Source organism: Ammodytes marinus (assembly GCF_949987685.1).
Source record: "Ammodytes marinus genome assembly, chromosome: 3".
In the NCBI taxonomy this organism is placed as follows: Eukaryota; Metazoa; Chordata; class Actinopteri; order Uranoscopiformes; family Ammodytidae; genus Ammodytes; species Ammodytes marinus.
In genome coordinates, this window is record NC_137232.1 from 11,369,987 (window position 1) to 11,442,075 (window position 72,089).

Genomic DNA, 72,089 nt, shown 5'->3' on the forward strand with positions numbered 1-72,089 from the left:
AAGTCTCATACATGCCAGACTATGCCTTGCTTAACTGAACTTCTTTCACAGTGCAAGGATGAGCAAACAAATTATGAGAGAGAAGGGAAATCAATTACTAGACCGAAAATGTTCAGTTCCTGCTTCCATTCAGTTAAAAGTCCATGAAGGCATTTGGGGATCAAAGCCCCTGCACGGTCAGCTGTATCCCATCATGAAATCCTCCAATTAACATCAATGAGAACCCAATGATCGGGAAAGTGAGTGGGGACCGGACGGGGGAGAGGGATGTGTGAGGGAAATAGAAAATTAGACAAGAAATGTTAACGGTGTCAATAATACAGCGGAGGGGAAAACTGTCGGGAAATAAAGTTACAGCAGAAGTCTGACAAAGGGAGAAAGAAATTGAAAAAGACAGGGAATCGATGGAGAGAGAAGCTGCCAGATTAGTGAACAGACTTGAGGGGGAATTCAGCAAGGTCAACCGAGACCAAGAGGCAGCAGAGAGAGAGAGAGAGAGAGAGAGAGAGAGAGAGAGAGAGAGAGAGAGAGAGAGAGTGAGTGAGTAAGCGAAGGAGAGAGAAATAGACAGCAAGTGTATCACACAGCTGATAACCAGGCTGCCCAAAATCCAAAACTGTACTTTTGAGAAAACAGAAAATGAATTTAAAAAAGAAATGTATTGCAAAATACAATTGAAGTGGTATAGCTATTGAGCTATTGTCAATTATAGATTCCATCATGACCAGATAAGACTGAGGAACAACTGCTGTTGGAACAAGCTTTCACACACTGTCACACAGACACACACTGTGTATGAGCCTCAACACCTTACTGCTGCATTCACTCGCACTAATAAGCCTTTTGATCCCAGCTGAATAGATATGCTTCCATAAACCCCATGATACTGTATCATGTGGTTACCGAGATACTTAGCCCCAGTGAAATCAGGTGAAATGGTGTATGTGTGTGTGTGTGTGTGTGTGTGTGTGTGTGTGTGTGTGTGTGTGTGTGTGTGTGTGTGTGTGTGTGTGTGTGTGTGTGTGTGTGTGTGTGTGTGTGTGTGTGTGTGTGTGTGTGTGTGTGTGTGTGTGTGTGTGTGTGTGTGTGTGTGTGTGTGTGTGTGTGTGTAACCTCCGTGGAAACAAACTAGTGAAATCCTTCCTTCCAACATGAGTTTCTGCGCAATTAAATAGGAATCATTGTGATGGAGAAATAGGATTAAAACGCACAGACACACACTGTTTCCATCTGGAGGAAGCAGCTCAGCAATACGCAATACTGTAAATTATATAATAAGCATTCTTCCGTTAGTAAAGCATACAAGATACCATAAGCCCATGTCCTAAAGGTCAGGTTTTACCCTTTTCAGCTTATTTTGGGGCCTCCCCGCTTCACTTTTGACACATTTTGTGTTAAGCTCGTGTGTGTGTGTGTGTGTGTTTCTATGAATTGATCCGTATGTACAGTAATGGTGCTACTTAAAACTGCGCTTGCCACAGTGCTTTAGCGCGGCTTGTGGTGTGTTAACACCCGACGCTGCGGCATTAAGTGTCGATGAGAGATGATACGGCTAATACGTGTTTATGTCGTGCCAGACAGCTTGCTCTGTGAAAAAGAGTGTGGGTGTGTGTGTGTGTGTGTGTGTGTGTGTGTGTGTGCGTACGCAAGTGAGAGAGTGAGTGAGAAAGGCGTGAAAGTCCTCCTTCCAAACTATGTCAACTATTTAATTGGGTTCCAGTTTGAGCCAGGGCATCTGTCAAAACAGAGACTTCAGCTGTCCTCTGCTTGTTAAGCTTTCCCAGAATCCCCATCTGTGTGTCTCTGTACCCTGAGAGATCCGCTAGGCGTTTGGCAGTATTGCATTACACTAATGTGATTTCTCTTTTCAGTAACACATTGTGTATTTGACATTTAGAAATGACTTTTCAGTTGCTAACACCGCTATCCACGCCCCTTTACACTGACATGGTTTGGTATGGATCAGTCTGCTCGTTGGTTGGTAGATTTGAGATCAATTTCATTTCTGTATTCATACTATCCTATCCTTAAGCTTTCCCTCACCCTCTGATTGGTCTGTTAACTTCTCCTCTCCTCTGATAGGTCCATTACCCTCTCCTGTTCTATGGTTGGTCCGTTACATTCTCCTCTCATCGGATTGGTCCGTTCCTTCTCGACTCCTCTGATTGGTACGTTCTCTCTCCTGTCCCCTGATTGTTCCTTAACCCCATAGTGTCACAATAACACCTTTCTCAACCAAACAAGCCCAACAATGCCTTACAAGTGAAAAGCAAAGCTGTTTCTCAAATATGCTTAATATTTCAATGCAACAACTATATACATCTTGTTTGGCGTCCTGGTGTGTGATTGGCAAGGTGTGAAACATTATTTTAATAGACAAATAGGAGATAGGGGCTCGCATAATTCATATCTCAATAGTGTGTAATAAAAGCTAAATCAACATAGCAATTACAATTTAAAAGTAAATACATGAATGCAAAAAGTTGCTTTAAGTATTTGAACCTATTTACTGTATGTCAACACTGAGTCATGGTTTTGAAACAGAAAATAAATGTGTCAATAAAAGTGCAAGACTCCACAAAACAAACAGCGTTGGCCTAAACATGTTTACATAATTTCTAGGCCTTCTAGACATTCACTGCTTTGAGTATGCACATGTACAATTTACATTTAGTGAAAAAAGTTCCTTCAAGTCAGTTCAGTTTACGTGTAGTCTAAATCTAGCCATGGTCCCTTTATCAGTGGTGACATGTGTGCAGTGTCAACTGCTGCATGTGTTTGGACATGTGCGTTCAACATCACCTTCCTATACTCTTAATTCACCCGCAATATTGGCGCAGTGTGTACTTCTATGATAATGGTGTTATGGCTAATAACAGTGATTTGTTATGATGGGGCTGTAAACTGTGGGAGGATATGGAAGAGGCGGCAATGTGGAAGCCAGGGTGGTGTGGAGAGAGGGCTTGAGAGTGAGTGTGTGTGTGTGTGGGCATCGCATGAGCATCCACATCTGTCCTTTTGGGAGAATAAACGTAGGCCTACGCGTGCGTGTGTGTGTGTGTGTGTGTGTGTGTGTGCCTTGTGGCCAGAGTGAATGACTCACTGCCGGCAGGTTCAGGACACATCTATCAAGGGATGATGACTTCATTACCTAATGAAAGATAGATGGAAACATCCCTCTATCTTCTCTTCCTCCACTCATCTGAGAGTGTAAACCTATTCTACATACAGAGACTGAACTATTGAATAATCAAAAGACTGCATTTTCTTTTAGGCTTGACCTATGCTGGGGGCTCCGCAGGGCGTGCTTTGTTTGCCTTAGCCATTGATTTGCTCTCATTGTTTCGACAATGTCCCCACCCCTTTTAGCGGGGGGACAAGGGAAAAAACAAGAGCGATGCATTTGTAATAATAAGTCAAAACAACGCTATGGATTTCTGCCGTAAAGCCAAGCTCACCTGCAGAATTGAGAGTGATCGATCTTGGCATCAACAATAGAAGAGAAAATCTGAATTTATATCAAGGGGGAGGTGAAACAAGCCATGCAGAGCGTAGTGCCATTATCCCAACTCTTTGTTTTGCAATTTAACTTTACCTCTATTCGTATAGGCCATTTTGTTCTTCATCCATATTTTGCCCTGACACTTCTATCTGTCATCATCACCTTGGGATTATTAAAAGGCCCTGGTCATGAACAATCAATTCACTTCAATGGCATCGCCGCAGAAAGTGGAGTCGCTAGAGAGGGAAAAGTGCATCTGCTTGAATCTTTCATGTCTAGTCTAACTTTGCAATGTTACACCTTTTACAAATAACAAGCCACCTTGACAGGGCTGACTTTGGATGTCTAGACAGATACGTTTTTGCACTTCTCTTTCTTTTGAAAAAAACAATGTGGATTCTTTGTCCGTAAGTCATATGCACCTTAAAGTTACATCTTAACATGCGTTTTTTTATGATTTTAATGATGTAGGACATGGATTAGTCTTGTTTCCAACTCATTTAAAATTCAAAGTTACAACAAACATACGAACTAACAAAAAGAAACCGAAATACTGGCATTTCAATATGAAGCGTATATTAGGAGCCAGAAAACGTACAGGCAGAAACACAGAATAAAATGAGGCAATTTATCAAAGAGACAAAAACAATAATTAACTGTAATTATATCCCTCCATGGCCAATGTGAGTCACACACAGCTGAAACTATCGAGCATGTAACTTGGAAGTGATTTCAGAGCGTCTTGGTGAATGGCACTCATTAAGGTGCTGTCTCTGCTTTGTTTAGCCAAGACTGAAATAGCTTGGGCCCCATTAGCCTGCTGTTACTGGTTTGATGGGAGATTGTTGCTTTTGAGAGCTCTTACTTTCTTCTGTACTTTCTTCTTGTACCTTGGACTTGGGCTTTATTTCTCCTTCAATGTGTGACTTTCTACTAAAACATTGTGCATTGATGTCTATTGTGATACATATATTTTCCCTTGAAAAAACAGGACTGAAAAGTTTAAATAGTAATGTAGACATCAAAATGTAGCATTTTTGGTTTTAGCACAGCTCACACTCCATTGCAACATACAACAACTGCAGCACTGCTTTGATAACCTTTGCTTTTTGAGTGTTGAAGTTGAGAATGCCGAGGCTCTTCCTCACCAAGGTGAGGTGTTTTTCTTGGGCAACGTTGGTGTGAATGTGCCATGGAGTAACATACTTTTTTAAATAATTTAATGCAGGGGGTACACTTTAAACAAATTAAAAAGTGTTGTCCAAACACGTCCAAAGACAGAAATGACAGGCTTTATGATCTTGTATTGGACTGCACACATGAAGAAGTAGTTGTGTGAGGAATAATAAGGAATAACAAGGAATACTTTTTTTCAGTTTCTGGAAGCTACTAAAGTTGATAACCCCCAACGACCGGACAAGCACTGTATTTAAAGCTTACTGACACCTGTATTCCTCTCAGACATTCCTCAAAGTTTCAAGAAAACAACCAAGCATCAGAAATACACAAATTGTTGTCTAAGACTAAACTTTAAAATTCTATTTTCTGTGTCAGGCATTGCTAATGACCTATTGAGATTTTGATCCCGTCTCTTCTGTGCCACATTTGGAATCATACACTGGTCGGTCCAAAAAAGAAACGAGGAGTGTGCCTAGACTCTGAGTTAGGCATCTCACTCCGACTGTCTCTTTGGATCTCTCTCGCTGCTCGTCACTGTCTGGCTCGGCCACAATGAAATCAGGGCGGCTGTATTGGCTTTCTGCAACACACCTCAGCGCTGAATGGGAAGGTCACCCACACCGCGGCCTAGAGAGAGATTCAATTTAAAATCTGTACAGCTCACTGAGGAACACTCAGCCTGTGTGTGTGTGTGTGTGTGTGTGTGTGTGTGTGTGTGTGTGTGTGTGTGAGTGAAAGAGGAGATACTGACATGCAGTAGGCTACAATCAACATCCAATATCACTACTGTACATTTCAGCGATCATACTGGCATGATTGTGAAAAATGTTGGTGAAACGCTGTTTTAATTTTTAATTTTTGGCAGCAGAAATTAACTTCCTTGTTATATAAAAAAACATAATGCATATTAGCCCATACACATTTACACACACACACCCTTTATACAGGGCCCAGAGTGGCGCCGTCCGGGGCTGTGCAGTGGTGGAACAGGTAATGCTGCCTGCCGTAGGTTGTGTGTGTTTCAAACCCACCGGGGGCCAACAGGGAGATTGTCCTCGTCGGGCCAGGAACCTGTCCACAAAGACAGGAAGTGGAACCCTTCCACCTGATAGCGCAGCACTGCAGGGCCCCCAGGGGACACACATTTCAGCGGTGCACGCTCATGATGGATTTGCTGCTATTCCCAAAACGTGTTCACCTAGCCGCGCACACAGACGGCATACAATGGGGTAAACAAGGCACAGTGTAGGGAGAGGCTGCAGAGCAAATAAGGCCACGCTTCGGGGGGGGGAAAGTTGCGAGTGGAACCGTGCGAGGGGAGGTGAGGGGAGGGGGAGGCTTTGGAGTAGTGACACGTTGTTGTGTGTTGTCAAATGAGATTAACCCTTTCATCTGTTCGCGCCAAGCAGCCATGGAGCAGTTCTCACTTCACTGACAGCCCAGCTCCTTCTCCTTTCTTCTCTCTTTGGCTTTGATGCAGTTCCAGTCAAGCAAAAACAAACTCACCGTGCATGGCCTTTCATCAATCCGCAGAGTAACACAAAAAGAAAGACTGGTTGGGCCTGTAGAAGCAGCAGGCTGGAGCACATTCAGCACCATGGGTCAGAGCATTAACCCACAGCCTCTGTCATAGGTCAAACCCAACCTGCCCTTCTGCCTGCAAGACCTGTCGCTCAAGTGTCGCACAACAAAAAGTTCCAATGGACGCTCGCTCACTGATAGTTCACTATGGGAATATTGAATTGGTGAAGTGCTTTAGCGACACAATGTTTAAGTATCACACAACTGAATGCCAATTTTGTCAGAAAACACAGAGCAGTGTGGTACCCCATACCACATTGTAAAATACATCTTTCTTTCCACTACAATACACAAGCAAAATATCTCAATAACTATACTTTTTGCTGAACCTTGAGTGGAGGTGAATGGAGTTTTAAATAATAGAGTGATATATCTGACAATCGCAGCAGTTACACCCAAAACGACATACCGCCAGAGCTGAGCGCGTGCATTTGTCTCTGCGTGATTTGAGTGAACTGACCCTGTACCAACACATTGGTACCCGTTCCTTTTCATCCCCTGCTCCCTGCGATCCATCTGCAACCTTCTGCACTTCATCACATTCCACTCCCATCTCTCCTCCTGTCGTGTCTCCTCTCAGCAGCATGTGGTACAGTCTGGTTCTCTCTCTGGGGGCTGCACACTGCCTGCCTGCCTGCCTGTATGTATGTATGTGCCTGGGCTGGCAGACAGACCTGACCCATTTACCAAGCCCTTTTCTCAACCCTCAAACCCCCTCCCCCCCCCAAACACACTTTCACTCCATCTCTCACTACCCGCTGTGGACTCGCTGTGTATTTGTATGCATCTCCATCACTGGGCTGTTACTTGGTATGTATGTCTGTTCCATTCGTCTGTCCGTCTCATTTTCCCTTTCTCTTTCTGTTTTTCCCTCTAGAATTAGTGTAAGGGAGGGGGGGTCTTAGCTATTTGCATTCCACAGGGTGTTTTACAGGATGCCTTGCCATACACACCTACGAACCTACACACACACACACACTCACTCACTCCCAAACCCTGTTCCAGACACACTCAGACATTCAGTGTGTGCAACAACTAAAGATAGAAGACGAAGACAGGCGAGTGTGGGTAATAAAGAGACAAACTTCACAAAATGAGACGGGCAAGAGACATCAGGGTGTGTGTGTGTGTGTGTGTGTGTGTGTGTCTGTGTGTGTGTGTGTGTGTGTGTGTGTGTGTGTGTGTGTGTGTGTGTGTGTGTGTGTGTGTGTGTGTGTGTGTGTGTGTGTGTGTGTGTGTATGCTGGTAGGCTATATGGCAGCCAGCCACATACACACGCCTACACACACACTTGAAAACAAAATGGCAGCCAGACTCACCTTTAGAAAAAAGTGTTCAAGGACTGTGCAGAAATAATTAAGTAAGATGAACAAACTGTTTTTTTATTGAGTGCGAGTGTGTGTGTGTGTGTCGTGATGGATGAGTGACTGAACGAGCCCTGTGATAGAGGAACGAGACAGTAATGACCAAACTCAATTAGCCCGGCTGTCTGTGAGAAGCGAGGCCTCTGGCAGCACAGAGAGACTCATACATCCTGATTATTTCAGCTAACGAGAACCCGCTCCCATCCAGATAAATCACAAACAGGTAAGTGCATTCACAAGTAGCATCCAACACAAGCTGCTTTGAACTGTACAAGCAAGCAGTATGCACGCTGACATGGAGACACATACTACATGCATGGTAGACGGGCTGTTTGCTTAAGCAAAGGGCTTAATAAAGCCTCACATCTGAGAAAACAACCGGTGGCACAGTCTAGACACTGACAGGCAGGACACACACACAGCCTGCAGACCCCAATTAGCTGACCCTTAACTTAACACACACAGCCTTCTGGTGTTTTTCTCTCTCACACACATGTCTTTTTTGTCATCTCATCTTCCCAAAATGGCTCCTTATGTGCCTTGAATATTACATAGTCCTTCCTCGCAAGGTTTTGGGTTTGGGTCTTTCAAAAGTGGTAAAATACCATATAATTGTAGCTTGTCATGGTTTATGAAAACTTTAAAAGAATAGTTCGAAATGACTTGAAATATACTTGTTAACTTTCTTGACAAGGGTTAGATGAGGAAAATCAATAACACTCTCATGACTGTATATGAAGCTACAGTCCCGAGCATTGCTTCATTCAGCTCAACTAAGTTTAAACACTGAAAACAGATAGCCTGACTGTCGAAAAATATATTTTTCTATCCGTGCAATTCAGTGTGAAATGTAAATGTTGCACGTTTGGTTAAATGCTGGACTATATGTCTCCTAAATAACCTCCCAAAATGGCACATTCCGTGTCATGAATGGCCCCTGTTGTTGCTCGCCAGGAGTTTGGGCAAGACTTACTGAACTAGGTAAATTAAAATTGTTTTGTTCTTGTTATTCATGAAAAGCTTTAAGAACAGTGCTAAATGTTAGGCTATAAAACATGCCCCTTAGCTTAGCATAAAGAGTTGAAACAAGGAAGCAAATTAAAAAGGAACTAAAGCTAAACTGAAGTGTCAAGGGCTATTTAAGAATTAGCCATGTGATGACTTATAACACATAACATGTTAATCGAGTGAGCTTTAAAAGGTGCTGACTGGAGGATAAATTGTGTTATTATCGGAGAGAGCCAGGCTAGATGTTTCAACACTTTGTGTTAAGCTAACCAACTGCTGGCCGTACCTGTACGTTTGCTGTACAGATATGAAAAAGGTAGATCTTCTCTAGATTGCCTTCATCTCTGCTAGAAAGTGAATAGGCTAAATGATTTTCCACAAATTCCCCTAAGAGTATGACATAACTGATTCCCAAATAAGTTGTACTTTGATGAGATTCATGCAAAGGGATCCCAACGTCTCTGGTTCTGGATTAAGTGATGAAACTGTCTGTCTACAGTGAGTCGTATAAGGTCACTCTCACACATATTTTAACTCACTCCTTTGTTATGAATTCTAGTGGATTGGAGACAGGGGAAGACACCGTGGGAAGCTGTAGTCATTTTAGCGGTTGCATAAGCCTGAACCCAGAGCTGCTCCTTCTGGTCAACCCCTTGGCTTCTTCTTTCACCCCGATTCTGGTGGCTCTTCTTCCTCCGAAGCCGTCTTCACAATATGAAATGTAATCTCTTCTCTCTTTAATTCCTCCGACCTGTGGCTATAACTGTGGTTTATGGAGAGAGGAGGAGAGTCCAGGAGGCTGAATCCATGTGGTTAATGTCCAACCATAACCGCAACATCTCCCTCTATAACGTATACGCTTCTGCTCAGGAGACCACAAGGATTCTCTCCTACTGTCTTGAGCTGTCAATCATCGGTCTTCCTATTATCTTGCCAAACACACACACACACGTTTGTACGGCTATACTTGTGGGGTCATTCATTTCATATAATGCATTCCATACCGGCCCATACCCTAACCATTAAAACTAGTTGCCAAACCCCAACCATTACACTAACCTTACCCCGATTCATACCTGAACCTTAAAGCCTATTCTCGGCCCTTTCCCGAAGTGAGAAGTTGCCTTAAAGTTAAACTCTTTAGGTCTGAAAATCAAATTGGTTCTCACAAATGTACACACACACACACACCATTGATGCTGGGCAGTATGGGTGTGTTTGGAAATCAGTATGCAGGATTTTGTAGCCAGACCCGGTCAAGTGGACATTGTTCTGGGGCCAGATAAACAGGCTGTCTTGCAAATTGAGTCAAGTAAGAAATACACACACACAATACATTCACCTTGAGCTGTCTTTAACCTTCTCTTCATAAAAACACACAGAGACACCGGTGTATAGGCTAAAGCCGGAGGCAAGAATATCAACATCAAAGATTGAGCGAGTTGCTGCGGGATGACGACATAGGCGTGGTTGGCAGTGGGGTGTCGGGGGCTGGAGGGCAAGGCGTAGGTGGCAGAGGGCAGGACAAGAGAATGGAGGAAACAGGTCTGCCTATGGAAGGTTAGCTTCTATCGTTAACAATGGCATCATGCCATAACATGGGAAATTGCCCGGGCAAAGGGTTTGAATACATTTGCATAGAGTTTCGCCTCAACTCTTAGGATTGAGCTGCAGGCTGTAGTTTATAGTGGGACTACGCAATACAAGGGAATGTTATTTTGAATACGATGGTCTTGGAAAACAAATATTTCTAGTCCCGTCAAACAATGAAATGAATTGAATCCATGAAATTTACACTTTTGGTAATCCAAGAACTTCATTAGGCTATTGGTTCCTTAAATTCAGACACTTCACAATTGCCACGACTTCCTAAGAAAACTTGCACTCTTGGCCAAGCAGATGACATTTGTAAGCTGTCTACAGCATCAATTGTGTATCCATTTATTCACTAGCAAATAGCTCTCTCCTGCCAGGACAAATATAACTTCCATACCCAGCAAATGTGATTTACCCGACTCACTCTTGTTATTGCATTTTTCCAGTCAATATCTTGCTTATTCTGAGGATTCTCAAAAGGGGAAAAGGCAGCGCGAGGACACAAAGGCACTTGCTGTACAATTGATATCTTGTCAGCGTCGTATTATGTTCCTAATGATGATGACACATAACTTGTCTGGGTGGGTGGGGTGGGGGGGTAGGCTCTCTTTTTACATTCATATAAATGTATTGAACATGCGCTTCAGTACTGTTGACAAAGTGGATAGCTGACAATAGCAGATGGGTTATACTGTGGTTTGTGGAGCTAATGTGCCATCTAGTGGTACATTTGTATAATCACCAATTGAAAAATTTAAATTTCCACTACAGGGTTCATTCATATATAGTATATGGACTTCAGAAGGTGACACGCTTTAGAGAATCCGTTTCTCTGTATACCAGTCAAAACTAAAAGAGTGTACTCAGAATTAACCTTTATTAGATTGAGTTTCCTGCAAGCAAAAACAGTAAAGTGGAATGAGATGAGTTATATCATCAGTTAGTATACATACAGATGTGCAGTGTATGATATAACTATCACTTGACACTTTCAAGTACTCCAGTAAATTTCCACTGAAACAAAGACAAAATACTAGTGGTGGCAGAGAAGCGAATGAACATTTAAAAAAACAAAGACTTTCTACGTGACACATGAGTATTAGTGAATTATTATTGTGGGCCAAACTAGCCCAAAGTGTAATTTTCATTGAAAATATTTAATATACACAAAATATTTTCGTTGAATATTTAATCCAGCATAGTTTCTTCTTCAATGTCCCATTCCTTGGAAGCATTTGGGAATACTGAAATTTTACGATTCCATGTTATTATGGGATGTAGACATAAAGTGGCTTAGTGCCATGCAACTTCTTTTGAATGAATTATCCCTCACAGATACTCATGGTAAAACATCATTTTCAAAATACAGTTTTGAACAGGGTAGTGAAAAGGTTAGAAACTAAGGACCTCTGACAAAGATATGATTTATATGTATGTGTGTTTGCCACTCATTTTCTGCTCAGGAATGTCAGGGACTACCATGTAAAATGTTAAGACACACTGAACAGCATAAAAGTGGACCATCTTCAAAATTGGAAAACTTAAAAAAACAAAACAATGATAGTAGAACCATGTGCCAGCTGTGCATCCATACTGAGCCTGTCATCCCGGGCGCCTGTAGCAGGCCTCCTGGTAGGACGTAGCGTTGACAACACTGAACATGTCTCTCCTGACAAAAGACAGGAAGTTCTTGAGAGGGCAGAGGGGCTGGTTTGCGTTGTGGTCGTGGGAGCGGCAGAAGGTGGTGTGAAATGTCACATCCTCACCATTGTACAGCACCCTGAGGAACAGCTCACCATCTTTCACCTTGGACTTCTCACCTTTACCAGCTCTCTTCTTGGCTGGTCCCACCGGGGGGCTTTTCCACAGTTCAAAGACTACTCTGGCTGCAAAGCGTGGAAAGCGGGCCTCCTGCAGTCCAAGGGCGCTCAGTAAGGGTGCCATGGTAACGTCGTGGGCAGATGAGAGGCTGAAAACTTCCTCTCCCCCCGCACGAGGCTTTCGGCCAGACGCATTGTCCTTAGCAACGCGCTCCATCTTGTTGGCAGTCCGGTTTAAGTAAGGGTACATGGCCAGGATGGCGTATTTATGGTACAGGCCCGCCCTTCTCCGATCCACCTCGTCGTCTAACTGTTGTCGACGGATCACGGCAAACTGTGCCATTGTCAGACATCCACCGGTGCCGCTATCTCCCATGGGAACGCATGGGAAGGAAATGCCATGGCACAGGTGGCAAAGCAGCGAGTCTATGGGGTTAGCGGCTCGGAGCTGGCGGGTAAGTAGACCCAATGTCCGTGCCATGTCCACATAAGTCCTCTCCAGCTGGGTGTCGCTCACTCTGAGTCGATACTGTCTCCTCTGCTCCTCCTCCAGGTATCTGTTCCTGGCCGGGCAGTCGCAGGCAGAGCCACAGAACAGTGTGCTCCACTGGTGACGCACAGTCAGCTTGGTCCAGTCAAAGTCTGGTAGGAGGCCGTACAGGAAAGCCAGTCCGCTCTGGAGAGTGCGGCTCTTACCTGTGGTCTCCAGCCAGACCTGGCGGGGCGACCAGTTGGAGGGGAGGAGGTTGTGACGTTTGTAGGCTTGGTGGAGGAGCTGCCCGTTACGCAGGTGCTGCACCACACCTGGAAACAGGATGGAAACTAATTCATACACAACATACATTCATACACAAAAGCTAATAATGCATCAAAATCATTGTTGAATTGCTGATCTTTGACATATCCAATTAATTCAATTAGTTAAGTGGGTGCAGTAGTACATTTGTACACAGTGTATTAAAGACCCATTGGTACAATTTAAATACAATGTTGAAATGAGGAGCCTTGGTGAGGAGACCTTCGTTGCCAACCTGTTTGCGTGAGTTCTCCCATCTCACAGGCATTGTGGTTTGGAATACGGGGAACAGAGCCTAGTGGTGACTCCCAGTGGCCACGTCCTCCCAGACCCATGTGACTGATGAAGGAGGTCAGCAGGGGGTGTGAAGGCTTCCTGGGGTTGGAAATGGTGAGAAGGAAAGATGCATTATTTAAAAAAAAACACACACATCAGCATTGTAAATTTACATAAAATGGAAGGATGTTCATTTATTTCAAAAGACGAGGTAGTGCCAACAATCCAAACTTTTTTATTTTGTCGACTGGTCATTGTAGAAGCAGACTTATATCATAACGTATACAGTAATCAAACAATGGTTTATTACAATTGTAATGGTCATGTGTTTTTCCTTTAAATCATGTGAAACTGGTAGAGCTAAAATGTAATTCAATTAAATCAATAAGTAGACCATACATTTTCATAATCACATAATTATTTGATGTAATTCTCAAGAAAACAACACATTCTGTGGCTCCGTGTTGTCAAATATGAGGACTTTCCAGTTTGTCCAGTTTGTTAACTGAACACCCAGGCAATGTAAGAATGTGATTTGTCATATTGTCAGTTCTTGATTTAACAATTACATCATAATGATACATATTCAACTGCATTCTTAGGCCACTTCCTACACCTACCACCAGGTGTCTCTCTAACACAACACAGTTGATCTACATTCTACAGCACGTTCAATATGTGTGGGAGGGTATGTGGGAGATGGAGTTATAAAAAGATGAAACAAATGTTGACACACACACTCACACATGTAGACATATGCAACAAAAAAACACACACACACACTATACAGATGAGTGCAGCAAGAGGAGCAGTCAGTAATATAATAGATTAGAGATTATTGAAGATTATATTTTAATATAAAAAATCTGGGGGAGCTTCAGCTTTGCTTGATCAGATTTAAAAGGAACACGCGCGCACACACACAACACACACACACATAACGCGCGCACACACGCACACACACAGTTTCCATAGTGATCACTGTCTAGTTCAGGAATTTACACCAAACAAAGAAGAAAAGAAAGGGGTGTGCCATCTGTCCTTACTCTTAAAAAGGCATACTAAGTCATCTCCAGCGAACGTTTGGCGAATGTTTTTTCTGTTTATACTAACTTCATGGCTTTTCAACATTAATGTAGGAATCCGGTGAGACTGGAGATTCCCAAAGTATGACAAATAAACAACCCTCTCTTTTTCTCAACTGAAAACCTGTGTTCCAAAACCACAGATTTATATCCCCTTATAACGTCATAAGGGGAGAAACCGCATTACCAACCTAACCTAGCACTACCTCCACCTGGGATAAGCACAGCCCCCTATACCCCTGGTAACCCCAAACCGGCAGTTAGATTCAGGGCCAATCAGAGCAGACTCGTCTTTCTGGAAGGCGTGGCCTAAAGAGAAAGGCTCTAAAACAGAGCGGTTCAGACAGAGGCTGAAAACATGGGGATTCAGCACTGACAATGTGAGAAATATAAGGGTTTTTCTGGACACTGCACTATGACACAATACAGTGTCTAGTAGAAACTATTTTTAACCTGAATATGAGCATGTGACCTTTAATCTGGCATTACAGCCAGCAACAGCATTATAAAGGATAGGGCGACAAAGGACAATTTCCTTTTTTTTTGTCAAAATAAAAGCTTCGAAGCCCTTCTTTGATTTGCATCGAAAGCACCAACCTACATTTTCTATTGTTAAGGGCATACTCTCCCTCTTGTCATGATGCATCATCATTTGGTCTGTCTTAAATATCACTATGTGTAATAGTAGTTCATGCACCACAATACATGTGAACACTTGGGAGTGATGTAATGACTGAGAAAGTGGGCACACCATGGTGCTAAAGGGAGTATGGAAAGATTGATATTTAATTGGCTGCACAGGGAGACTAGATGTCAGCGGACGAGGACACTAGTCTGTACAAAGAGCCAGCCAGGCTGTCTATTAGGCTGATTGTTGCTGACCAAAGATTACAGAGCCCAATTACATTAAGAAGGGATTATTATCACTGCAAAGGACAGGGGAAAAGATTAGTGAGGAGGGAGCGCGGGATGGAGAGATGAGGAAAAAAGAGGTAGGATAAATGAGGGAGAGGAATAAACAAGAAAAGGAAATGCGATGGTGTGGTCTCTCAGCTAGTGGAGAGTGCCAGACAGACATTAGAGTAAATGGAATGATTGGTGCAGGAAGACAAAAACCTCGACAAAGACTGTAGTGCTGGATGGAGAAGAGGAAAGAGAGAGAGAGAGAGAGAGAGAGAGAGATGTTCCCTTGTTGAAGAGAGCTCAGTTAACCGCAGACGGAGACAGTGGTCTGGGTGCCAGAGAGAGAAAGAGACACACTCTCTCTCTCTCTCTCTCTCACACACACACAAAAAGAGTGAGAGTCTAAGCTCTCTGTAAAGATCCAGCCTGGGCATGTGCTACTTCAGATCCCTGTAATTAAACCCTGGTTTAAAAAAACTACTTACATTATTATTATTATGAGGAAAAACAACAATGTGAAACAGTCAATCCCTGCAAAACAAGCAGATTCAAAAACCACAAATAATCCAAACACACGTTGCAGCTCTGCAACCGTTTCTCTTGATAAAGCAGCTGCTAATATTTAAATAAAGATTCAATGGAAACACACATTAATTCACCTTTTCTGTTGCAGGTTTTCTGGGAAAAGTGCACACTACATTGGGATGGAAACATGGCTAATGACAATGTGAGCTTGTTGACTTGGGAAACATGAATGTGCCAGATGTCATGGCAACCCATCGTTATATTCGGCAAGGAATTTCACTTTTTTAAACCAGAAATGTAACTGACGGGAACCATAAAGGTCTGCACACAATTTAGAGCCAATCCATTTGGTGCATGTTTTTCTGAATACATTAAACATTGACCTTCTGGTAGCACAAGAGAACGAGTCAGACGATCACCAAAGTCATTAGATTTATTTTTTCCCAGAGGGACCTTAAATCTCTGAAAAACCTCCAACCAAATTTCATGGCATTCCATGAGCTGATTTCCAATATCTGAAACACAAATATGACCTTGTGGTTGTGCTAAAAGGAAAAGCCATGGGGATTAAATCCAGCCAATAGCTGTTGAGATATTTCAGGCTGGACCAAAGTGGTGGGCCGACTGATATATTGACAGTCGCAGCCTTTGCGCTGCCAGCACTAAACCATTTATTTTCTTGTATTCTTGTGTAACATTTGGGAGCTGACTACTACAGCCAGAAGATACAACTGTTGGCCACCGAACTGGAGCACATCGGAGGGGATACATACTCATGTAGAAGTCAGTGCTTTATTAGTAGGTGGAGTCTATTGAATTTTTATCAATTTCAGAAACCAACCAACAGCCATAATAAGTGGCTTGTGTGCTGGATAGCCTGCTTTCCAGCTTGGGTTCAAGGCTCAAGGGTATAAAAAACAAACTAATAATTAGATGTACATAGCAGCTCAACGGGATCCTACCAATCTGTGCAGTCGCTGTGCCAGCTCTAAAGATTACAGTGTGGCTGCTCCGTCCAGATGTGTAAAGCTGATTTGACTGCAGCGAATGCTTTGTGCAAATGAAGTCATTGGCTAAATGTGATCTCGGGTACACAGCCCAAAAACAGGGATCGGTCACAGGGAAAGTATTGACCATACGGTGCAAATAAATCATCCAAGAGGATTGTGTGTGCGCACATCAAAATAGATGTGACCAAACTGGATTAAAAAATAGCAGTTCGTTCTCATAGGACGCAAGTATCCACACAAAAAGTTTGCATAAATTGAGGTTAATGTACACACCCACACACACAGAGAAACAAGGAGTAAAAATGCTGATTCTGGACTTTTTCTGAAACTCTAGTACAGAGGCATGCAGGCTTTTAATAACTTCCTAGCAGAAACTCTCATCTCTCCAAAGGGCAGCATAGCCAGAGAGCTAATAGTTAAAGAAAGGCAGAGAGAAAAAGAAACATACGAGATAATCATTTAAAGATAACAATATTAAATCATTTGAGAGTGATCGTGTGTATTTTTCTTCCCATAATTCCGTAGGGAGTTTCTACAGAGGCAACAGTTCTGCTTTACCAGAGCTGCTCTGTGAGCATGTTGTTCAAATCAAGCGAGATAAGACTGTCAACTCTGACTGAATAGACCAAACACACACACACACACACACACACACACTTTGTATGCGTGGATCCATTTGCAACCAAGCACAGCAGAACAGATGTCGCAAACTAAACCCGTCCACAAGCTGACACATTCAATCACAATGGAAAAAACAGGGAAGTGTGAAAGTCTCCCCTCTTGAAGTTCTTCAGTTTAATGCCTGTAAAGGGTCCTGATATTTCACATGCAAAAATAAATTAATTTAGATACCGTTTATTGTAAGCCTTTAGGAAAGACCCAAGAAAAAAAAACGTCTCTATTTAACCCACCAAGCTCATTTTCTGACAGCTGCTTGCTTTCAAGCCAGCGGTTGTTAGAGGAGAAAAACAGAAGCTGGTGCAGTAATTGGTGTCTGACTCTCTCCCACTTTCCAGCGGTTGGTCTTGTCAGACGGTACACACAGGGAGTTGGGACTCTTCTTGTTAAGCCGTTTTAAATCCCAGTGGCATTTTGTGCCTTTCACTTTGACCTGGATTAAGTGAATCTGTGGAGATGAAAGCCTTTATCTTCAACAGTCCTCTTCATTAAGATTTGGGGTTTCTTTCTTTATGTGCTGCCTTAACAGTGTTACTAATTTGAAGCAGAATGGGGCAAAGCAACAAAATGCAATTGCATGACCCAATATCACAAGTTTATTGTAATCTAACCCGTTCCCTTCCATTCCTTGTTTTATATATCCATCCAGGCAATCTTGCTTGATGAGGTCTTGAGCAAATTGCTGTTTTTATTCTCTTGCCGATTTTTCTTTTTGCATGTGTCATTTTTTGGCTTATAAATGCCGTTAACTGCCATGCACTTTGTAACAAGTGTAAATGTTCTAGTCGATGTAATGCCTTTTTATCATCTGGTGCCATGCAGACCCCAGGGACTATAGATTAAAATTAGCATCAAGGCTAACTGTGGCTCATTTGCAACAATCATCTGTGAAGTAAATAAATTACTGAAATTAAATTAAATTCTGGCCAAAACTATTGGCCAGAATGTTACTATTACTCTACAATACTGTATAAGGAGACATGTGTGTACCTGCTGCGGGACAAAGTGCAGTCGATGGCTGGCCGTTTGGTCTTGGGGATGGAGTAGAGTGGGTAGCGGTCACCATGGCGGATCATGGCCTGGACAGACAGCAGCTTGTAGTCAGCAGGACTGTGACCTGTCAGAGGACACCTTCATCAGCATACACATGTTTACAATGTAACAGGTTGAATGTACAGTACTGCTACTTTATTATCAGTGCCAGTTTTACTATGACTTATAAAAACCTTTTCACTGTCATGATCAGTCATCTAGATATTAAGACTTCAGTTAGATTAATAATTTAATAGTTCTTTGCTAGTTACAAAAAGGCCTTCTGTGAGAAAGACCAGGAAGGATGGACCTACAGTCAATATGTTATGGAAACATATACAACTCTCAAAGAAAGGTCAAAATCCTTGTGGATTCACTGATTCTGGAGAACACTTATTGTCAAAATCAGTGAATATCTCCACACGGTCCACCAAGTGGGCGTACAGTGTGTGCGCTGAAGAAAAATGGTGTAAATAAATCTCGCGACCATGTCACTTATCTAGCAGCATGAGAAACATCAAACAAGTTGCTTCATCATCTGTGTGTGCATTTCTTTTGTTGTTTAATAGTCAAATTAAGAAGATAGGAGAAAGCAGGACACTTTGAAAATGATAATGTCATACAGGGATAATAACGCCTCCTGAAAAAAAAAAACTTAATCGTGATTGATTTTCCAATAACTTCCAATTTAAAATCTCAGAGGCATAATGGATGTTTCATCTTCGGAGACAAAACTGTCATCCAGAGATAAACAGAGTAGAATTCAATTAGCAGGGGCTGATATAGGTTGTCGTAGGCGGTGAAGGATATTGTAATGATCGCCTGGGGCTGTGCTGACTTTTCAATGGAAGCAGAGAAAAAAAACCCAAGGCTCCATGCTGCTGTGCGGTAGAGACAGAACGTTGCAGAATTATGGATATGCAATCTAGTGTGAAAATTACTCTCACAATTAACACATCCCCCCGAGTCCTGACATAATAAATCTGACATTATTACTGTGCTAAGTGTTATACGCTGCCCGTCAAATCGGCAGATTTTAGCAGCTGATCTGAATTTGATTGTAATCCTCTGAAACACTGACAGATTGACAGTTGCTGCTGCTTAAAGAGGACCTATGTACCTTTTGACTTTTATGACCTATAAACGTTGTTATAATGATTTATAGTAGGGGTGCAATTTACGATTATTTTGATAATCGATTAATCTGTCGATTATTTTCTTGATTAATCAATTATTAATCGACTAGTGTTTTGGTCTGTAAAATGTCAGAAAATGGTGAAAAATGTTGATACATTTTCCAAAGCCCATGTTGACGTCCTCAAATGTATCGTTATGTCCAAAACAAACAGATATTTCAGTTTACTGTCATAAGAAGATTAAAGAAACCAGAAAATATTCACATTTGAGAAGCTGAAATCAGAGAATTTAGAAATGTTTTGTTAAATTACTCTAAACGATTAATCGATTATCAAAATAGTTGGTGATTATTTTAGTAATCAATTAATAATCGATTTGTCGATTAATCGTTGCAGCTCTAATTTATAGTCATGTTTAACCATACTAGCTTATCAAATAATGACGTACATGCATTTAGACGTATTCCCTGCTGACCGTCTGGGGTGGCTGTACAGAGCACTAAACACTAGGGCAGCCGTTCGAGAAATCACGTGTTCAAATCGGTTCAGAATTTCCGGATATTCTTGTCGTCACAAAAGCGGATGTTTCCATGTATGGTAATGCTGCTCAGGCAAGCTCCGGCCATGCCCCCACCTTCCCGCTCTGAAATCTCCCCGCACGCTGCTGAATGTGTTCCAGAAGGAAGGTGACCAATCACAACGGAGTGGGGTTTGCAGGAGGGGGGGGAGGGGGCGGAGAAGCACAGAGCCAAGTGTAGAGAGAGACTGTTGTGCTCGCTCAGATGAGAGGAAGATTTTCGGGAAACTCTTCCTCTCATCTGAGAGATAATGGTTATCTGATGATGGTGAAGCAAAGCAAACTTTGTGTTAGTAGGGGAGAACGGGGTAATTTGTCACATGGGTTGATAATAAGATAAGATAAGATATCCTTTATTCGTCCCACAGTGGGGAAATTTCGGTGTTGCATCACACATTAGAGCAGGAATAAGAGCACACAGGAGTAAAGAGCACACAGGAGTAAAGAGCACACAGAGGGCACAGCAATAGCTGTAAATGCTTATTTAGCTTTAGAATGTTGGATGTCACATTCGTTATATCTCGCCACCAGAGCGCGCTAGCTCTGAAATGTTGATATAAAAAAGGTCCAGAATTGGGATCAGAGGTCACATACATAGACTTCCTTGGAGGAAGACAGCTGCATTTCAGGTGAGAGGATGTTTTGTGTTTTTCATGTCGAATTCAAAATATTTTGCTTCTCAGTATTTTTCTTCTAGGCTTTTACACAATGGGTTTATAACAAAACACTTGTTACCCTCAGAAAGTGTGAAGGGTAAGCTATAGTTTAGATTGTTGTTAGCAAGCTAATTAGTTGTCAGATGGTTGTTGGCCTTGATGCTAGCAAGAAATTCAGGTTGGGGTTGGTCGTCAAATTTTTTGGGGGGTTGGTTGTCACATGTTATCTCAAGGCTGCAGCCAGAAAAGGAACCCAATAACGAAAGAAATTGTCAAGCTGTATCCTCACTGACACCCCAGAGAAGGAAAGAATAGAGCAGGAAAAGGCAGCTAGCAAGCAAAAGAAAAAAGGGCAACAAAATCAAAACAACCCAGTGCATCCCAAACTAGACCAGCTGCCAAGGCTACAGTAAGTTATGTAGGCCTATTTGTCAACTTGACAATGCAATTAAACTTTCAAATTTGGTTCTGCCTCATTGCCTTCTTTTTAAGATTTTTCCCATTAAGATAACATTGTGACAAACAACCCCATAGTGTGTGACAACCGACCCCTTGATGGGGTTGGTTGTCACAATGTGTCAGAGTGTCTTTGATGGTAAATTACTTCTTCATTACAATAAGTTGGAAAAAAAGAGAGACACACATTTCAAGCCAACACCTTAAGCTTCAATTTAATGTAGGAATGGCTATTGACAGATGTTTTGGTGATGAGCAATTCTCACTAGAGTAAAAAGTGTGCCTACTTACCCCGTTCTCCCCTACCAACCGCTCATTCATTTAGGAGTAAACACTGCAGTCTAGTTTCGCTCTCGTGAAATTGTATACACGTTGCTTGGCAACGCCCTCGTCCCGCCCGTAGCCTATATCACTCTCCCTTTTAGCTTTTCTTCATTGCATTCTCTTTTTTTTTCTTTGATGGATCAGCCCCGTTATCAGTCATTATGACGACAAATAACTGTCTCAAACAAGGCTCCCGCTCCCCTTCCCTCACCTGGAGGGATAGGCTTCTCAAATCGCATTGCTGCTCCACACTGAAATCTGCGACCAATACGGATATGTGACCATAGAGCCTGCACGAGCAAAACGAAAATCGGACTGGGTGTGCGAACAGACCAAAAGCAGTAATAAAAACTATATAAAAACGTCCTTCTTTGCACTGATGGTCTCGTTTGCTGTTAAAGGTAATTTATGATTATCAGAGGAAACATGAGGCTGTTTAAAAGATATTTAAATGTTACTCGTAGCCGCTTTAAGTCTCTCAGATTCACAAATTGTATATGTAACCTAGCTCAAAATAGGGGAAGGTGGGGTGATTTGTGCAACTTTTTACTCAAAGTGATTTTAAAGTGAGGCCTTGACAGTTATGTCTCCAACTCAAATATGTACATATATTTCAGGATGTTGTGCATCCCTGGCAATAAAAACTTTGGATCTGGAATAAACTGTTTAAGAAATATAGCTTTCGGAAAAAAAGTTGTCTTGTCGCACAAATCACCCCACGTAGATTTTGTGCGTCATTTTGTCACAATGACAAAGTCACCATCATCATCTTTCTGGCCATCTGAACTCTCATCAGTGGTGTCGTTAAGTGGAATTGAGATGTCACTCTCTTCTGAGCTACTGTAGACAATCACTTTCTTTTGGTGACCAGCGTATACAGCCATGCCACTGGCACAACTCTCAGAAATGTACTTTGCACTAGTTGCTCCGTGCTTGTGGAACCAACTGCCACCTGACAAATGTGATTCCCCCTGCATTTCTGCCTTTAAATCAAGGCTCAAAACCCATATGTACACCCTGGTGTTTCCTCCCCATTAACCTCTGCACTACTTACTTACCTCTGCACTACTATCTGTGTTTATGTGGATGTATGGGCTTTACGTCTTTTATTTTGGTTATTGTTATTTTACCTTCATTGTTTACCTACTGAATGCACTATGTACAGCACTTTGGACAGTGCAAACTGTCATAAATGTGCTTTTATAAATACATTTTACTTACTTACTTACTTATAACTCACCCAGGCCCTTGCGCACAAATCACCCCATCCCCAGAATTTTGGATAATAGGCATGATGCAGCAATTTAGGGTTGACATTGTGCTAACTACATAGACTCAAAGTGTAGCATACCAAAGCACTAAAACATGTGTCAAATGTTTTCAAACGTGTCTATAATTGTTCAGACACAATAATCAAAAAACCTTGATCATGGAAATTTTACTTTGAAAGGCAAAACACAGTTTTTTGAGCTTAAATGTGCTTATATCTTATTCCTTGTGTCTCCCTTCTTTACAGGATGAGTCAAATGGATGGCTCTTCTTAAATATGTGGTCACATTTCCAATTTCTTCCACGGTTTTCTAGAAACAAGGGGTTTTGCAACTTCCAAAATGCACAAATCACCCCACCTTCCCCTAACATACTAAATCCACATGCTTGCAGTATGTTGTTAAGGTTAGCTCTATTAATCAGTGTGCAGGTCTCACCCTCCCAGGCTTGTTCTGTGCGATTGGGCGTGTTACAGTAGCCGTAAGCTTCAGATATGGGGTTAGGCTCCTGGGTGTGAGGCACAGGGAACACTCTCTTCCTGCTTTTTCCCAGAGCCGAGCCAGCACCTCCTTCTGCAGCCTGGAACGGTTGCTCCTCCATTATGGGAGTGGTGGGGATCAGGTTCACTGTACAAACACAAATGAAAAATGTATAAAGCAAGTGAAAAGGGGGATAAAGAGAGTTGGCAAAGTGAGAAACAATCATGAAACAAAAGACTAACATCAATTGCAGGTCCTAGCATCAGGCTCAACAATTCTGGCTCCCAATCCAATCCTCATCCGCCTTCTCTTAAAGCCCCAGCATTTAGATAAGTATTATAACAATGAAAAGAACCATGACGTAAGTAGAAAGCAACACAACAGGGACAGCAACTGTGAATGTGTTAACAAGGAACAAGGGGCCTCCCATGTTGACACTGTAGATTTGTCAACACACCCACTACAGTACCGGTGAGTAATGGCAACTCCTCCAAGATGTGTCGATATATTAAACACAATGATAGTTGTACACAGTATCACCTGTGTTGAAGCTGGCATGCTAGTTTCTACAGTGACCATTTAACTACAGCCATGCTGGTAGCTTGTTGAGGTGTGGTCGTGCCCTAAGCTAAATGATAATGTTAAAAATACTAACTGATGACGGTGCTAAGATGCTGATTTAGCAGGTACTATTTACCATGATCACCACTTTAGTTTAGTCTGTTTACATTTGCCAATTACCACTTCATCAAAGGGATCTTAAATAGGCCTGTTAGGGGGACAATCAAGTTTTAACAAGATGATTAATCAGGAAATCATCAAAGTTGCCAGAATGCATCTGCTTGGGGGCATGAATACCAGAAGAATACTTTGACAGGACTAGAAAAAGAGTCAGGGGTCACTTAATGCCTCGTTTCCACCGAGTAGAGCGGGACAGCTCACTTTTAAGAATCTCTGTGGTGTTTCCACCGCCGACCCTACACTTACTGGTGGGGCGGGGTTAAGGGCTGGACTGCGATAGCCGCCACCAGAATATGGGTCAAACTAATGGGCTGTGGTCAAGCCAGCGGTCTCTCGTTTTTGCTTGGTCAAACCAGCCGCTTCTTTATTTATTCCCCACGTGTTGTTGTGAGCGTAAACGCACAGAGAGTATAGAGACAGTGAGCAAACAGCGCTGGCTGCGGCAGCTACGTGACATTGTAGCAGTGGAACACAGTGTAGCCAACTGATTCATTTAATGACGAGGAAAAACACCACACAACAAACAGTGCTGCGCTCTCATTTTCACCAAAACGCAAGACTCTTTACTCTTCCCGAGGTGACTACACACGGCGGAAATGATTCTTTCGACCAATAAACGGACGGCATGTGTAGCTCCGCCTTTTCGGCACCCTTTCAGGCGTCTGGTACACCAACGGAGAAGTACCGAAATTAGGAGCGGCTTAGAGCGGTTAGGTGCGCAGCGCTTATATCCGTATCCCTACCCGACTTTTGACAAATTAAAAGCCAAAATACCTGGACCGAACCGCTCCGCTCCGACCCGCTCTACTCGGTGGAAACGAGGCATAAGTCACTTAGATTGAATGGGACCATGAATGTTTGTACAGAATTTCAAGGCAACTCATCCAATATTTGTTGAGATATTTGAAGTCAACTATTACGCACAATGAACTTTTTCATGGTTATTCAATCAACATTAATATAGGTCCCCAGTGTCCCTAGACTCCCTGAGAAAAATACATCTACCTTTATCTCGACCTCTTACTGGCAGTTTCGGGGTCAATTAGAGCAGACTGGGCTTTATTGAAGAAGGGGCTTAAAGGGACAAGCTCTAAAATGGAGCTTTTCCAACCGAGGATAAAAAGAGGAGATTTAAAAATCAAACTGTGAGAAATGTGAATGGTTTTTTTTGGAAACTACGCAAGGAAATATGTAATAATATGTGCCCTTTAAGTCTTGACCACAGAGTTGAAGCGACCAACATGCTAACATGGCTAAGCAGACAGCAGAGTCGTGTTGGCAACTGATAATGCAAAATTCCAGATTCAGACTAGAGAAGTAAGCCACCATGGGACAAATACACATAGCTGGTCAAGAGGTGACAGAGTGCTTATAATTAGTTAAACTAAATCAACCATAGCTCATCTCCATGTCAACAGCTCTGTACCCCCAAAAACTCCTCACTGGTACTGGTGGGTTGCCTGGACACCACAGACCTGTGACCTCTTGGAGAAATGGTCCAATAAGAGCAGAGATGGTGTGGGAACTGGAAGACCCATTCACACAGATCCAACTCTGAAGAGAAAGAAGTTGAACCCATATGGCCCTTTGGTAGGACGGATATTCCAAATTGTGCTTATAATATCACCCACATACAAACACACACAGACATATCTGAAATCCAAGCAGGCAAGTCAACTGTGTACATATTACATCCTGCTGCAGAGAAAGAGAAACCCTGCCTGACTGGTTATAAAGCACTTGGAGCCAGTGGTTTGCTTTTGCAGACTTCAATTATCTAAATGAGTAGGTGTGTTCACTGTTCAGTGTGTGTGTGTGTGTGCAGACAAGACATGTAGTGCAAACACCCACTCATGGTAGCTTTTATGTGCTCTCAGCTCTCAGACAAAATGTTTGCTGCTTTCTTTCTTTTAGACCAATATGAACGTAAGTTGGCTTTGGTTGGGAAAAAACAAGCAGCCCCTATAACTACAAAGACATCACCTTGTTATATAAGCCATTTGGCATTTGTCCCCATGTTCTAAAATGATTCCACAAAACCATTAACCAATATCAACTGTTAAACTGTAAACTGTTGAGCAGCTGAGCGGGGCAGGATGTAGAATTGCACTTTTAAAGGCTTAGCTCACTTCTCTCTCTCTCAACACTGACACATTGTTACATCACTTAATCTGAACAGCGGACATAACTTAATGCACAATTTGAACAGGCTTTTCTTTGATGATCTTCGAAGAAAAATAGATAAATACTGGACAAAGTGATCTCAACCCTGACCATTCAAAACTCACATCTACAAACAGTTAAAGCGATTGAGGAGAACAAACCTCATACAATTCTCATGTCAGAACAAAGATACCATAAAAAGCCATGGTCCAATTACATTTTGTTGATCTTGACTTCTTTGTTTAAAAACTAAACCTATGCTTAAAACATCACCGCAACGTATCTTTAAGTTAAGTCAGTGGTGGAATCCACACAAAGATCTTCTCTGTTTCTAGATGGCGAGAAGAAAAGCCTTCATCAAAAGAGTTTGGATTTTCTATATGAAACTCACCACTGATGAGGAGAAAGAAAAGGTGTGCGGCGATAGCGGAGACCATTTTGAAGACTGCTGGTTAGCTTGAAATCCAGCCACACACACACTGGAGCTCATTCATTACCACAACCTGTCCCCCTCTAACACTCTGTGCCCCATATACTGCCACCACCCAATCCCAGCTACCCACACATACACACACACACCAGCCTTGACCAACCAAACTTTTGGAAAGCCAGCTCAGTCACCTTCACTTACACAAAGGGGCTTTTGTAAGTCGCTGGCCAACACTACCAAGTGAATATGCAGCAATGGCACCCAGAGCATGCTGTAGCAAACACAGACTTGCACAGCACATAACACATGTATGGACACACACAATAAAAGTGGCTGGTGTTCCATCATTCCAACCAGTCACTTTTAGAACATAACATATTTGAAACACAGGTTGCTTGCTTGTCTCTTATGTTCTCCCGTCTTGTGCAGTGCATGTTAGTGCTTTCCATTGTCTGTCTATTTGTCCTTACTATGTTTTATTGTATCTTCTGAGTCACCTATGTTGTTTTTTAAATCTTTGTTCATACATGCATTTTGTTTCCTTTTGAATGTCTGGCCGGGGACAACAGATGAAAACTAGCCTCTTATGGTCACTGTGTACAATGTCCCTGAAAGTAAACCAGTAAATAAAAATAAATAAAACAAGAAGAGACAGTCTGGGAGAATTTAAAAATGGCTGACAGCTCAGTTTCCCCTTTGCAGCCGTTGCCACATTTCTCTTGACTTACTCAATCATGCATACATAGCCAAACATAAATCAACTTTTTAAACCTTCAACCTCTTTGTGTTGGTGAACCCACCATTGCGCACACACAGACGGAGCAGCCTTCCTACCTGAAAGCATAAGCAAAGACTGTGTTCTGGCCTCAAGCAAATCAGTGTCAGCTATTTGCATCACAATGATTATGGGGCTCAGAGAATGTGAATTCATTTATAACCCCACTTACCTGACTCTGAGCTGGAGAAACCAAAAATATAAAGCTTACTCGTATCTCTAGCTCACAAGAAACTAATAAAAAAAGTTATTTACAGCTTCAGGAGGCAGAGCTTTGCGGCTTTATTAACAAACCACAGGGATACAAACCGTATCCAAGGCTCACAGATTACCATCCTCCTCAGCACATTTAATTAAAGCACTAATGCTTGGCAATACAGCAAAAAGATTGGGATGTTACTGATAAGACCTATGATTGCCCACATGCTTATCTGTATCCTTTAATATGGACTATCTTCTCATAACCAATGGAATCTGATATTTAATGTTAGTCTAACTAATTAAAGTGTGGGAGCATTTAGCAGCGTCACCTCATAGTAAAGTCCCAGCCGCCCTGTGTGTTCTCACCGTATCTATGTTAGATGTTCTATTTCTATTCATTCGCTTTTAAATGTTTTATTCATTCGCTTTTCTAGTGTGTATTGTGTACTTTAATCTTGCCCCTGTAAAACACATCGAATGGCCTTGTGTCTGAATTGTGCTATGTAAATAAACTTGCCTTGCCTTCCTCTGCATGTTTCAGTTTACTCCTAAAGTCCAAAAAAAGGCTTGAACTTGAAACTTTAAATTGCCCGCAGAAAGAAATGTGTGTGTTGCGTCTCTTTCCCTGTAGTTTAATTGAAGGGGACACAAGACTAGAGCTAGACGCTCACATCATCATACTCACAGCAGGTTTACAATGATAATGTTGATGTATACCATTCACCTTTAGTATGTTAGCATGTAAACATTTATTAAAAAGTGCTGAATATAATGTACGGCTGATGGGAATGTCATTTGATTCTACAGATAATCGTTCATTAACTTAAGTGTTGGACAAACTAAAATTGAGGCACAATGATGGTGCTAGAGGAAAATTAGAACAATTAATTATCTTGGGCCTACTGTGTACCATATTCAACATAAATAGATCCAATATTTGGGAAGACATTTTTTTTAAATAACTAACCTCACATTTTGAGATTATAAATGTCTTATCAATTATTTAAGCATATCATTGTACTAGTTTTGAACCGGTTGCTCCAGTATTTGGATCAAGTATCTTGTAATAAATAAAGTGTGTCAGATGAAGTAGCCTATGTCTGTTATTTGAGACGGTGGCGTGTTAACGTGAGAGCGCTCAGTGTTTCTGCAAGCTCATCAGCCATCAGTATTGTTTCCAAACTGACAATGTCCCCACTTACACTGGTCAGCAGGTGTCACTGAGTGCTACCATGGAAACTGTGGCCTTGGTCGATAGTTAACCCGAGCGCTAGGGTGGCTAACATTCTGGTCTTGAATGCAATCAGTCGTTATTTTCATGAAGCTGTCTAACTGAGGCATTAGATTATTTTATAATAATGCAAAAGTGAGACTGGCCTTTCGTTCAGTTATGTATCCAGATTCATTTCAGATTCCTCTGACAGCACAGTCTTTGTCGATGACAGCGCAGGGGCAATGGGTCTGATTCAGCAGTGAGTGTGGGACACTGTAGAGAGGGAAAGAATGTTTGCAGTGTGGAGAGGAGAATGTTCAAGTGCTTGGGAGTGCTGCCTATTTAACACTTGACACCTGCTGATGGATTATTGTTATCAATTTGTGTGAACGGCCTTTTGTTCTGGCATAGTAAGCGTGTGTCTCTCTCCTTCCCACATCGCATTCGTTTCATCCACACTCTTCCTATCACTGAAACCTTTTTCATTCCACACGGGCAACCAGCCTTTCAGAAGCGTTTCCCTTCAACCTATAACTTTTCTATTTGCCTGTTTTTATTTTAAATGCAAATGTTTTACCATATAAAATACACAATTTGTCCTCAATAAAATCTCAATATTTTCTTACTGTATGTCTACATTTTCAATGTATTTTTATGCCCCTGTAAAGCACTTTGAATTGCCTTGTGTCGGAATTGTGCTATATTAATAAAACTTGCCTTGCATTTTGGTTTCTCCTTTTATTTCCTCCCCTGACATTCCCCTCTCAATGTGAAGCTACCACCAGCACTCTTTGAGCTGTGGAGCACTTTACTCACATCATGCTCTGCTTCACCTTTCCCTTCATTCTGCTAACGTCTCAAAATAGTTGCCTTTCTCCATGTCACTTTTGATTCCCTCGTCTGCTGTTGTCCTCTCTAGAATGCCTCCGAGCTCTGTCGTCACTCGCTCCGGGAGTCCACCGTGTGTCACTCAGCATGCGTGGCGATCCCCAGCCCATTTGCCGGTACGTTCCCCAGCCAACCCTGTCTTAATTTGAGGTAGCCTGGAGCCATGAGTTTGGCATTTAAGTCCACCATCCATCAAGCGGTCTTGTCAAACAATAATAACACATGAATGGGCTTTTTCTTCAAAGCAGCGGGGCAGAGACTACAGACTGAAAAGAAGATTATCAAAAGAGCAGATACATAGAACAAAAACAGAAGCTGACCATCTATTATTAACCTTGAGGCAAAATCCCACGTGCCAGTCCATCCCAGCCTTCTCCTGGATAATAGCTTCAAATCTTCTTAACTGTATGTGTGTGATGAATAAGTGATGACAGCAGCTTTTTTAACAGTACCACTGATCTAAAAAATGAAGTGAGGGCTGTTTTCGGAAAGAGGGAAAAGGTACCTCTGAAAAAATAAACAAGAAACTGATGAAAGACAGCTCTTGAAATTCTTGCCAAACATGCAATGCAAAATACCAGCTCTGTCGCACTGAATTCCACTCTTATCTTGTGTGTGTGTTGGAGCATGCTTTATGCAAGTCTAATTCTACATGCTTGTCCAGACACCAAGCTTAAAGATCGACACAAACACTTTCACTGCATTTTAGGTTTTCTGGCATCCAGCACAAAGAAGACTAATCTTACACATTTTTTACAGAAAAATGCTCATTTTCATTTGTACTGCCTGGCTGCTTCATCACTCACTGCCTTCCCTGTCAATGCCGGTGAGGCTCTTAAATCCCATCCACTTACTGAGCGGTGGTTTCCTAGCATTCACTGTGTCTGGCAGGGATACAGTGTCTAGACAATACCTACAGGAGATGCTGAACAATGACTTCAGGGAGGGGGGGGGGCAATTGTGTACACCTAGGTATTCCACAGCAGATGTGAGTGTGTCGCAGCAGACTAACCAAGGGTCTTGGATCATCCAGAGGGCCCACTGTTGGTGCTGCTGGATATTTATAGCTAGAGTCCATAGAGGATTCGGCTTTTGTTGCTGTTTGAATGGGCTCTCTTGAATGGTGACAGCAACCAGAGGATATGCATGTATGAACATAAACACAGGCGAGAAAAAAATTATGGCAACTGAGAGAACTAAACTGTTGACCTTTTTTTTTTTTAGGCATTCAAATTGGAATAGTGGGCCAGATCTCCAGGGAGAAGATGGACATGTAAAGTGTTTTTAGAGGGAAAAAGCAGAAACACAAATAGGCCACTTACAGAACTGGAGGCTCAGGCTGATGATAGCCAGCGCCGCCCCACCAACCACCACCAGCAGGAAGAAGCGGTTACGAGCCAGCATCTTGTCACACGATTGGTCCGCAGATTCCCTTTCTGTCAGCCATTCAGTCCATGGCCCATCCCTGCAGACTGGACACAAAGACAGAGGAAAAGTTCATTGGAATGCATACGGTCCCCTTGGTTCTCAATATGATATCATTAGGAAAGTATGGCTGTTTTAGGGTTGTTTTGGTAAGAACAGGTATGTCATTTTTAGGGTGCTGGTGCTTATTGTGAGATTAAGCCTTTCCCCACTATAAAAGGATATGAATAATTGACAAGTTGTTTACTATCAGTAAATAAAATAGTCATAAGGCCGCCACCTGCAGACTGTGTTGATAAGTGGGCCAAACTACAATCACTAACTTTATTTTATTTATTTATTGGTTTAGTTCAGGGAGATTGCACACTAATCAAAATTCAAAATGTAAATCAGCCAGAGATAGCCTAAGAGGCTAGTTTTCATCTGTTGTCCCCTGCCAGATATTTAAAAGGCAACCTAAAATGACAGAACTTTTTCTGTAATTTTCTGATATCAAACTTCTTGTTTTCAGCGGACTTACATTTATTGCATTACGGCAGCCACAAACTATTTACTTTTGACCTTCCTCCTTCAGTAAGTATTCGCTTCTGGAGGCTAACATCAGTCAATAATGTCCTACATATTGTCCCATCACATATTTTCAAAGAAAAACAAGTAGCAACATGTTATTTGCTACATTCTTATTGAATGAACACATACCCAGAAAAAATGTGTTGCTGTGTTGCAAAGACATGAAGGATACAATGACTGTAGCATATGTTGTATGTTAGCTCTTGAATGACATATTGGTTGTTGATGATGGTTTGTGCAAAATGGTGAATCAAAAACACAAACAATTGCCATCCCTTAATGACAAATGTCACATCATCAGTTTGACAACTTGCATGATCTTCCTAACATTCTTAGCTTTCAGCATCTCGCACATGTACAGCATGTGTCAGACAGTATTCTGTGTTCCAACATAAACCCAGTAGGCCTACTTATATATGGCCATGAATAGTCTGTGCAAGGGCAGATGGTTTAGGAAAACCTAGGCAGAAACATGGGGGACGAAAAAACTAAACGTGCAGTAAATGTAGCCCTTCACAATAAACCCTACCATTAGGCGGTCTAAAAATATTACCAGCCCGGGGTGTTCAAGTCCATCGTCTAGCCAGGGTATATAGTAAAAACTATGCTTTGGGTAAAAGTGGACCAACAAAATATGACCACTCCTGGCCAGCTTCACTGCATAGTATACGCACACTGATGTGCCACACCATACTCTGATGTGTTAGCCTACTTATTCTCAGTGAACGTGTTAACCAGAGTCAAATAGCATCACATGACATCATGTATTACCACCCTATCTGTTGCATTAGTCACTGCTTGTTTGGGCATAGGATACGTGTGCTAATGCAACACAACACTAAATTGAATTAAATGTCAATTTAAATCAATATAGGCCTAATTTATTGCTATGTTCCATCATTGTTTGTGTGCCGAATTTAAGAGTAGGCTATTCGAAAAAAAATGTAACATCACCCTAGCATTTGTCAATGAGTAACTGAGTGAAACTGAATAGGAAGTTGACCATATTGACGAGAGAACTGTAGCCTACGTACTACGTAATTTGTTACTGGAAAAAGGTATCGGTTAACCGGTGTGAGCTAGTTAACTATAGTTGGCTAGCTAGCTACTTAACAGTAGGCTATTTAATCTTGAACGTTAGCCAAACAATCCCACAGAGTGTACAACGCTGCAAACAGAACCATTGCTTGTGTCAATTATGTAACTGGACTTCTCCAAACTTTAATTAAAGCTACTTGTTGCTTCAGAGTGTCTAGACATGTTACCGTGATGATGTGTAGCGTTTGTGTTGCCATTCAACCAAGAGCGCAACCGATAAATTAACATACCACATCAACAGTCGCACTCCCTGCAAAAGACTATGAACCAAACAATGTATGCATATTTCTGGACGCCTCAAATGCTCCGCTAAAAAAGCATTTATGGCACGTTTCTTACCTGCAGGAACTGAGAGTCTCGGAGCCACAGGGAACCGGGTTTAAATTGAATCCAGCGCTTCGGTGTCTCTGCTACGACTGACTGCAGACAGAGCGAAACAGATATAGCGTCAAGTCACCTGTGATAGGAACACGTACTTCCGGTTGTAACTTTCAGAATAATACGACTTCTTTATGAATATGCCACGTTTACGCATTAGATGTGGGCTGCAGTCAGAGTGTGGTAAATGTAAAATATTGTCTTTTAAATCGTTTTTAAAATAATAATAGTGAAGCCACTATTCCACCACTGGGCATAACGTTAAATCATTGTTACAGTAGTGGCACTTGTAATAGGCTACAACAAGCAAAATAGTTTGCCCATCTTGGTTAATGGCTACTGTTCCCGTTCTTCCTGGTAAAAACTTCCACTTTGTGTTTGAGTAAATATAATTCAAGAATTAGCCCTGATAAATAGCCTATGACTGAGACGTGAATGACTATTAAAAATATGGGTTAACCGATTTTAACAACAATGTTTAGGCCTCAACACTGGAGCAATAAAGGGGGGTTAGGGGTTTCGGTGGTAGCATTAAAAATGCATACAATTTTGTGAGATCTATTTAGCTGGAAGATAGTCCTAACCTGAATATGTCACTGTCATTTTAAAACAGGCACAATAGAGATGTCAGCATGCTCTTATTTTTTAAAGCGAATTTTGTTTTCCTGCACTACTTTAGCTTTCTCTCTTGAATTATAGTCAGTCGAAGGAAAGAGGCTGTAGCTTGTTGCTTTGAAGACAGGTAGCCAAAAACAACCTCACTGCTCCATCTACTGGACCAATGACAGCAATGCACATGATGCCTTCAAGGCTTCCTCGCTGCTGCTGTTACGTGATGCATTGAGCTGCTTTGGATTGTGAACGAGAACAAAATACACTCTGTCACAGTAAAATATTTTTGAGTGGAACCTTTGGACAAATGGTGCTATAAGCCACAATACTAACTATGAGCATACAGGGATTTCAAAATTAAAACACAGTTAGGCCTATTTCCTGATGTAGGCCTACATTAAAAGCTTACATTACAGTCAATGTTACAGTAAATGTGCCAAAAAGCAGGTGCAGAGATCTTGTAAGAGCAGAAAATTTCCGCTCGCGAGCCGCGCGCGCGAGCATCCTCGGTGTGTCTGCCCACAATTATTTCCAGTAGCCCACCTTAATCTAACTGGCTAGAACCGGCCCTGTGTACAGGTATGTGTTTATGTAGGAACAAGCGCATCATGCACATTGATACAAGTTCAGTATGAGTAAAGGGGGCCCAATGACTGGACCTTTTCAGGGGCCCAGTCATTTGTCTGGGCAGGCCTGCACACACACACACACACACACACACACACACACACACACACACACACACACACGCACATCAACAATATTTGTGCTAATGCTTTTGATCTTCTATGATCTTCCCAGACAGAAGAACAATGTCTTGAAAGCATTGTTTACAAATGGGGAAAGTAGTCAGAGGATATAATAATAAACCTCTACTTAAGACAAAAGAAAACCAATATTACTGGTGTGTCCACTGTTTTAATAAAGTCTTACTGCAAGATATTTGAATATTTCTTCATGCAAAATAGATTGGGATTAAGGTCAATTAAAATGTTTCATTTTAGAGAATCGTTGAAAGCGCATCATTTTGACCTTTATAGAACAAGGGGAGTATATGATAAGTTGAATAATATAGTTACTATGTTTTATTTAAGATTTGGTTCAGATTTAAATGCTGTCCGTTTGCTTTACTTCGCACACGTTATACAAAAACAAAAAACAACTGTCTAACTATCTAAAGTCAAAGTGCTCAAAATGCATAATAATGCTCCTGTACTGTTATATTAAATATGATATATTATTTCATTTGTACAGATTTTTAATGATTTATTTTTGTAGCTGGTTGCGAGTTTTTTGTTTGTTACATTTTTATCCAAAGAAATGTTGTGCAGTTGCAAGTATATACACACGCATAAAATGGAAATGCTTGAGTACAATTACCTTACAATTGTATTTAAATTAAGTGCAGTACTTGATGTTTTAAGTAATATGCATAAGCAATTACTGCCTATAATGCACACACATTTTGATAAAATTATTTAAAATGTTACCTTCAGCAGGTACAATTTTGGAGCTCTAATCTTTTGTAAAAATCTCATCCACTGCCATTGAAATGTATATTGAAATATGTGCTTTCCCTTTTTTAATTACAGTGTGTCTCTGCTAATTTAAAGAGATAATACCTGTGCATTCAGCTAAACCCCACGGCCACTCACTAAACAAAGAGGTTTGTGGCCTACAAGACTTCTCCACAGATAAAAGGGTGCCTGTACAGAAAAAACACAGCATTGCATCAAGAAAACTAAAGGCCATGCAATTGTACCGTTCCTCGGCACAATGTATGTGAGGGTTAAATATGGGCTCCCACAAATACCAAACAGTCTATATAATAATGGCAAAGGTAGGTGATCAAGGTAACTCCATGCAGCAGAGGAGCCAGGTGTCAGTAATCAACAAATGACTTCCCCACTCATATAAAAGCAACATGCTGGCTCTCAGTGGGAAGCTGCTGTCTCAACTTATGTATATGTATATGTGTGTGTGTGTATGTATGTATGTGTATGTATATATATATATATATATGCACAAAATGATTCGGTACTCATGTATATATGCATTATTATAGCTTTTTATTATACTGACATGCTAATAACATAATCTATCCAAGCAAAATTGATCTGTTAAGGGGTAGGACTAGATAAGTTTTTTACTTCCTCCTACCCCCTTTCGAGCATGTCTGTTTTTCTTTTGCTTTTTTTAATTCTATTTCTTTGTTTTGCTTTTGTTTGTTTGTTATTTATTCATCTATTTTTTTATTGCATGTTCGAAATAAAGACAATCAATCAATCAATCAAAACTTGAAAGAAGTGCAGAATACTGGTGAGTGTTTATTAAAGTTCTACCTCGAGAGGACATTGTTGATTAAGTGTCAAGCATTATTAAATGGCTAATGTTCACCTTTATTCTGAACACAACTGCTTTACAAATTCTACATTGACTAAGAAAATAACTTGGTAACTTTATATACTGCTCTGTATTAAAGTATTTTTTCTCATCTCAGGTTAAAGATGTCTGGTCGTGGAAAGAAAGTTGTGGCTCCAACTCCAAAATCTTCTATATCCCGGTCCACCAGAGCAGGACTCACTTTCCCAGTAGGCCGCACCCACAGGCTGCTCAAGAAAGGCAACTATGCAGCGCGCATTGGTAACGGCGCTGCAGTGTACCTGGCGGGTGTCATCGAGTATCTCCTCGCTGAAATCCTGGAGCTGGCAGGAAACGCCTGCAGAGACAATAAGAAGCGCCGCATTGCTCCTCGCCACCTCTTGTTGGCAGTGAGGAATGATGAAGAGCTCAACAAACTGCTGGGAGGGGTCACAATTTCAGAGGGTGGTGTCATCCCAAACATCCAGGCAATTCTTCTGCCCAATAAGACCAGCAAGGTGTCAAAGGATGACGGCTCTGCTAGAGATGTTGAGTCTCAAGAGTTTTAAAGTGTAACTGTGCAAATTTTATCCTAATAAAGTGTTTTTTACTAATGGTCGCTTTTATTTATTTGTACTTGTGTATGGCCCAGGAAGCACTAGGATATAGTCTTTCTGGGAAACCACTTTACAGCTCTTGTAGGGACTTGCATGTTGGTATAGAAAACTGCACATTTCTTAGAATGCTAAGGAAATGTGCGTCATACTCTTCAGGACTATTTGAATTTTTGATTTTCTTGATACTTGACATCAAATTGATTGTCAAACAAATGCTCCTTCAGTAGATCAAATGCACAATCTCCTGATTTTAAAACCTTCTCTACATGCAAGAAGGTGCACTCACCTGATTTGTATTGTACAAGTCTGCCTAATACAAGACTATTTTTGTAGTCTAGATGAACAAGGCCATTTGATTTAAACAGAACTGGATTTGTACTTGTAGTGCTTCTAGTCAGACTTAAAAGCGCTTAGACTTCTACTGCATTCGCTCCTTTCTCACACTGATGGCAGAGGCTAAAGTTCAGATATTGATCAACTTAAATTGTTTGCCTCTCACAATACCCCAATGGGAGCATCTTGGGGTTCAGTGTCTTGCCCAGGGACACTTTGACATGTGGCAGAAGACTGGGATCGATCCACCCGGCTGCGATAACTAGACTACCACAGCCCCTGTGGCTGAGCGGGAGCATGATACCATATTGAAAACTGGACATTCTAACTGGCTTGTTGAAGTTTCCACACATCCAGACATAATGAAAATTCCAGGGCTTTTTGGCAGAAAGATTCCCATGTTGTGAGTGTTTTCACTGGTTACTGCTTTCAATGAATCCTTTTGACTAGATCAACTAAATCAGTTGATCATTCGTTTTAATTTAGCCTATGTAGACCTAGGCTATGTGGGATTGTGGGAAACGTGCCATTAAGTCAAATATATTGTGTTTGAGTGAAAGGACTACAATTAAAGTAACACTGTATCAATAAACGGTATGCTTTTAACAAATATTCCTGTACACATTTAATAATATATTGCCCTTTTGTATGCCTTTTCGCAACCCTCTGCATTTCACTTTAAAAACTTAAAAAAATCTCCCGGGGGGGCATACCCCCGGACCCCCCTTGGAGGGGCGGGATCTCGGCTGGCTACTATTTTCACCAAGCTGGACGTAAAAGCAGAAAACACTGGGTGTATTAATGGCATTTAACAAGAGGGGGGATGTATCTTTTTAATGTGCAAGTAAAGTGTTGCCGTGAAGAAGGATTACAATTTACGAAGACACTATGAAACTAAACATCAGAGCAGCTACATGTCCTGATAAATGTGTTATTTTTGCAAAGTGGCCCGGCCCTTCGTAGATTTTTCTGTATGTGGCCCTCAGTGAAAAAAGTTTGGACACCCCTGATTTGGATGATTGTATGACCCAAACACTGTCTTTCTCCTTCACCTAGAATAGATGCTAGGCGTGCAAACAATTTCTGACTATAGGTAAAACCACTTAACCTGCATGTAGCCTACATATTGCTGATACAACCATGCTTTCTTCCAGAGAGTTGCACAGGGCATGGGCTCAGCATGGGGGGCATAAGCATGCTGCAGAAGCTCAGACAATTACATCGGTCTGTTGCATTCTGCGGCAGGAGTGGTTGAGTACATTTATGTTATGGTTTTAAAACTTTTTTTAGCCATTAGAATATTTGGAGTCCACTTTTGACAACAATACCAACCTTCATTCTTCATGATAGAGAAAATCATCAACCTTACACTTTAGACTATTGAGCTTATAGAGGGAGCAGTCTCGCAAAGCCAGACCAAACTACTGCAAGTATGATAGGGGGAGTGATGATTTCGATCAACATTCTCAAAATGATTCTGTAAGTTCTAGAAGTTTTTGTTGGCAGAAAAATGAGAATCCAGGCACACGTCAACCTATATTTGTCAGGTAGCAGCACACATTGTTTTTTACCACTGTGAGGAGCTAAAGTCACAATCTTCTTTTAAATCCTAAGAGCTCCAGTTATGTCAGGACGACTGAGAATCAAACAAACAAGTTTTGTGTATTGAAAAATAACTATTGCAATCTTGCATTTGCAAATGCATTGCATTAAATATCATATTTTTGAAAATAAAGAGAAGTTAGTACGGGAGCTAATGTATTTCCGTAGTTTTGAACTGTACATTTTTGGAGAGCTTTTGGAATGTCTTGTAGGGTGATTTAAAGTTGAGAAAAATGATGTCTCCAATTTTTTTCTCTCAAAGTCCTCTTTTCTGGACTAATTATGTTTTTTTATTAGTATTTTACAGATGTCTTAGTCCCTTTTTTGTGTTTTTTCTTTTACAAACTGTGTGAAACAAATTTTGAAACAATTTCAAGTTATATTGTTTCTGTACTTGAGACATGCAAATTATTAAAAAAAATATTTTAATATGCCAAGTAATATCTGAATTAAGATCTAATATGATTTATGGAAGGCAGTATTCTGTTGTTGCTGATCAATGTCATAGTCATCTCTAATCCTCCAGGTTGGGAAGCTCCTCGAGTATGGTCATGAGCTTGCTCTTGTCTGTGCATGGTCTGGCCAATCTTTTCTAATGCTCTAATCTTTTTTCATATGTCAAACACACGCACACCAAGACCCAAATGCACTGCAAGCAATGCATGTGCTTCAATTGAAACATCTCATTTAGATAGATTATATTCTAAATGGATATCAGTGTTTTAGCATACATGATATATCTCAACGCAAGCTATTTGTTGCTTTTATGGTCAGATTCGATTACAATTTCGAGTAGTAGTACCCTGACATCAAGGCAGTGAGCTGGGCGTTGCATTTTATTTCATCATCAATTCCATTGGCCTATCTCTGAATAAATGTGGTGTGCTAATATAGATCCCTTGTGATCCGTGACTATGTAGGCTACAAATGCAGGCTGAATGATAAAGCATAGTACTGAAAAACAAAGCCCTATCCCTCTAGTGGCCTACATGCATTAAAGGCCTACTTCACCGGTTTGAATATGAAGGTGTATTGAATTCTGAGATCCTATGTAGTATAAATGTGCGAAAAAAATTGAAATCGGTTCATCCTAGCCTGAGAAAAGGCAGAAAGAGTGTTTTTTTTAACCCTATATTTCTCTTTCTCGTGACATCACAGAAAGAGAAATATAGGGTTAAAAAAAACGTACTTTGTAAATATTACTGTGATGTCACAGTAAAAGACATCACAGTAATATTTACAAAGTAAGTAAGTACTTTCTGCCTTTTCTCAGGCTAGGATGAACCGATTTTAATTTGTTTTGCACATTTATACTACATAGGATCTCAGAATTCAATACACCTTCATATTCAAACCGGTGAAGTAGGCCTTTAAGCAGCAGTTGTGATAATGTCAGCCGTATTCTAAGCAGACAATATTTGAAACAGTATGGACATTCTTAACACAGAATGCTTACTCAATTATCAGTACACTTATTTGAGGCTTAAAAGGGCATGGTATAGAAGACATGTCTGTGTAGTCCAACAGATTAGATAATTGAGTTAGCTCATATTCAGAGCATATATTAGGCCCATCAGCAAAGCACAGCACCTTGGGACATCTTTTCCCTCCATGATCTTCGTTTTCGATAGTTTCTGGCTTCTGCCCCTTGTAAAGCGAATAAAAAGATATGTTAGTGTTATATATAAATATAAATAATTGGATAATTACTGCTGACTTCTTAGACTGTCAATCAATTCAGATGTTCAATGGAGTCATTATTTACTTTTTTTTAAAAACCCTTACACACAAAAATGCACACACACCCACACACCATGCTGATGGATTATTGAGACATAAGATTGGGTGTAGCCATTAGTGCTATACGTCTAAAAAGTTTACAGACAGGGAGAAGGCCAGGAGCAGATTTCTGCCCTGTGTGTTGAAAACTTACCCAGCTTGGATTTCTCAAGATTATGAATTACTTACAAACTCCTCAAAGGTTGTCTTCCTTCTCCCCAAGGTCCACGACACAACTGTGGATGGCTACTTCCTTGCATACTTAAATAGTTTTGTGCTATTTGAGAAAAAAGAAAAAGAAAGATCAAGAGAAACTACCTCAATGAATATAGTTTGTTGAAAGCCAACAAATTGCATTTCAAAGATATCTCTAAATAAACATCATACCTCAAGAAGTTACTCGTAACCATTGGCTCCATTGAGAATGCCTTTGATCCAGGGACGGTACTTCAAGACGTCTGTATAGACCTTGGGAGCGTCTGGGTAGTTATACAGTTGGTATTTTTGTTGAAAGAAAATATGTTTAGTTCTGTTTTATTGCCTTCTTTTAAAGATTATTCCCATTGAGATAACATTGTGACAAACAACCCCACAGTGTGTGACAACCGACCCCTTGATGGGGGGATTAATTTCTTCGTTATTAGAATGAATTAGAAAAAGTGAGAGGTACACATTTTTAGCCAACACCCTAAGCTTCAATGTAATGGAGGAATGACTATTGAAATATGTTTAATTGATGAGCAATTCTCACTAGAGTAAAAAGTGTGCCTACTAGCCCCAGTCTCCCCTACGCAGATTGATTTAGTCTTGAGCAACAGACCTGAGAGAATTTTTAAATCATTCAATATGCTAACAGGACTGTGTGATCATGATTAGATTTCAGTAGCAAGGAAGCTGAATAGTAAGACTTAAACCCTTGGCTGCATCAGCATCTCATACAATTCCCAGGAATGAGCAACATAATTTTAAAACCTCAATCCAGCAGGTAAACTGGAATGAGCTGCTATCGGGAAGTAATCTGGAACAAGATTGTTTAACATTCTCAAAGAAAATACAGGACATTATTAAACAATTTACCTGTAAGATTAAAAATAGGGCCAAAAAGAACAGTCCCTCTTGGTGAAATGATAACAATTTTAAACTGATGAAAGAGTGTGATCTTACTCTAAAAAAAATCCATCAAAAGAAAACTTCAACATGATAAGTATCAATACTCAACATTAAGAAACAAAGTAATCAGGGAAATCCAAGGCACATTTTTTTATAGCAATTTTAAACGAGGCCAGAGGAAATGTTAAATTGATCTGGAGCCACTTAATAGTCACAGTAATAGAAAAATGCCTGAAATTAACCAAAATGGAACTATCTTAAGTGAGCCAAATGAAATAGCAGAGGCCTTCAATCACTACTTTGTTGAATCTGTGGCTGAAATCTCCCAGAGTTTCCAAGTAGACGACCAGGGCAGAGTGGAGCCAGCCACCATAATAGAACTAGCCTAACTAACATCACAGGTCATGACAACCATCAGGTCCCTCAAACCTTCTAAGGCAAAAGATGTGTTTGGGATGGATTCAACTATGCTTAAAGACTTGGGCTCAGTGCTGGCTTAACCTATTACATTTATTATAAATCATATTAATATCAATTGGACAGTTTCCAAATGCATGGAAAGCAGGTAGTGTCACTCTAATCTTCAAATCCGGAGATCTAAAAACCCCTAAGTAATTATAGGCTGATCAGTATTCTCCCAACAGCATCCAAAATTGCTGAAAAATGGGTTGCTGAGCAGATTATTTTCCATCTTGACAACAGCTCAACTTCTCTCCACCCCATGCAGTTTGGCTTCAGGACCAAACATTCAACAGAGACAGCTTCATGTCTTTTGTTAGAGAAAGTAAAATTCTCTCTTGATTGTGGTGGTGTTATGGGTGCAGTATTTCTTGATCTTAGAAAGACCATTGATACGGTCAATCATAAAGTGCTCCTTACAAATATATTGAATTTTAATTTCTGTAATGGTGCAATGAAAAGGGTGGAATCATATTTAACAAACAGGTCTCAGTCGGTTTCAATGAATAATGGAACTGGTGTACCGCAGGGATCCATTCTTGGTCCACTCTTGTTCAGTATTTATATTAATGGACTTCCATCTGTGTGTCCTGAGGTTGAAACTATAATGTGTGCAGATGATACTGTTTTTTTCTAACATGGCAGTTCCAAGGCAGATGTTTTAGATAAGCATACAAGATCCATGGCTCAGGTTACAACATGGCCGAGAGAGTGTTGCCTGCAATTAAATGTGTCTCAAAAACAGTCAGCATGTTCTTTTGTAAAACTAATAAACCCAGAAATGACATGTCTACAGAGGATGCCAAAATGTTTCTACACTATGTTTTTTAGTCATCTGAATTATTGTCTGACAAGCTGGTCACTGGCCAATTTGAGCACATTAAAGCCACTTGAATCACAATACAAACAAGCAATAAGAATTCTAGATTAAAAATAAATAAATAAATCCTCCACTGTTCGATTCTAAAAAAATACCAGCTTCTAAGCTGGGAAGACATTTAAAAAAAGAATTCAATGTGTGCTTGGTTTTTAAGGTCACTGACAATCTAGGTCCACCTCCACTTGCTGAGTGCATCAATAGAAGAACAGGTACTGATCGTGTCACAAGGGGATCGTCGAGGGGTGATTGTGTTTTTCCGTTGCGAAAAAGCACTTTTAGTCAGTCAGCCTGGTCCGTCAAAAGTGCAAAGTGCAAAGGAATGGAATTCAACTCCACAACATATCAGGGAACTAATCACATACAAATTGTTTACTAAGCAGTTAAGACAATGGATGATCAATACATATACATGTCAGCACTAAAATCTTTCAGAAGCAGCTGTCTGTTATGATTATTTTCATTCTGTTTGTTCTGTACAAGTGACATCTATTTTGCTGGGAGCTTTTCTTCAGATGAGATTAAGGGTCTACGTAATTGTATTGTACAACTACATTGTATTGTACTACTTTCTATTGTTAATTAGCTCATGTAAGCATGTTAACACTCTAAAATAAAACGGTGGACATGGTATATGTATCTGTTTAACGGCAAACTATTATAATTTTCATGGTGAGCATGCGTTAGCGTTGAGCTAAAAGTGCCACTGTGCATATTTATAGCTACAAGGACGTTAGCAGGGCTGTTTGGAAAATTATTGTTATTGGATTATTCCCCAACATTATTTATTTTTAAATGCACTCTAAAATTATATTGTTTTGACCTGTAACTAATACGTGTACAGCCACGAGAAATGTCTTTAATAAGGGTCCCGGGCAGGCCTGCCCACACAAATGGCTGGGCCCCTGAAAACCTCCAGTCAATGGGCCCCCCATGCTTTACTCCTATCAATGTGTGTGAGTGCGCTCATCCCTCAATAAACACATACATCTATTTGTAGAGAGACTAAATATCTTATCAACCAGGGACTTGCAGGGACAGTTGGGGAGCAAGGGCTCATTATTATTTTTAAATAGTAGCACATTTCTGATTTAACCCAGCATACCAATTTATTTTGATTCCCTGACACTCACACAATTGTTTAACAGATCAACAGATCTCTACAAAATAATCAGTTCACACAGAGACATTGTTCTTCTTTAGTATTCACTAAAGCAAACAGTTTTTTCACAATTTGCATGTTTTCTATGCTACTAGTTTCTGGTATAAGATACATTAATTGACTGCACCAAATATTGCACTTTTTTGTATTTCTGCACGTGACATTAAATAATTTTAAATCTTTTGGGGGTATTGTTGAAATAAATAACACTTAAAAAACAACATCAACAACAAATTATTCACACACAAATGAAAAAAGGCGGTTCTCTACATGAATAACCAAACCAACCTACCCTCAAAACTATAAAGTTGGCCTATGTTTGGTTGCAACATTTAGGCTTAGTTCATTCTGCTCTCATCACTGCAAAAGCACTGAAATCATTACAAAAAAGTTCTTAATCTTTGAACTCAAATCTGTTCCTTCAATTATTTCCAATTTATGTGTGCCTTGTGTCTTTCTTTGCACTAAGAACTTTTTTAGGTCTATTTTTTATTTATTTTTTTAGAAACAATACAGAAAGCAGGACCTTGGTGGTTACGGCAATAATTAAAACAGGATGATGCTGCTCGTCATCTTCATTGTGGTATGACCCTGCTGGTTGGTCAATTGGCTACGTTTCTGAAAAACTGGTCAGACTATGAATACTATGTCAAAGCCTTTAGAAGTTACAGTCCCCAAAGGGAAATTCTTTTTCACAAAAATGTACGTTATGGGGAGAGAGAATTTAAACCTGTTTGTCAAATACTTTTCACAGCGACACCCAGACACAAGTAGCAGGTAGGCCTACATGTGTTTTCCGTGAGCAGGAACGACTCAGGAAATATAATCCAGCCAAAACTGTTTAATATCAAAACCCAATCTTGTCACCATTTGGCACACAAAGGGTTTATAGGATGGATTATGTTTGAAACAGTTACACTCCGCTGTGCTCAATCTGATTTTTTTTAACATTTCTGCTTTTCTACTGGTTTTTAAATGGCCGTAAGTGGAGCCGCGGCTCTGTGTAAACACCCAACTTTTAATAGATATTGACATACATATCTAAAAATTAGAGGTGGGCATAGATTAATTTTTTTAATCTAGATTAATCTAATTGAATTTTGGAATTAATCTAGATTAAAATGGCTCATTTGAATTCATTCATAATATGTGTGTGCTCCCTAAATAATGACTCAAAGTAAGTCTTTGAGAACGTGTTTCTCAAGCCAGGTGGCGCATCAGACCAGGGGCTCATCTTCTGTTTCCAACATGCATCACAAACTGCTTGAGGAAGCTGTTCTACTATGATAATTGGTGATGAAAATAAATAATGTTCAACAAGATGTTACTTAGTAACGCGTTACCGGCATCGGACCTCTTTTTTCAGTAACGAGTAATCTAACGCGTTACTATATCCAAACCAGTAATCAGATTAAAGTTACTCATCAAAGTCACTGTGCGTTACTTTTTCTGTCATTTTCCTTAGTGAAACATTTTACATAACTGCACAAATGACTGCGATTGCGATTTTATGTAAATAAATGTGCGCGCATGTGTCTCTAAACGCTCCAACTGCTCCAACCGCTCCTCTCGTCTTTTTGGTAGCGCCCCTCGTCTCTGACATGCAGCGTGTGTGTGTGCCTGTGTCTGTGTCTGTGTGTGTGTGTGTGTGCAGCAGCATTACGGCCGAGTCTAAGCTGAACTGTGGCGCAAAACAAAGTTTTCCCCCCGATGAAATATAGCGTCTGCTATGGGGATATTTAGGATTCGGGTACGGTGACGTTGACGTTGAAGAGATAGAAGTGTTTAAAACTTGGAAACTTATAGTCACGTGGCGACCGGTGGCCACACACACCCACCCTGCGTTCCAATACCCGATTGTGTCGTGGGCAAGTGATGGAGAGAGAGAGCGGCGGGTGTGTGAGAGAAGCTTCGCTCCTGCAATAAAGGCTCCTCAAGTGTCAACAACGGTCCCCGGCTATTATTACCCGACCAGTGAACACACGGAAGGGGGTTCACCCCGACGGCGAACAGCCATCGGCCCTGGAGGGAACCATCTCCCCTGAGCCGAACAGGAGGTGGAATAAGAGATTAACGGCGATATTTTTTTTATCGCCGATAAGAGTCTGGCGTTAACGCAGCACGTTAACGCCGATAACGGCCCACCACTATTAAAAATCTAAAAATAAAGTTTAGCTTAGTTAGGTTCTTGGCTTCCAAAAACCATGGGCCCCCCAAGTGGCTGGGCCCTAGAAAGCCTTCCCACTTTCTACCCCGTATGGGCGGCCCTGGTCCCGGGACAAACTCGGCTAAGTCTGTGATTATTGATGATTGAATCAGGAATCCCAGACCTTCACTCAGTGGATCATTGTGCAGCTTCCTCCCTTCTCCTCCTCCGCTGCAGTAGCCTAATATCTGAAGGTACGGCAGTCATATGAGCACATGAACTGCTGAACGTGCAACCACTTAACTTGACCTTTTTCCGTCCCACTCCCCTCTCCACCAATAGAAGTCATGGGACAGTGATGACAGGGGTGAGGTGGGTGATTGGGAATGGCATATCTGACTGTGCGTGCATTTGTGATGCCACGTGAAACTGATAACCAACGCCACAGATAACTTTAAAGTAAGTTAAATGTACAAGTATATGATATGCCTGTGTGTCATCCAAATGTGAACCCCTACTGTGGTAAGATGCTGAGTGCAGTCAAATGCTAATGCTGTGTTGGTATAATTTTTAGATAATCCAAATGCTTGTGTGTGTGTGTGTGTGTGTGTGTGTGTGTGTGTGTGTGTGTGTGTGTGTGTGTTTGAGAGAATGTCATGAGATGCTCATTTGTATCAATCCTAACAGCCTGCAGTGAGTGCATGCCTTCATTCTTGTTCTCATAATCATGAGTTTCTTATCAGTCACGAATGGAGGTGATTATGTAACGAAACTTCTGTATCATTCTCAGTTTTTTTCAACTGAAACAGAAACATTTCCTTGGATGCTTATTTTCATTTCCACAAAGTAAAAAAAATTGCATGACCACAGTGTTCAATTGATGAGTTAAAACGAATATATACCAATTTAAAACTCTATATCTTGTACCATACGTATGCTCCCAATACTGGTCCAAATTTGAATTTGTCCAATACTTTAAGTTTAAGTTTATTTATTTAAAAAGGGACATTGCATATTAATAGACATTTTCATGTAAATATACAGGATTGTAGCAAGTGCTAATTTACATCCTTTGTCCCTTGATTGGGCGACACCAATCACATAAAACAAACATACACGTGTACTCATAAATAAAAACAGACAATCTAAAAAAAAAATAAAAAAATAAAAACATGCAACCGACAGACAGTAAAAACAATTATTCAAATAATGTTAAAAGATAAAAAATAAAATAAAATAAAAATCTATGATAGATTGTGTGAACAGTTTTGAGATTCCAGCAGCCATACTTTAAGATGTTTTTTAAAAGAGCCAAGAGTGGGAAGCTCACGTAAAGCAGCGGGTAGTGTGTTCCAGGTATGAGTTGCACGGTATGAAAATACAGCCTGTCCATAGGCACTTTTTCTAAAAGGAACAATACAGTCACCTCGAGAAGTTGCCCTGGTGGATCTACTTTCATTTTTTTGTACAAACATTTGCAATGGCGCTGGGGCGAGTCTGTTGAGAATTTTAAAAACCAGGGTGCAGTCTGCATACTTGATCATGTTTTGCCAACTCAGTAAATCGTGCTTCTTTAAGATATTGCAGTGGTGATAGGTTTTCGGTTTTTTATCTAAAATCTTAATGGCTTGTTTGTATACTGTTTCCACAGATGTTAACGTGGTCTTGCATGCCAATGCCCAGCTTGTCATACAGTATGTCATATGAGGTATAATCATTGAATTAAAATATAGTTTTGCTGAATCAAATGGCATATTTTCTCTAATGTATCTGAAGTTGGATAAATTAAATTTCATTCTGTTTACTGTTTTTTTTACTTGTTGCTTAAAATTTAATTGTGAATCGATAACAACACCTAAATACTTGAATTCCTGGACCACTGTAAGTTTTTGGCCCTGTATTGATACCATGCAATCTGTATTTTTGTCACAGGCCTTCTTTGAGAAAAACATGCAGACTGTTTTAGTTAGGTTAAGAACCAGTTGGGAGCGCTCTAGATATTCTGAAACACTGTCCATTGCAGCTGTCAGTTTGTGAGCGGCTTGCTCTGTATTTTTTGCATGAACATAGATAACTGCGTCATCAGCATACAGTTGGCATTGCACATTAGATGGACAGATGTTTGGCATATCATTTATATAAATACTAAATAACAGTGGCCCTAATATTGACCCTTGAGGCACACCTAAGTTGTTCTCACAGGTATCAGATATTGTATTTTGCAATCTGACACACTGCTTTCGCTCCTCAAGATATGATCTCATCCATTGTGCAGTACGTGAAGAAATATTAAAAGCAGACAATTTTGCCATTAGTATCTCATGGTTGACAGTGTCAAACGCTTTTCTCAAGTCAAGAAACACTGCTCCAATGACCCCCCCTTTATCTATGCTTAATTTTATGTTCTCCACAAAATAACAAATGGCGGTTTCAGTTGAGTGGTGTTTTCTAAAGCCAAACTGCATTGGGTGGAGATAAAATGGGCTATTGTCAAGATGTGCCACAAGTTGCTCTATTATATGTTTCTCTATTATTTTGGAGACAACTGGAAGAATACTAATTGGCCTATAGTTACTTGTTTCTGTGGGTTCCCCAGCTTTATAGATCGGTGTGATTACAGAGCATTTCCAAGAGTTTGGAAAGACACCTTCTGTTATGGATTGATTTATAATGTTGGTGATTGGTTCAATGAGTGACTGTTTATGTTCCTTGTAAAAGACCGTATCCATACCAAATGCATCTTTGGCTCTAGAGTTTTTCAGTCTACAAATGATCTTATCAACATCCCCCTGTGATGCTGCATGTATTTCAAAAACAGGAGCACATGTGTTTACTGGAGATGTGGTAAAAGCTGGTCCTTTTCCGTCCTTTGTTAAATTTGTTACAGAATTTATAAAATAAGTATTAAAAGCTTCGGCCATTTGCTGTGGATCACTGATTACCTCATCATTATGTTTTAACTCTCTGATGACTCTATGTGATACTGTGTTTCCCATCAGTTTCTTTATACTAGTCCAGATTTCTTTGGTATTACCCTTTGCGTTACTTATTATGTTAATGAAGAAGCCTGCTTTTGCGTTTCTAATTTCTTTTGTTACTCTATTTCTAAGTGATGTAAAGATCTGCCGATCATGTGCTGTTTTAGTTTTGTATGCAGTCTTAAGTGCAAAATCACGCTGTTTCATTAGTGTCCAGATGGTGCTATTCAGCCAGGGCAAGTGTTTTTTCTGTGATTTTACATGTACCTTTTTTTGGAATTGACCTATTGTTTCTTGAATGGTTGTCATGAAGGTTTGGGAGTTTTCAGTTACTTTTTCATGACACAAATAATTTAACCAATTTATTTTAGCTAAGACTGCTTCCAAATTACTCATCTCACTCTTTGGTACCTTTAATTGTTCCGGGGCTTTACTAGAGGGGAGACCAAACCTTTTTTTTGTCAATTTTCTTGAAAAAAGAATACAATTATGGTCGGACAGCCCTGTGATCATATTATATGTTTTCCCAATCCGTTCACATTTGTTGCTAAAAATCAGGTCAATGCATGTCTCGGTAGTGTTGCTTATTCTAGTAGGCCCTTTGATTAGCTGAGTAAGGTCATGACGACTTGTTAATGATTTCAGTTTTTTACAATTTGACTTGTCCAACCAATTTACATTAAAATCCCCAAATAGAATGATCTCCTTCTTCCAATTACACTCTTTGAGAACAGCTTGTAGTTCATCATAAAAATTGTTCGAGGCAGATGGGGCCCTATAGATTCCAATCAGCGTAATTTCCATGTGTGGTGATAGTATTACATTGAGACCAATACATTCCAGATTATTGGCGGATGACCATTCTATTTGTTTACATGTGAGACATTCTTTGACGTAAAACATCACACCCCCTCCCCTACCCACAAGCCTATCTTTTCTGAAAATGTTGTATCCCGGTACAGTTAAACCTGCCATAGCACTATTTGCATGCAACCATGATTCTGTTATGCAAAGAAAGTCTAGGTTTGAGTCATTCAGTAAATGTTGAATTTGGTCGCATTTAGGCATAATGCTTCGAATATTTATATGTCCACCAAGCAGACCCTTCGGTTTTGCTTTTGGATCCCAGAGTACACGAGAGTGATTTAGTGTCTGGAAGAGTTTATACTTGCGATGCTTCATAAAAGCTCTGTTTCGAACTGTAGTCATTGCAATGTCTCTGATACACGTTGCTATTGGATTGTTACCTTTGATACCAGGAAGCTGTGGGTCAACATGCGTATCAGACTGCAGGATAGACTGAGTCACCACTGTGTAGACTTTTTGCCGTGGTTGTTGCCCGGCTGGCTGTGGTTGAAGCCCGGCTGGCTGTGGTTGAAGCCCGGCTGGCTGTGGTTGAAGCCCGGCTGGCCGTGGTTGAAGCCCGGCTGGCTTTGGTTGAAGCCCGGCTGGCTGTGGTTGAAACCCAGTTGGCCGTGGTTGAAGCCCGGCTGGCCGTGGTTGAAACCCAGTTGGCCGTGGTTGAAGCCCGGCTGGCCGTGGTTGAAGCCCGGCTGGCCGTGGTTGAAGCCCGGCTGGCCGTGGATGAAGCCCGGCTGGCCGTGGTTGAAGCCCGGCTGGCCTTGGTTGAAGCCCAGTTGGCCGTGGTTGAAGCCCGGCTGGCTGTGGTTGAAACCCAGTTGGCCGTGGTTGAAGCTCGGCTGGCTGTGGTTGAAGCCCGGCTGGCCGTGGTTGAAGCCCGGCTGGCTGTGGTTGAAGCCCGGCTGGCCGTGGTTGAAGCCCGGCTGGCTGTGGTTGAAGCCCGGCTGGCCGTGGTTGAAGCCAGGCTGGCTGTGGTTGAAGCCCGGCTGGCTGTGGTTGAAGCCCAGTTGGCCGTGGTTGAAGCCCGGTTGGCCGTGGTTGAAGCCCAGTTGGCTGTGGTTGAAGCCCAATTGGCTGTGGTTGAAGCCCGGCTGGCTGTGGTTGAAGCCCGGCTGGCTTTGGATGTAGCCCAGTTAGGTGAGGATGTAGCCTGGCTAGCTGTGGTTGTAACCTGGCTGGCAGTGGATGTAGCCCAGCTAGCTGAGGATGTAGCCCGGTGGGCTGCGGCTGTAGCCTGGCTGGTAGTGCTTGTAGCCCAGTTAACTGAGGATGAAGCCTGGCTAGCTGTAATTGTAACCCTGCTAGGTGTGGTTGTTGCCCAGTTAAATGAAGGTCTGTTAGCCATGATTGTATCCCAATTAGCTGTAGTTGTGGCCCACTTAGCAGTGGCCCTGTTAGCTGTGGTGGTTTAGCATCCAGGTAATAAGAGTTCATTAAAGGTCCAGGATTAATTTCAATATCGCCAGCCAGGAGCAGTATCATCAGAAAATGTGCAATTCCCAGGAAAGGTTTAAGTTGGTCTGACTGTTCATCTTTACCTGAGGGTAGCCTTGCGCGTCCATTGTCCAGTAGTTTTGTGTAGAGCAGGTGTTGACTCTGCTTTGCTGGGTAGAGGACTTGTTCACTGTTTTTATCTATTTGTTGTGTGAATGTTAAGCACAAGAGTAGATAAGAACATACTAAAGCAATAAATAGACATGTAGATGGCAAAAGCCGATATCCTTTGAGGTTTTTAGTTGTTTTTTTTGGCATACACACAGAGCCTGCCAACCTGTGTGACTGCACGGCGGCCATCTTCTACATCATCCACTTTGCTTTGGGCCTAAACACCAGCATGCTCCCTGTGTTCAAAGATAGGGACACTTGTGTCATGGTCTGTCCTTGTCCTGTCTTGTTTTGGTGTTTCCTGTTTTATTTTGGTATGTCTGTCTTGTTCCTCCCCATGTCCTGTCAAGTTTCCCTCTTGTTTGATTGCTGCTCCCTCCCCTAATGTGTTGCACCTGTTCCTCGTTGTCTACCCTGTCTTGTGTGTGTGTATATATACTCCTTGTGTTCCTTTGTTCCTTGTCTGTGCATTATGGTTTGTCGTGTCAGTGAGTCTTGTTCCGTGTTACTTGTGTCCCGTTACCTGTGTTCTCTGCCTTTTTGCCTGGCTGCCTTTTTTCTTTTTTGCCATTTGGAAGTTGCATTTTTTTGGAAAATAAACTACCTTTCATTGATACGTCTTGCGTTTGGGTCCTGCTTGCTTGCCTGTCTGCCACACCGTAACAACTGGAACACATCCTGAGCAGCTTCTCCAAGGCGCTGGGTGAGAGCCAGTATCGATGGAGGCACGAACAGGTCCTCAAGTCCATCGCTGAAGCAATCAGCAAGGGAATCGAGGGAAGCCGACACACCCAAGCCACAGCTAAGACCATTCACTTTGTCAAGGAAGGACAATGACCGGGGAAAACTCCAAGAAAACGCTCTGCTGGTTTGCTCCCCACAGCCTGAGACTGGGTGATGTCAGTTGATCTGGAGAGGCAGCTGAGAATTCCACCACACATCACCCAGACCAGATTGAGACCTGACATCATCTTGGTCTCAGAGGCCACAAAACAACTATTCTTGCTGTAGCTGACAGTTCCATGGGAGGAAAGGATGGAGGAGGCTCAAGAAAGAAAAAGGGAGAAATACCCGGTACTGGTGGAGGATTGTCTGAGGAACAGGTGGAAGACCAAGTGTATGCCAGTGGGGGTGGGCGGTCAGGGGTTTGCCAGTCACTCCCTTAGCAAAGCCTATACGGCACACTGGAAATAACAGGTGCAAACCAAAGAAGAGCCATAGGAAACAACGTGGAGGCAGCGAAAAAAGCCTCCAGATGGCTCTGATTGAAGAGGGGAGAGCAGTGGAGGCAGTAGAAGGGTCTGATCAGGCTCGGTCGGGTCGCCTGGAGGACGGTGTCTGTTGTAAGACCCAAAACACCCAGTGAATCCAGGAAACGACACTGATGATGTGTCCAAGCCATTTGCATCAGTAGATATTGTTAACTGCAGCAAAACCAATGACAATGCCATCCACCTCAGCCATAGTGCTAAATTGCAAATGTCAGCATGCTAACATGCTAAAATAAGATGGTGGACATGGCATACGTATCTATGTATAACAAACAATATTCGCATTGTCATGGTGAGCACATGGATGCTAGCATTTAGCTACAGTATAAGTGCCACTGTGCCTATACGTATGGCCAAACATGGATGTTAGCAACAACAATGACAAAATAATTTGAGTCTAATTTATTGATACATAAATTACATATGCATCCATTTAACTGTTCATAGTAATAGCAGTCCGTGTAAGCTGTGCATGTAGCCCTTGCAAACAGAAAAGTGTAACGTGTGTGTATATATATTGCTTGCAAATCAACAAATAGATTGCTGTTTTATCATGGAGATAATGCATATGATTTTATTTTTTTTATCAATAATGCTACTTTTTTTTTATTCATAGTTAAACAATACATTATTAGCTCTAATTGCCAAAAGCGATCTTTCTACGCTACGGAAAACACAAATATATATATATATATATATATATATATATATATATATATATATATATATATATATATATATATATATACGTGATGAATTGATGTGGGGACAGTGGACCACTGATTGTTAAGATGCTTTAAGCTTAGAATATTAAACTGCAAAATCAAAAATGTTGTACCACCGAAAAGGCACAGTTGAATCTGAGGAGAGAACCAAGTGAATGAAAATGTATCCCTGATGGGTCCAGTTAGGGTGTCAAGGCACATGTGAGTGAAGCATGAGTATTTATGTAATAACTGGCATCGCCACAGTCACATGTGTTACACACACAAACCCAGTGACTTGAAATCTGTTAAAATTTAACAGGTATTTTCCTAATAGATGTAACGTGGTTACAACAAGAGGTGTATTTCTTCTCCTGATTGCAAAGTCGTTCAACAAGTTCTCATGACCACAGAATAATAACTATTTACACGCAAACCTAGAGAAAAGAAACGTCATGAAAAGTCAACCCATTGATGGCAAAAGTTAGTCAGAAAGGAAAATGTCTTTTATCAACAGGGTAGAACATTCAGTGGTCCAGATGGTCAAACATCGGTTGATCATTGATGCTGTGTTGACTTAACACATGTTCCAGAAAATCCCAGGAATGGGCGGAAGTTGTTTTTTATTTACACCGCATTTATATCATACAGGCCACAAACTGAATGAGTAATTAAAAAAGTGATACACAATTATATCGTTCATATACTTGGTCTATTGAAAGTGTTGTGTCTACCTGGTTTTGTAGGTGTTTGAGTATGGAAAAAAAAGTCTATATGTCTTTCCATATTCATAGATTGAGTTCAATCCGTGAAGATAATATTGGTAAATGGTCAAAACATATGAGTGTACATTACTTCATATAGTACATTTACATTAGGCTGAATTCATGCATGCATGCCCAACCGAATGTGTTCCCAGGATCTCCTTGTCTCCTAATATGGGGACTGTGACACTTAGAACTTGCCTGGGACAACTACACGGTGAGGTATTCCCCCAGATCAATTTCCTTTATAAGGGAGAACCCTAATATGGTCGACACACAACTACATATTCACCGTCTCTCCCTAATATAGAAGGAGAAGGCACAGGAAGCTCTGTGTTTAGCTCACGGACACACACAATTTCTCAGCTGTGTTTACAAGTGGCCGACATATACATGGCTGACTTTTTTTGTTTTTTTAAGCCAACATAATTGGTGTTTTTTATTCAAGGAGCTTAGAATCAAAAAGGGGTCAGATATAAGATAAACATACACATGCTTGTTAGCATATGGCATAATCTCTTAGTTTGTAGTAGCAGTTACCTTGCATTAGCCACCATAACATACCATACCAAGTAAAGCCAGAGCATCAACATCTTCAAACATGTTGAATTTAGAAAAAGTGTGTTTTATTATTTTAAGTTTTCATTTGTAAGAAGAAGAATGTGTTAGTTATGCTTTCAACAGTGACATCATTTGTCATTAAGCAGGCATCACTAATGACGTTAACTATTCTGTATGTCTAAAAAACAAATGACAAACCTCTTCTGATAAGCCTGTCCACGTGTCAGCGTTGTCCAGAACATGCTCAATTTTAGCTGTGATCTTGTTTGTGCTCAGAGGCCAAACAAAAAACTATCAGAAAGAATGTTTGCTCTCAAAGTTCAGACTAACATTTTATTTGACTATTTCCAGAAAGGTCTACATGGGGCACCAGCGAGATGTTGGCCTGTGCCTCGACAGGCAGCCAAAACAAACAGCAAGCAAGCAGACCTAAAATACACTTCCTTCACAAACAGACACCCACAGCTCCCGCAGAGTTCTTGTTGCTATTTTTCTCATATGAAAATAATTAATTTCCCCAGTATTGCAAATTCTGCACTTAGCTTGCTCGAGTTGACAATGCCCAGTTTGAAGGGTCTGTAAATTATAGCCAGGCAGACTTACAATAGACTGATGTTTGTGGACCTAACCTGCCTACAAGGTAAGAGGGTTTGGTGGAAGTGATTTATAAAAGCCATATTTCACAGGATGGACATGGCAAAATGATGCTAATGCTTCAAAATAATTACTCCCAACATATCATGCTGTTTGCAAATAAGAATGCCAGGACCTGCATAGCATTATCCACTGTTTACCATCCTGAAAATGGTCTCCCACCAAAGAGCCTGACTGTGAGAGCAGAGAGCATGAAGGTCACATAATAAGCACCCTCACAGCGAGAATCACACTTTAACCACCTTACTGTGTAGGCTATTGGTGCCATTAGGAGCAAATTAGGAAATCCACAGAGGACATTGGCTGGACCAGTTTGCACACTATCAAGGCAACACCAGGCCATGCTGATACTCACTAAGAACCAATATGTTGTTTAGCAACTCCTGGGACAGAAATGTCTATGGGTTGGTTGGTCAATCAGTCCACAGCTTCAGTCCAGACTAACATTTCTCATTTTACTATTACGTGGATTGCCACAGGTGAACCAAATTCACTTTCATGGTTGAAGCATTTTCTTCAGCGCCCAAACAAGATGAACCTTTTGGTTGTTGGTGAAATGTCTCAACAACTATTGGATGGACTGACATGAAATTTGAATTTTGCAGCCATGCATATTTGAATCAAAGACAGGCAGCTGTCTATGCAGTTTTACTTTTTTTTTTAGATTTTACGTCCAGTAAAAATAAAGCCATAAACTCCAAAAGGTATTTTTCTATTCCAAAGTCTGTGCAGTAGATATACAGTAGCATCAAAGTTGTTGTTCTTAATTTCCCCACTTTGGCTTTGTACAACTCTTTCATAAAGATGAAAGAGTCTTAACTGTCCTTAATGCACATCATATGCCATAATGTTGGTTTATGATGTTGCTAAAATATTATTGATGCAGCTTGTATATGAACAAAGAATCAGATTATTCCATTACACAAGATTACACATAAAAAAAGGAAATACAGCAGACACACTAGTGTGCCAGTCAGGCAGTAACGTGATTATACATGGGAAACTGTGACACATGATCTGGTCTGGTTAAATTAAAAAAAATTGAGTGGCGTGTGGATTTTATTCTGCCGCTCAAATTGGAAAACCTAATTTTCTGTTTACATTTGAGTCTCAAGTCTCACTTCACCTCCCTCATTATTTTTCTCTTATGCTGATTCTACCTATCCTATCCTACTACAAGGCTACCACAGCCTAAAAACAGCAACACACCTTCAACAGAACCAGGCTCCGTACTAGTAAGCTCCAGGTAGTGACAATGCCCATACTACCCATCCCCATTTTTCCACATCTATCTATGAGATTTAATGTGGCTATACAACCCAATCCTAGACCTACATAACCTCTGACAAGTAGGACATGTAAATGTGTCAGCAGACACTGTGGGCTCCACAGGAGTTTTCCTCCTGTCCCTCTTCTGCTGTCTCCTGGCTGTCCTGTCCTCCTCCAGCCTACGGGTCCCATCCTTACACACCTGCCGCCATGTGGTGCGGTCAGCAGCAGTAACTTCCAGGTCCTCAGGGCTGATGTTACATTTCTTCAATGTGGTCTTCATCTGGTCCTTGTAGCGCTTTTTCTGCCCCCCAGCCGTGCGTTGGCCATGACTTAACTGGTCGTACAACACTATGCGGGGCAGTCGGTCCTGGTGCATTCTCACCACATGTCCAAGCCATCTCAGCTGGTGCTGGGTGACCAGAGCTTCAATACTTCTACAGTTGGTCTTTGCGAAGATTTCAGAATGAGGAATATGATCACGCCAAGTGATGCCAAGGATACGCTGCAGACAGTGTATGTGAAAGTTCTCCAGGGACCTGAGGTGGCGGCTGTAAGTGACCCAAGCCCCACAGCCGTACAGCAGAGTGCTGAAACAGACAGCATGGTACACAGACACCTGGGTGTGGAGGTTTAAGTCCTTGTTTTGAAAGACCCGGTGTCGCAGTCTACCAAAGGCAGCAGACGCTTGCCTGATGCGGTTCTGGACCTCTTCATCAATGCTGCAGTCATCGGAGAGCATACTCCCCAGGTATTTAAATGACGGTACCACTGATAGCTGTTCATCAGCAACAGTAAAGACAGGCATAGTGGAAGGGGTGCTGGCACTCCATTGACAAATAACCTCAGTTTTGGTGGTGTTGATGGTTAAACCCATCCTGCTGTATGCTCTGGCTGCAGCTTTAAGGACAGACTGGAGCTCTTCTGGAGAGTTAGTAACAAATGCGCAATCATCTGCATATTGCAGTTCAAGGACCCTTTCATCAAGCAGTTTGGTGGTAGCTTGGAATCTCCTGATATTAAAGAGGTTTCCATCCAGTCTGAAGTCTACATGCACACCACTGCTATTCTCAATCTTCTTATGGAGAAGCTGAGTAACACAGAGAAGGAATATGTTAAGGAGCACAGGTGCCAGCACACAACCCTGCTTGACGCCTGTACGAACAGGGAAAGACGTGGACTCTTTTCCTCCCATGGTCACTCTAGCAGTCATATCATCATGGAACTGACGGAGGATGTTAACACATTTATTGGGACAGCCAAACTTTAGGAGGATGTCCCACAAAAGTTATCTCTGAACAGAGTCAAATGCTTTGGAGAGGTCGACAAAAGCTATAAAAACATCCTGATGTTGTTCCCGGCACTTCTCCTGAAGTTGCCGTGCTGTAAAGATCATGTCGACCGTACTCCTGAGTTTTCTGAAGCCACATTGTGATTCAGGCACCATTGACTCTGTGATGTTACTTACCAATCTGTTCAACATCACCTTAGCCAGGACCTTACCAGCAACAGCCAGTAATTAAATACCCCTACTATTGCCACAGATAGCCTTATCACCCTTGTTCTTATAAATTGTGACAATGTTGGCATCTTTCCATTGTTGAGGAATTTTCTCTCCAGTCCAGACTTCAGTGATATATTGATATAGAGTTTTCGTACATTGGAATCCTCCCTGCTTAAGGAGCTCAGCTGGGATCTTGTCATTTCCAGGAGACTTGTTGTTCCTGAGGGAACAGATAGCTGACTGAACCTCCACAAAGCTTGGTGGCTGATTAAGAGTGCCAATTTGGGGGCGATCAGGCAATTCTTCTAAAACTGGGAGGTCCACATTAGCCTCCTGATTAAGGAGACAATCAAAATGATCGTCCCACCTCAACAGAATGTAATTTTGATCTTTCAAAAGTGTCAGACCGTCTGCTGACTTCAAAGGAGTAATAGAGCGATTTGTTGGGCCATATTTTTTAAAGCATTGTAAAAAGTATGCATGTCATTTATATTGGCATAATATTGAATTTCTTCAGCCTTTTTCACCCACCACTCGTTCTTTGCGATCCGAGTGGTCCTCTGAACTTCCTGCCTTGCTTTCTTCCATTGCTCCCTTGCAATACTGCAGGATGGATTTCTGAGGGCTTTACGATGCAATGCATATTCTTAAGCATGTCATGGATGGTGTCAGAGTTTTCATCAAACCAATCTTGGTGATTCTTACTCTAAAAGCCGACTGTTTGGGCTGCTGCGTCATAGAGAGCAGAGCTAATGGAGGCCCACTTCTGCTCCAAAGTTTCTGACTTTACTGACAACTCCATGTCCTTCAGTTTCCCAGCAACAGCTACGGAAATCATTTCTGACATGTTCGTTCTGAAGACGGGTGCAATTCAGCTGCCTCCTGTTACTTCCTTCACACAGACACAGACACAAACACACACATATGAAGTTGCTGATAGTAGTGCACAAAGTACCTCTGTATTAAATATTTGGGTCACATAGTATACCAAAATGGAGTGATGTCAAATCAGTCCGCGGGTAACAACTTTGTTCCCCCTGTTTAAATGCATCATATAATGCGTGGCATACATATAAGTTTAGAAGCTATTTAAAGGATGAACACAATTGGTCCTCTCTTATAAAATGTCATGATTCATTTCCTGTCCTGTTAAAACACAACATAGTAGGGAATGTTTAGCACGTATATTTGTTCCACCAACCACTCAACTCATTTGGATTTAGAGGTCCCCCTCATTGTGACGTTGTGCTACTTTACATGGCACTGAACCAACTTGAGAATAGTTAATATTAGTAAGCAAACAGAGACAGAGGGCCAATACTTCAGCTTGTAGGCCTATTGCGGATTGGGCCGGCTGCCTACAGTGTAATGGCCAAATCTGGCACACACAAACTGGCTGAAGTCTATGCACCTCCATGGGCTTTGTTGATCAATAACCAATTTGCATTATTGACTAAGGCAAATTCTGCATCCTATGCATGTATCTGTAAAACAAGGCTAGCCTTGTTATGTAGCCTAGCTTTTACAAAACAATGCAGTTTGTTTCAAGGGCCATTGTTGAAAATTATTTTGTCTTATTTTGTTACCTACTCAAGCTCTTTTTTTCTGTGTCCCATCCATGTAGTATATAGGCTATAAGAGGTTCCATCAATCGTGAGTGAAGTGATGATATCTGCCCTTCAAAATAAAACGTCACGTGAAAGAGTAGTGAAAGGGCGGGTTCAGGGGACACCTCAGCCAATCAGCTCTTCTGTTTTGCGACTTCCCATTCGCCGATATACATTGCTACAGACCCACAGGACTGTTGCCTCAGTGAGGGTAGGCACGTCAACGAGAAGGAGGCCGAGCCTGGTCCATAGGGCGCTGATATTACTGCAAGACTGGAATTACTCACTAACATTAAAGACGCGAACACCATGGTGAAACATTGTGCTGCTTGTAAAGGAGGAGACGCATAACTGCTCTGACATCGACCTCTACCCCCGGAAACCCGTTATAGCGTTTAGTAGCTAACGTGAGCTAGCTAAGTTAGCTGTTACATACCGTGGTTTTTCCCCTCACCAAACTGACCTCCAACACAGACCTGCTGAGTATCAGTTGCTCGCTACGTTTGGGGTCGTTTTTCCGACCCGTTTCTTCACGTCCGCTCCCACTGTCCCCGTGTGGTGCCCCGTGGAAGGTTCCCGAATATGATACATAATGAGTCAAAGAGACACGTTAGTTCATCTGTTTGCAGGAGGGTAAGTATTTTTTTTCCTATGTCACATACGCTCTGACCTAGCTAGCTCCACGCGCAGGGCTAACCGTCGTTGCTAGCCAGTCATAGCTACACACCGTGGGGTGTTTTTTTTATCGTTTTTTTTCGTGATACTAGCATTTGGTTAGTGGTATACATGTTAACCTGGATAATCTTGTTATCGTATGGCAGCTAGCCAGTCACTTTCGTAACAGTAGGAGTTGAGCTCAATGTCACATTCCAATGACATTTCCAGTATCTGAATGAGACGGCTGGCTTTTTACGAAGTCTAAAGCTCGAAACCTCTGTTACATCTGAGCTATAACAGTTTTCGTCTGAAGAAGCCGCCGTTGAAGAAAGTGAGACATGATCTTCGGGGTCATCCGTGTATATCGGCCACAGCGTGTAGTGCACCAAAACAAACGTGTGCAGATTGAAAGTAAAGGTCACTCGGAAAATAGTGTAAACAAACCACAGATAAGGGGGCGAAAACAGTAGTTATGCTTAGGTCTGAGTTAATTCAGTCTGAAACTGTCATACATTCTAGTTAGATTGTGCTTCAGAAAAGTAGGTAACTTACAATTGTTAATACTGACCCTCATGCTGTTCTCTTAAGAGCATGTATGTGATTGTATTGTGTTGCAATACTGATTATTCATTGCCAGCCACATTAACTGATCCTTAACATAAATTAGGTAAAGTCAACAACACGTGCTATTCCCTTGCCAGTGTTTTTCCTCTTCTGTGGTTTGCACAGTAGCTGCTTGATCTAGCTATTGATCAGCCCCCTTCTGCCAACAACGTTATTTACAGGACGTTCCTTTTTTGCTTTAGTGCTGACTGCTGATTGAACATTAACCTTACTTAATGATTAATTCTGTGGCTCTTGCTTTTGGTTTGTTGTAGTCTGACCCTGCCCAATATACAGTTCGATCAGGGTCAATAGGTTTATGCAGTTCATCATGTATATTGTTTTAGTGCTCTCTTTTGTCAATCTACCTTAAAGGCAGGAAGGCGATATTATTTATACGGCCACACAAGGCAGCTCAATGTGCTTTTCAGTGTACAGTGACATAATACATTAACCATTTAACGATAAGACATGAAGAAAACAATCAAAATGGAATCTAAGTTGTTTACCTGAGCAGGTCATTCTCCTGACATAGCTGAGCTGGTTATAAACCGAGTCCCTGCTTGTAGCATACCATTTGTACAGGGCAAAGGAGTTGTGCTTTTCTTAAGATCATGGCTCATAGTTTTGCTAAGTTGTACACAAATATTCAGCGTTTTTTTTTTTTTTTTTTTTTTTTTTCATAATCGACAGATGTCAAAGTGTGTTTTTTATTAAATGGGAAAGCAAAAATATGAGAAACATCACACCTCAGCAACATTACATGTCCTATTGCATTATTTAGAGGATTTTCTATATGGGTCATTCTTTTGTGAAAATGCATACATCTGTGATTTTGGAATGTTGTGTGACACTGAGCAGAAGCTTGCTGTTATGTCCCAAGAAACACAATGCATTCCTGACGGTCCCTCTGCTCCCACGCTGCTATGGCCGGTCTACACATGCCAGAGATTGTTAGAATTCATGGCTAATTTATCCATAAAAATATTAACACTTAGTTTGCACATTAGTCCATCTCGAAGGCTGCCTACATCCAAGAAGGACAGTTTGTGTCATATTCTGTTAGCTCAGACTTATTATGATTTTATTGTTTGTATTTCAACTCCTCCTTCTCCATCTGTCTCTCTTCCAGGTGTGGGGGAACGGTCGGAGCCATATTAACTTGTCCGCTGGAGGTAGTGAAGACTCGTTTGCAGTCATCGTCCATCCTCTATGTGTCTGAGGTTCATCTCAATACTGTCAATGGGGCCGGTGTGGCTCGCGTGGCCCCGCCAAACGCCCTGCATTTCCTCAAGTGAGTACTCAACAACATGTACCACTGTCAGACTGCCATGTCTTAAATGTAGGTTATCTGTTAGAGTTGATTCATTTATTAAATGTAGTGTTATTACTGACGAAAAATCAGCAATACTGAGGTGTGTGAGGGGGAAAAAAGTGTGTGATGAACTCAGAGTTTTGCCAACAGGAGAGCAGAGGTTTACTTCCTTGCACCGGGACCCTCCGGGGTGTTGCGCTCACAGCATTGTTTTTCTACTCGCACACCTCAGTATTGCAATGCTCATACTTGCTCATTTAGGCTCACTGGGCCTAATTCACGCTTGCAATTTATGACGATGATTTGCCGTCATAGTTGTCAGAGGGTCAAACTGGTGACCGATGTGATACACTGCCCAATAATTGCCTATAATCAACCACCAGATGTTGCTGTTCGATCTCACAGAGATGCAGGACGATTTAGGTCAATTTTCCTTTCTTATACAATGGTAATTTAAGATGGACTCAGTGATTCTGGAGAACGCTTGTTGTCAAAATCAGTACATTTCTCCTCAGGATCCTCAATTTGTCCATACTGTGTGTGTGCTGAAAAAGAAATACGGTGCTAATACATAGCCCAGGCACTGGTATTTAAACAAAGGGTATGTTAATAAAGGGATCCCACCGTAGCTAGCAACATGCCTGTTTGCAGAGTCTAGGCTGTGTATTAATACTAGGGATGTGAACAATGTGTCGACTCAACGATCGATTCTCGACTCGTGCTCAAGACGACTCTAAAAATAGAAATCGGTAAATCGGGGGTTTTACTTTATTTGATTTTTTGGGGACATGGGAGATGTACGTGATGCGAGTTCACGTGTGGTCGCGAGCGCGCTGCAGGCGCTTCATTTTCTGTAATGTGCACGCATTACAGAAAGTGTGGGACAACAGTGCATTGCAAAATATGCAGCATAAAGTTATAGGCCTATAGCATTCGTTTATGACCGTGATGTTAAATCACCTTCACACAAAGCCCCCGCCCGAGCAAAGCAGCGAGTGTGACGGTGAAAATCACCGGGAGACCTCACCGGTGTAAGCGATCTGTAGAAAAACTCTGTGGTTTTGACGGCAACAATGATAGAGAGGGATATCCTGCGTTAACGTTGTCTTTGGGAACGGCTTCCGCGCTCTGTTTGTATGTCTCGAGCCCGTTTACACCAGAGCCATGTCGGCAAGCTGACTGCACGACTGAAGGGACTGTACAGTGAGCCGCCTCCCTCCCTTATTTTCTGTTCTCAGCCGAGTAGCCTAAGTTACATTCACCTCCGACGCATAGACACTGTAGAAAAGGCACCAAAGTGTATAGGTTACAGTGTTTGTTATTTTCTTATAGTGTTTTAAGATGTGTGTTGTTCAGTGTGGATGACATTATAACTGTCAGTTACCGGCCGTGACGTCAGTCAGCCGGAGCGCCTTTTTAGTGAAGTTTCTTTTTCTTTCTCTCTCTGTTCTGAGCGTGCAAGTTGCCGCAGTAACTCATTCCACTGCTCGAATGTGTTTTCCTGAGTTTGTTTGCATCACCCGTGTGTGAGTAAGTACATGGAGTTTCCCGATCGCTATTATAAGCTATAATTTATGCACGTTATTAACAGCTTCGGGTCGCAACAGCTGTTTAACGTGTCATCACGAGCGGAGTATACACTATTTTTCTTTTTACGGGATCTGTACGCTGCTGTGCAGGTTAAAGAAGGAAATAAACGGTGGATAAATCCTTATTCCTTCTCTCATCGTCTCATGCTTCATAGTCTGACGTTTTTGGCCTTAAGTGTTGTTTTGGCCGACACCTCTGAAGTGAAACCAGCAGCGGTCTCAGCGCGGTAACGGGAGCCTACATCCACCAGTTTCCTCTACTACAGACAGCGTTTAAATAAAGCATATCATTTTATTAGCCTATCAAAAAGGCTTTGATGCAAGTTCTGAAGTCTGAACACAAACAGCGGGCGGCGACAGTGTTGTTTAAAGGAAATCTTTTTTATTTTTATTTGGAATGGCACAGTAATAATGAGTCGTTTCACATCCCTAATTAACACTGGCTTTTTTTCCGTACAAACAGTACCTACAGATAACAGTTTGAGATAGTCACTGATTTTGACAAAAAGCATTCCCCAGAATTGCTGACTCCACCTTTAAGGCGGGAGTCGTGCATTGAGTCGTGCATTGGCTAGGCGACCGCTTTAACTGTAAAGCGCTGTATGAAACCCTGATGAAGCTAACACTTCCTCCTGCCTGTACAGCCATGTTCCTTCCACAGTAGGCACCATGTTGTGGCTGATGTTGTTTGGTCTCACTGGTGTTCCCCTGGTAGGACCAACAGCTCCCTGAAACCCAATTCCTACATGTTTGATTCCCAGACACCCTCGATCGGCTGTCCTAGTGTGTCCACATAAGCAGAAGGAAATTAGAGCCGCTCCATAAGAAAGAGAATGGCTCGGTCTCTCCCGAAGAGGTCATGTCCCTGCTGCTCAATGAGCCTGTGGAAAAAGTGTGTGTGATGGCACCAAGCCACTTCTCAAATTCACTGAACTAAGACACATTAAAACGAAGTACCAGTCACTATGGCAGTAGAAACTTTTGTTCTGTAGGCTGACAGCACAACCTTAACTAAATCAATGTTGGCATATTTTAAGACTGCTGTTGGATACAGTGCTGCAGTGCAATGCTACGAGGCTCGTTAGCAATCTTAGGTCTTTTCATTTAGCGGCACCATCACTACAGTAACTAAATACCTTACAAGATACAGTGGTATTAGCCAAGTCTTGTATTTTGACTTAAACCAAAAAGTTGTGTTAAAACTGGACATGTGGAAATTTCTCAAGTTTTAAGATTCGTCAAGAGAGATTCTGCATTGACACGGCAAAATTGAGTGTCCGTTACCAACACTAAACAATAGACTTACTAACGTACTAACATTGATTATTTGGTCTCGGCTGAAGTGACAATAAAGTTTAAGTTAAGACCAGAATCAGCGTCACTTTCTTGCACTGGGGCGAACTTAAGTGTACTGTAGGGACTGGGAGGCAGTGAGCAGTGAATGCTAAAATAAGCATTCGGTAATTTGAAAGCTTTCATTTCTCCTGTCGCTGTCTGAGCTGGCGCTGATAAAATACAGCCCTCACCCACCCAGACCAAATGCTGCTCAAACAGTAGCTTGAAGACAGGACCATTATCTTATGGAAAAGATTAAAGATCTGTGCCAGGTTCCTGTCATGAACAATATAAATGACGCACATTTCCCCATATATTTTGCTTCAACGGTGTAAAGTCAAAAGTTGGTACTTTTTATACTTAGCTTCTTTCCTGGAAAAAGAGTCAAGTATCTAAGCAGTAAAATAGAAAATTAAGGATGGAACACACTATGCATCGAGACTCGTTTTACAGTTGAATCGTAATCAAATCCTGTGAAGATTGACACCTCTGGTTAAAACTCTCTGAAAGTAGACTAAAGAACGCACAGCCTGCAACCAATCACATTACATTGCAAAAACATTCCTAGATTTTAATCCGTTCTAAACGGTCCTGTTTCTGTTTTAGTTGTATCTCGTTTTAATCGGGACACCTCTTCTTTATTTTAGCTAACAGTACTAAAAACCTAGCATCAAATGTATGTTTCATACACCATGTAGTGCTCGATACAACCCATAATACTAACATGTTGCAAGAGGCAAACTACTTAAGGAATTTCTCTATTCTTAGATCCCTACTACATGTAGGGCTTTGAATGTAGGCTTAAGTTCCTCCTGAAAGTGGAAGGACAAGAAAGGCCATTCAAATCTAAAAGGTAATCCTCTTTAGAATTACACATTTTGGCAACATGCATATTTAATTTTAATATTGTTAATACATAGTATGGAAAGTTAGCTTGGTGGTGATGCTAGAGGAAAAATTAGGGGGCACCAACAACATAATTTTTTTGTATACTTTTAGGGCAGTAAAGGTGCTCTGTGGATGCATTTCTCAGTACGAAGTACAAAGAGTTTGGACTTGCAAACTTGGAAGTTCAAACATGGCAAGTTCCACTCACTCATTACGCTCATTATGCATTTGAAAAAAAGCAGCAAAATTGATGACGTCAACATCTCATCTTTCCAATTTCGATTAAAATGTCAACTGAACATTAGCCTAATGGAAACTGGACAGCGTCGGTAGAAAAATGTGTCAGGGATGTGGTGTTGGTGGTAGAGTCATAATGTACAATTTCCGTTTGTTTCACATTCAGATTGATAGTGGAGAAAGAAGGAGCTCGTTCTCTCTTCAGGGGCTTGGGGCCAACCTTGGTGGGCGTGGCACCTTCCAGGTAAGCTGTCACTCTTCGTCAATTATCACCGTGTGTCGGCTCATATTGGGTTTCAAGAAATTGTAAAAACAAATAAAAATAAATAACATAAATGTTTACATTTTATTGACCAATATTTAGTAATTAATTAATGTTAAAAACCAGAATAGAATTCTACAGCTATAGTAGTAGCCTTAATTACATTTCAAGTCCATATAAATATGTGATTGCTTTACCTAATCACACGTTAGCGCATCATCACCTTCATCGTGTCAATCACATATCGAACTCTTCAGGCCATGTCGTTTGACGCTGTGTTGCTACACCTAATCTGCATTGAGATGCTGATTTATTTGGGACACCTAAAGAAACTCAGCCTTTCTTCCAGCCTTCCTTATTATTGATGTGTGATGTACTTTACATTGGGATGTAATCTATACCAAACAAGGGCTTAGGTCGTCTTATCTTTTGCTCTAATATTAACTGTTACCTACTCAGTGGTAGCTGATTCAGTCACATTTAAATGGACACACATTGGCAAAGTACTGTTTCTCGAGTTGTTGTTGGCACCTGTTTTTCACGGAGACATTGCCTGAGTTACAGTGGCATTATGTAACCCTCAAATGGCTCTTTGGGGTTACTTGTTGACAAAGGTGTAGTAGAGCGTCATGGTCATTTTGTGTCTCATTCATCTTCATGTCTGTCTCAGCAGTTTCTGCACTGAAACATAAAATCGGCAGCAGCATTTTGAAAATAGTATTGGGCCTCTTGCTGGTCCCCGACTGCAGTTACATAACGACATCTAACAGTCTGTTCATTAATCAGCCCTCAGTGGTAACGATAGTAGCAAAGTGGGGGCTAACGGCTAATGCAGCAGGAAGCAGGTGCCAGTGCTAAGCTTATGTAGAGTGTTTTGTTAGCATCTTACGTGAATGAACTCGGGTGCAGTGGACAGTCGAGGCAAAACTGTCTTATAGTTTGACAGATGTGCTTCCAGCATCATTAACAGCCTAAAGCACATTTGCCAAATGAGTGCACAAATGAACCAGACCACACATAGTGCTGTTAGGAGAGACACACTTTGTTTTCAGACACAAGTATTTAAGTATCAGTCTGGCCTTCTTTAATGGGTGAAAACGAGGTTATGAGTGAATACAAATAAAGATATATGCTTATTTATTCTGAATAGCTTCTTTGTCTAATTAAGATGTTTTGCTCTCAGCTTTACTTAATACTGTTTGCATAATAAGCTACATCTTTTCTGTTGGTACTTGGTATCTTTACACTAATACACCAAAACATGGCATACACTATATAACTTGCTTTGCCTTGTATCATTTTAACATACACTGAACTTTTTTGTCTTTGACTTCTGACAGAGCAATCTACTTTGCTGCTTACTCCACCGCCAAAGAGAAACTGAGTGGTGTGTTGGAACCCGACTCCAACCAGGTACACATGCTGTCGGCTGGAATGGCAGGTAATTATATACATGTGATGTCCCTGGTTAACCGTTACCTCCTTGTGAGGCTTTACCAATACTGTAACCAAATGCTTTTATAGCAAGTTTGTCAGAAAGGCAGACACAATGGACCCGGCCTGCGTCTGTTTAGATGAACGGTGAAGTTACTTAGCTGCGGTAAAAACCGGTTTGTGTTCAAAGGACTTGTCTTATGAAACAGTACACAATTAAACTAGTTACACTTTCCCCTTAGTTAGTACACTGTGTATTTGAAAACGAGCTTACCCTGTTTCTACTTCACCCTTTGCCCAGATACCCAGCTCGGCAATCTTAAAACGGATTAGGAAAAAAATGTTCCATGTTAAAAGGCCGGCTTTAAATACTGTATTGTTATTCTCTGATGCTTCCCATGTCGAGGTTAGGTCATCCGGCTCTCTGCTCTTTGATCTAGCTGGCAGTGCCATTATGATGTGTGTCAGTCAGGCGGCTGAGCCACGCTGTGTGTATTTGTGTATGTGTGTGAATCTGACAAGTTCACAGGGGTGCCACTTTTACCACATTATGACGCAGACCTTTCAACAGGCCCAGTCAAGGGCGGCATTTGTCAGCGCATAGTTCTCTAGTGGCAAGAATCCACATATGCTGCCGTGGAAGACCTGATGGAGTTGGCAAGATGAAGTGATACTTCTCGTTATTGCCATTTGTGTGTGTTTTTATTAAAACCTCTACTGTATTATTCCAGCATGCCCTTTCTACTGTCTCGGGGATTGTGTTACATGAGGTTGTTATGTGGTGGGTTAAAGGTGGTGTCAGCGATTCTGGAGAATGCTTGTTGACGACAATATCACCTTTTGTCAAAATCAGTGAATTTCTACACATGATCTACTTCCTATCTGTAAATCCAGTGTTAATACCAAGCCCCAACCACAGCGAGTTCTACCAGCATCCAATGTGCAAGTGACAGAAAAAATGCAGTTCACGGAGTGGCCATTAAGAGGTGGTACCAAAACAGAGCAATTTCTCATGGTCCCCATGTTAAATAGGCCGTTTTCACAGCATTATTAAACCTATTTACGGCCTGGTCCAAAAAAACATTCTAGTCTTTGTGTTTGTTTGTTTTGGACTACGCTAGTTTTTATTCTATTGGAGGTTAAAATGTACAAATAATTAGGGGCACAGCCTCTTGAGTGACAGCTAGCCACCCGCTGGCCCTCACTTAGCCTCAGAGGTATACGTCAGCTAGATAGGCGTATCTCCCTCCCCCTGACGTCACAGCCCTTTTTCAGTAAGAGGAAATGAGGCGGAGTAAAAATCTGACAAGATGGCGACACGCATAGGCCAGGACGATTGGATGCATGTGAAATAACTGAGGTCAGCCCGGATGCTGCATCCATTTATATACTTTATATGGTTAATACACAGCCTGGGCTCTGTGAACTGGTATGTAAACAAATGCTGTCCACCCTAGCTAGCAACTTACCAGTTTTTTTTCCAGAGTGGCTGACTTTACCTCTCAATCATGTGGGATGATTGGGGGAATGGATATGTGAAAAGGTGGTTGTATGTCGGTCATTTTGCTGCATACAAGCCTGTGTCATTTTTGGCTTTAACTCTACCGTTGCTTTCCTCTCACAAGGGCATGAGACCCCCGCACCACCAGGGGTCTCTAGATGCATCTGTGTGAGTACTCATCACAGATCTGTGCTTATTCTAATATCTGGTTCTTCTCATTCTCTCTTTGCTTTTCTGCCCTCTACTACATTACCCTCTAGGTCAATGCATAAGAAGCAGGTTTCTTGTTTGTTTGGTTTTAAAACATTTCTATGAAGTCTACATTTCATACTATTAGAAGATTTTTTTTATAATGTGATGACATGCATTTTTGGACAGTTGAACCACTGGCAGCTTGACAAAAGCAATGGATTTTGAACAAAAATATAAATCCTGTTGTTATTTTCCCCTCACAGGTTTTACAGCCATCACAGCAACCAATCCAATATGGCTCATAAAGACCCGTCTACAGCTTGATGCTAGGTAAATACAGGAGAATGTCACCAGCGTGTGAGCTTTACACATTGCAGTTCCCAAGAGAACACTCGATGCACGACTACTATAAGCCCTTTGAAATGGTTTTAATCCATGCAAATGCTCAGGGATGTCCTCAAACACGTTGTGTGGCTTTAAAGGAACACTCCTTTGTTTTATTCTAAAAGTCCCCATCACAAAGTTCCTTGTGAATAATAGCTCATATTATACATGTTTTCTAAAGGTGTGACATGGAAAATGGGGACCTTATACCACTGTCCCTGATTTTTATTAAAATGAAGATACATGTAACTCATGTCACCTGATCAATGAATTGATTCTAGATTATCACTTGTGTTAAGGCATGCTCCTGTTATGGGTCCTTGTATCCCCATTCTCCTCTAAGAGCACAGCTTGATATGCATGTGTTAAACATTAACAGTGATCCAAAGCAGAAAGCTTCTTTAGGTGCTGTAATTTAATATAGGAGTCTGACTTTATATTCATCTGCATATTTACCATTGTGTTTAGTTGTTTGCCATCTACATGGACATTTTCTTTCTTTTCTCAGGAGTCGAGGTGAGCGCCGGATGAATGCGTTTGAGTGCATGCGGAAGGTGTATCAGACGGATGGCCTGCGAGGCTTCTATAGAGGAATGTCGGCTTCCTATGCCGGTATCTCAGAGACTGTGATCCACTTTGTGATCTATGAAAACATCAAACGGCGCCTCCAGGAGGCCAAGGCAACGCAGAACATGGACGAGGAAGAGGAGGTGTCCAAGGATGCTTCAGACTTTGTTGGGATGATGCTCGCTGCAGCCACCTCCAAGACCTGTGCCACATCTCTCGCTTATCCTCATGGTAAGAGCTTTTGATTAGCCGTTAGTTGATATTAGCTTATTCCTTGTTGTTCTTTTTTGTTTTTTTTATGTCTAAAGCGCCTGCTAACCCAAATCCACTAAATCCTTTTTAACTATGCAATGTGGGGACTGGGGAGTGAGTTGCAAGTTAAAAGTGTTTATCGATTTAAATTAAAGATGTTGTCATTGAAGTTTGATATGCTTTAGAGAAATTTGGTTTAGATGAGGCAGGCTATGTTCTGGTTCTTATTACACAAGAAGTATTTTGAGCCAATCACGGCAGTTTTCTGCCCCAACGTTCTACCAAACATTTATAAAAAAATAGATTTTTATAAAACTTTTGATATCATATATTGATTTTTACCATTTTTAAGACCAGGTTTCCAGAGGCTTTAACCTTTCCAATTCTTTCCTTTGCAGAAGTGATTCGCACCAGGCTACGCGAGGAGGGCACCAAGTATAACTCCTTCTTCCAGACTTTAAGAACAGTGCCCAAAGAGGAGGGCTTCCGTGCCCTGTACCGCGGCCTCACCACCCACTTGGTACGACAGATCCCCAACACCGCCATCATGATGTGCACCTACGAGCTGGTGGTCTACTTCCTGAACGGTTAAAGCCCCCCCTCCCCCCACTTGAACTGTATATTTGACCCTTCCCCCTGTTATGTGACGGAGAGAATGGAATGAGAGCAACTGCACACAGGCCGGTACAATAGCCCGCTCGCCAGAAGAGGACGCAGAGGGCACCATGACCTGTCACAGTGACTCCAGTTACTTATGTTAAAAATAAGTCGGCCGTTTAGTTTGATAACCAAAATGCTCTGGCACAGGGAGGAGAATTGGAAAGTTCCTCACATTGGTTTGGGAATCGGGGTTTAGCAGTGGCAAATAAATGATTGCCCTATTTTCTTTTCAATTCAATCCTA

The 72,089-nt window shown here is 41.4% G+C and overlaps 3 protein-coding genes across 3 annotated transcripts in view; 2 read left to right on the top strand and 1 right to left on the bottom strand.

Moving 5' to 3' along the window:
- Positions 1-11,121: 11,121 nt before the first annotated feature.
- pxylp1 (2-phosphoxylose phosphatase 1) lies at positions 11,122-31,110 on the bottom strand (the record flags this gene model as incomplete). The annotated part of the gene is given in 6 exon segments (XM_080025059.1): positions 11,122-12,854; positions 13,082-13,221; positions 18,314-18,440; positions 23,211-23,399; positions 30,986-31,091; positions 31,093-31,110. Coding segments are annotated over 6 exon segments (1,602 nt in total). The 3' UTR covers positions 11,122-11,832.
- A 5,143-nt stretch (positions 31,111-36,253) lies between these two features.
- LOC307271448 (late histone H2A.1-like) lies at positions 36,254-36,676 on the top strand (the record flags this gene model as incomplete). Its single annotated transcript, XM_080053912.1, has 1 exon — positions 36,254-36,676. The coding sequence occupies one exon, from the start codon at positions 36,254-36,256 to the stop codon at positions 36,674-36,676; it is 423 nt and encodes a 140-aa protein (XP_079910038.1).
- A 23,513-nt stretch (positions 36,677-60,189) lies between these two features.
- LOC307270318 (solute carrier family 25 member 36-A-like) overlaps positions 60,190-72,089 on the top strand; it is a 14,473-nt gene continuing 2,573 nt past the window's right edge. Inside the window, exons 1-7 of the mRNA XM_080053468.1 lie at positions 60,190-60,603; positions 62,363-62,524; positions 66,761-66,838; positions 68,197-68,297; positions 70,247-70,313; positions 70,876-71,165; positions 71,585-72,089. The exon at positions 71,585-72,089 is cut by the window's right edge and continues 2,573 nt beyond it. Of these exons, the coding sequence (XP_079909594.1) occupies positions 60,563-60,603; positions 62,363-62,524; positions 66,761-66,838; positions 68,197-68,297; positions 70,247-70,313; positions 70,876-71,165; positions 71,585-71,778 (933 nt within the window). The 5' untranslated portion in view covers positions 60,190-60,562 and the 3' untranslated portion in view covers positions 71,779-72,089. The remainder of the gene's footprint in view (positions 60,604-62,362; positions 62,525-66,760; positions 66,839-68,196; positions 68,298-70,246; positions 70,314-70,875; positions 71,166-71,584) is intronic.